We start from the raw sequence: 72,089 nt of genomic DNA, 5'->3' as shown, positions 1-72,089 counted from the left end.
GTGACTAGCACAAAGCAGTATCCCTGCCAGGCAATTATAAAAAAAAAATCACAGGAACAATCCCTGAACTAGAAAAGGTAAGGATCATCTGGCCAGCACACAGCCCTTACAACTCCCTGGTATGACCTGTGCCTAAACCAGATGGAACCTGGAGAATGACAGTAGATTACAGAGAACTTAATAAAGTTGTTCCTCCTTTGCATGCTGCTGTACCCTCAATAGCTAACCTGATGGATTAGTTAAGTTATGAGTTGAGGACATGTCACTTTGTGGCAGATTTGGCTAACACTTTTTTCTCTATTAATATAGCTGCAGAGAGTAAAGAACAATTTGCCTTCACTTGGGAAGGGTGGCAATGGACCTTTACAGTATTACCACAGCTTTATTTGCATAGCCCCACCTTGTGTCATAGGCTAGTGATTGCTGACCTGACTGAATGAAAACAGTCAGCGGCAGTTTATATATACCATTATATCAATGATATCATGCTAACCAGTGACTCTCTTCCAGAATTTGAGCAAGTAATCCCATTTGAAAGTGTGTGACTGGGTGGTCAATAAGGGCAGATTACAGGGAACTGAATTATCTGTTAAATTTTGAGGGTTGTCTGGTCGGGTAAGACAAAAGTTATCCCTGATGCGACTGGTGCAGCCACTGTGGAAAACAGTATGGAGATTCCTCAAAAAAACTGAAAATCGAACTGCCTTTTGACCCAGCTATCCCACTTTTAGGAATATACCCCAAGGACACCATAGAACGGCTCCAAAAGGAGAAATGCACCCCCATGTTTGTGGCAGCATTGTTCACAATAGCAAAGGTCTGGAAACAGCCCAAGTGTCCGTCAGAGGACGAGTGGATTAAAAAGCTTTGGTACATATATACTATGGAATACTACTCAGCCATAAGAAATGATGACATCGGATCATTTACAATAACATGGATGGACCTTGATAACATTAAACTGAGCAAAATAAGTAAATCGGAAAAAACTAAGAACTATATGATTCCATACATAGAAGGGACATAAAAATGAGACTCAGAGACATGAACAAGAATGTGATGGCAACAGGGGTGGGGGTGGGGGGAGGGGGGATGGGGCAAAGAAGGAGAGAGGGGTTGGGGGAGGGGAGGGGCACAAGAAAACCAGATAGAAGGTGACAGAAGACAATTTAACTTTGGGGGAGGGGTACACAGCACAATCAAATGTCAAAATAATCTAGAGATGTTTTCTTTCAACATATGTACCCTGATTTATCAATGTCACTGCATTAAATTTAATTTAAAAAAAAGTTATCCCTGATGCAGTTATAGATAAGATCCAGATGTTCCCCGTGCCCATTACAGAGAAACAGTTATAGGAATTCCTAGGTCTATTGGAGAATTGGTGAGCATTCATACCCCATTTGGCTCAGTTACTGAGCCCCTTATATAAAGTTATTTGGAAGGGGATTCATTGGGATTAGCCTGAGCAGGCACAAGGTGTGTTTGCAGCAGTTAAGAGAGCTGTCAAGGTGGCACAGGCCTTGAATATGTTTGATCCCATCAGGCCCTGTGAGTTTGATGTCTGTGTAACCTCTGAGGGCTATGGATGGTGCTCATGGCAACAGACAGAGCACTTACGGCAACTTATTGGGTTTTGGTCTGCACTGTGAAAAGGCACTAACATCCACTACTCATTAGTGGAGAAAGAGTTGGCAGCTGTGTATACTGTCCTCCTAGCCACTGAGAGTATTTCATCCACAACTCAAATTAAGTCAAGACAACATACCTTATTGTAGGATGGAGGAGAGACTGGGCAACCAAACTATGTAGTTGTATGGCCCAAACCTCCACCCTGGCCGTGAGGGGTGCATACTTGCAACAATGCTGTGCTCTTAGCACCAGCCCTTTGAGGGCAAAACTCCAGGAAGTCTTGGGTCCAGTCACCTATACAACCTTACAGGCAGGTGCAGGTGGGGTTCAGGAGGCAGAACCTGAAGTCAGTCCCTATCAGGAGGGGCAGACACCCATCCCCAAGGATACCTGGTCTACTGATGGTTCCAGCAGGGGCTAACCTGCCAACTAGATGGCTATAGACTTCCATCCAGCCATTGAGATTATTGGGATGGACACAGGTATAGGAAAAATCAGCCAATGGGTAGAATTAAGAGCTGCCCAGAATAAACCTTCATCTCTGGTGATTTGCACCCATAGTTGGGCTATCTATTGTGGACTGACTCTTTGGTTAGCTACGTACTTGTCGCATTAACCATTGGATGGTAACGCACCATCCGCTATGGGGCCAGGCCATGTGGCAGGACTTATGGGAAATAAAATACCAGAAGCAGGTGACAGTATATCATGTCACAAGGCATGCCCCTCTAGCCCATTCTAGGAATTATAAGGCAGACACCTTGGCCAGGGTGCAATGGTTGGAGACTGTGCCCACAGGTGATGTGGTACAGTGGCTCCACCATTGTCTGCTCCATGCAGAGCATAAAATTACATGGGCTACAGTTAAGGTGTGGAACTTGCCTGTGTCCTATGCAAAGGTACTTGAAGCTTGTGATCAATGTGCTGTGTGTTCCAAGGAGCACTCTCAGAGACAACTGGTGTCATTTGGACAGACCCAGAGAGGTGTTCCACTGACACACTGGCAAATAGACATCACTGGACCCTTACCGAAGTCAGACGGGTACCAGTATACAGTCACTTGTGTAGATACTGTCACTACCGCCCCCCACCCCATAACCCAGACCAGAGGGCAGTCATACAAGCTCTGGACTGCCTGAGTGCTGCCAACGGGCAACTGCTGGTTTTTGGAAGTGACAATGGTACCCATTTCACTGGTTCTATGGTGAATAAATGGGCTCAAGACCTGAGGGTGAACTGTAAGTACCATGTTTCCTACCACCCACAGGCTGCTGGTATCATTAAACAGTATAATAGACTCTTAAAGCAAGGACTGCAACAAGGAGGGGGAGCACTAGCTCTCTTACTGGATGGACATACTGCTTGTGGACAGTACCCTGGATTTTGACTGAGAGACCTCAAGAAAGGGACCCAGCTCCAGTGGAGTCCATCTTGCATTGGCAGCTGCTCCCATATGGTTGCAGATATGAACCAAGGGCACTTTACTCAAGCCAGGTTTTGGATGGCAGGGCAATGTGCTCCTGCCTGCCCCAATAGCTCTCCTTAAAGCCAACGGCTTCAATGGACTTGGCCCTGGACCTACCACTCTCTGGGCAACAAGTACCTGCTTGCCTAAGGTAGACATGTATTATAACTTGAGTGTTCAGGGAGACAGCATTATGAAGGGCACCTTTGTAATTTTCTTATGGCTTATAATGAGTTCTCCCATTTTGTTACACATAGATTCAATAGATTCTGGTGTATAGACCAATAAGTTTTGGTACGCTTGCCTGGGGCAGCCTCTGGTACCTGCTTGCTGTGCTCTCTAAAGACAAAACTCTGGCCTGTGTTCTGCCAGAAGAGAAATATTTGCCTCTCTTGGTGCCAATAACCACTCTCTCATTCAACCATAGCTTATGCTTTTATAATTCTGTTGTCATAGTCTGTACTGTTTCTGTTTATGTAATGTACCTCACTGCTCACACAGGGACCATTGCAGAAGATACCTGTCACATAGATTGTGAAGTAAGCAACCCTAAGGGGTGGAATGTGGGAAAAATAGCTGTGTTGGGCTTGCTTGCTCTCCCGCCACTGTGAGGTGCAGTTTCCTGATTCCCTCAGCTGCCACCATGAGGGGTGGTTTTCCTGATCCCTTGCCTTCTTCATTGTGAAAAGTGGTTTTCTTTTGCTTATTTACTCACCTGTCTCTGTGAGCCTGCAATAAACAGGTATGGCCCAATGCTTTCCAGATCCATAGTTCCTCTGCCGTCTGCCCAAACTCAGTGTGAACCTGCCTGGTCTCAACCACCAGCATTACAGCTCTAGGGCTTCAGCCTGGGGCTCTAGGCCTGGGGCTGAGCATCCACACCTCTCAGGGTGACCCGACAGTGAGAGTCCCTCCAGACCCTCACGCACTCCTCACTCCTGGGAGTGGGCAGCCCTTTTCATGTCTCTGCCCTTCCTACCAGTCTCAGTGGCTTCTTCTGTGATCCTTGGTTATAGACTTTTCTTCATTTAATCCAAAGTTGGTTTTTAAAGATGATTATTCTTAAATTAAGTTTTAATCCAATTTGGTCCTGGGAAGTAGCAATTGGAATGTCTGTCTACTCCATTGCCATCTTGGAAGCCTTATATCTAGCTTAAAAGCATAAGAAGCTTGGTTTAACACATGGGCAATTGGTAAGTGCCAACTTAATTTTATAGTACTGAAAAATTTTGATTATTCAGCACAAGTGCTGGTACCCAATGCATAATGAAGAGGATATATATATCTACATAGTGGAACAAAAGTAGGTTTACAGTTGTAAGTTGGCAAAACACAGTTTATTCTTATATTATTATTTATTAATTGTTGTTTTATTTTTCATACAAGTAACTCTAAACCTACTTTTGCTCCACCCTGTGTATATATGACATATGCAACCCCCAATCCAAATATTAAACCATTAAAAGTAAGAATAACCATTGGCAACTTTTTTTATTAAGTGAGAGGCAGGGAAGCAGACAGACAGGCTCTCGCATGCACCCCGACTGGGATCCACTCAGCAAGCCCCCTACCCAGTAATTCTCTGCCCATCTAGCACTGCTGCTCCATTGCTGGGCAACCAAACTATTTTTAGCACCTGAGGCAAGGCCATGGAGCCATCCTCAGTGCTCCGGGCCAACTTGCTCAAACCATTTGAGCCATGACTGCAAAAGGGGAAAGGGAGAGAGAAAGAGAGAAGGAGGAGAGGTGGAGAAGCGATGGTCGCTTCTCCTGTATGTCCTGCTGGGAATCGGACTGAAGACTTCTACACACCTGGCCAATGCTCTACCACTTAGCTAACCGGCCAGGGCAACCACTGGCATTTAAATAACCATTTTAATTATTGATGTTATGATCAGAAAACTTAATGAGATAATAAGAAATTTTCAGTGAATAACAATACTAACTGCCATTTACTGAATGCTTTATAAGAACTGAACATTGTGGTACTTCACATATTTTTCCAACATTTAAAGTTCACAATCATCTCTTGATTCATTTTACAAAACGGTAGACTGCAGCTTAAAAAGGTTAGAATATTTACCTTACATTATATAGTGTGAGCATGTCTCAAAGAAGGTGTTTGAACCCACATTTTTCTGATTCTAAAGTTGGTGTCCTTTTCAATTTAATTGCATTGCCTCATACATAGACATTTATTGTAAGGGTCTCCTTCACTTTAGAATATTTACATTTGAGCTTTTTACTTTCTCATCTTGAGGTGGATATTTAAAATAAGTGAAAGACTATGTATAGAATGTTTTACATAATATAATTTGTCATATCTACCCTTAAGTAAAGATAATTTAAAGTCAGACTCATGTTTTCGGTTTAAAGTATACAATGTATCTGTAATAATTTTGAATGTGTAAGATCTGTTGAGTGCTTTGATTTTTAACTGTTGACAGTTATCTTTTGAGCAAGATAACTGATTCAATAATATTTACCTTCCAACAACTGTAACTGTGCCTCAGAAAAAAATAAATCAATGAGAGATAGGCCCCTACTCTGATACAACCACCATGGAGAAGGGAAGCTGTGCAGGCTAAGTGATGTGTTAGACACATTGCATACTACCTTGTGAGACTGGATTTATAAAAATTTCAGGAATTTTGTGAGCAAGTTGTTAAATGCAGCCATTATTAAAAATTAAATTATATACTCTTGCAATTAAATTACATTAAAAACAAAGATTTGACTTCTGAAATATGCATTACACTTGAAGGGTTAGCGACAGTCTGCAGTTATTTCTATTGTATCTCTGTGATAGAAGTATCCCATAATGCTCTGCTACTGCACATCTCCTCCCAACTCTGCATTCACTGATATCACATAAGTAGTCTGAAATTAACCATGGTGGGAGTAGTTGCACCAAAAATATTAGCAAATTCTACATATCAAGGCTTGATTTATTGTTTTGTTAATTACCTAGACAGGGCTGGCAAAACTACAGCCAGTGGGCCAAATTCAGCCAGTGGTATGTTTTTGTAACATTTTATTGGAAAACTGTCATGCCCATTTGTTTATGTGTTGTGTATAGATGCTTTTGTACAATAGCAGAGTTGAGTTGTGAGGAAATGGCCATCTGACTCACAGATCCTAAAATATTTACTCTCTGGCCCTTTATGAAAAATGTTTGCCAATCCCTGAGCTAGACTTAAGAAACTTATGGAGAAAATATGAATAATAGGGCTTCAACATAAAAAAGGAATTGTGTATAATAGCCATTACATTGTGACTAGCATGAAAGCTTGTAAAAATATTCTTTTATGATTTGAAAACTATTATCCAGTTCAGCAAAATAGTTGCTTGTGTAATTGACTCATGAGTGATGTTTCCATATATGTAGTGCTGAAGTTGAAAGAACTTTCATTTTGATGAATATGATTTGTTTGAGGCTGAGAAATAGTTTAACAGTAGATTATATATCAGATTTAGTGACAATAAATGTGTTAGGAAAAGAATTAGCAGATTGAGATGCAATTTTGTCACATCATGATTGAATTGCAATAATAGGTTGCCTATGGATACAAGAGTGGCAAAAATATATGAAAGCATTCTGTGAGAATCAATTGGCTATCATATATCTTATTATTTGTAAATTATGTGCTGCATATTCTTAATATTAGTAAAATTAATATTAGATTTACATACTTATCTATATCTATATGGTTATAATAATATGTTAAACATTTCCCAGCTCACCACAAATCAGGCTCTAATAAGCTGTTGCTTGAGACCCAACTAGTTGCTAATGATTGTAGACCCAGCCAGGCAAATGAAGATTGGGTAGTAGACAATAGTAAATTGAACAGTAGTAAAATTGAACATGGTCTTAGACAATCCCTGATTCCCAAAGAGTCATAAGCATCATATCCTTCACTGCTGCCTCCCATTGAAGGAGAACCTGGCATGATTAATCTAACTTGAGACCAGAGGTGAGGAAAGTCGGGAGTCAGGTGGTTGGTACTTGTGCTGAATAAGAAATGAAAAATGCTGTCACAAACAACTCTAGGAGCTCTGTCACTCACAGAGTTTTATTTCTTACTCACTTCAGAGCCCAATGCAGGTGAGGATTAGAGATAAAGGCTCTACTCAAGCAGAGGCCCGGCTCCTTCCACTGAGTGGCTTCGCAATCTCATGGGGTGTCTTGTAGTTGGTTGCCCACAAGGAGAGTATGTATGGTGGTTTCAATCGGTGGTACAGACCCGGAAGAGGCAGTCACACTTTCAGCCCACATCTCACTAGCCAGAATTCGGCTGGCTGGGAAGACTGGGAAAGGTTGCCTTCCCACATACCCAAAAGATAACAAAATGAGAATTGTGAATACACAATATTGCCTATGTCACTGCCCCCTCTTTTTTTCCTTTGCCTAGAAAGTTACAACGTCCATGGGACATTTCGCTTGTTGAGGTGCATGGTGAGGTACTTGCTTTTGTTGAACTACAGTCATCCCTCGCCATATCGCGGTTCACTTTTCGCGGTCTCATTATTTCGCAGGTTTTTAAATTGTATATATCTAATTTTGTATCACGGATTTTTTGCTATATCACGGGATTTTGCAGCATATAGGTGTTTTTGTATATTTATTATTTTAATTATTTTTGTAGTAAAATAAGTATTTTCTAGCCTAACAGTGTGGGAAAGGTTTATAAGAGTGTGGTGAGGGTTTATAAAGCCTTAAAATATATATAAATAATAAAATACATATAAGGTCACTACTTTGCGGATTTTTGCCTATCGCAGGGGGTTCTGGAACTTAACCCCCACAATAGACGAGGGACCACTGTACATGGTAAAGTTGAAGTGACTTGGATAAGCTAGTTGATAGCCAACCATTGCGTACAGGCAGCCTTTAAATGGTCCCCAGGTTTTCCAGTGTAAGCGTACTGCTGAGAGACTATGGGAGGAATGAGAGATGAAGTCAAAATAAGAGCTTAAAAAGATTTTCTCGTTCTGACAAAATTACTTTCTGACTTTAATTTTACAACATAATTTTACTCAAAATACTTAGCCAATCAGTGCATTTAGATCAGTGCTTTCCTTTATGTTATTGCAATCTCTTGATTTGTTTTCAAAACTTTATATTTATATGAGGGAGAACAAAGGATAAAAAGAAATGGAGAATATTAAGTAGATGCCCAAGAATACATACCCTAAAGACCAGAACTGCATTGTTACAATGCAAATTGCAAAGACAAATGTTCAACAATGTGAACTGAGGATAATGTGCTTGCCTGTGTGTATTATGTCTGTGTGTGTCTGTGGGAGTGCAAATAACTTGCAGAACTATATTTTTGGAGCATGATTTTAAGGACAGCACAGTAGGCATGTGTTCCTGGAATGATGTCAAGCACACAGACAACCTTTCCCTTCCCTACCTGGGTTCCAATAGTGACATATATGTGAGGGAGGTGCTTCCACATGCCTCTTCCCATCTGCTTCCTAGGCTTTGAACAGAATGGAAGTGCTGAGAGGGACAGCAGAGCCAGAGCAACTGCTGTCAGTTGGCTGAGGGACACCTGCCCTCATGGTGTCTGGCACAACCAGGTCATCTAAACTTTAACAAGAATAGCAGTCTAAGCCTGTCCACTTGAGGAGACATACCTGCAGTTCAGGGCTACTTTTTTCCTGTTTCTCTCCTTTGTGAAGCAAAGAGGCCATGAAAAGATAGGGACAGCTGAGAATCCAGAAACTGGAGTGTAAGGAATAACTAGAATGCATTGGGTCCCCTTGTTTAGTTCCTCGTTTCTTAGCCATGGGAAGGGTCCCACCTGTGGAGTGCTTGCCTGCATTCCTCTCTGGGTCTATCCTGGTTCAATTCTGCCATCTGTCATACAGAGTATTCTTGGAGAGGCCTTCCTATTCCTGTAACCTGCAAAGGAATGACAGATGAATGTGGGGGAAGGGAAAACACATGGCCCTTCTCTGAGTGGGCTTGTGTGACTACAAGTAAAGCAGAGCTCATTGCACATTAGCTTTGGAAAAGAATATACTCCTAATGATAAGGTTCGTTGCTTCCCTGTGTTTCTGTTTCCCATGTATCTTTCTTTCCTTATATTAATATTTTTGGTAAAAGGGAAGAACCCTGCTAAAAAAGAAAGGAAGAATGAAAGAAAGAAAGAAAGAAAGAAAGAAAGAAAGAAAGAAAGAAAGAAAGAAAGAAAGAAAGAAGAAAGAATAAAAGAAAGAGAGAGAGAGAGAGAAAGGAAAGAAAGAAGGAAGGAAGGAAGGAAGGAAGGAAGGAAGGAAGGAAGGAAGGAAGGAAGGAAGGAAGGAAGGAAGGAAGGAAAAGATAGAAAAAAAATTGGAAGTAGGAGTGGAAGAGAATTTGACTACAAAAGAGGAGCACAAAGGAATTTTAGGAGAGAATTGTTCTGTATCCTGACTGTGACAGTTACATAACACTACGCAGTTATCAGAATTCACAGAACTCTATGCCAAAAAAAGTGACACCTGTGGTTTAAAAGTAAATTTATAAAGCCTTTCAAACATGTCACTAGCCCTCTAGCTCCCTTTATGAAAAAGACAATAATATAAATTAAAGGGACAAGAAAATGTTTATTTAAATTGACTGAATTATCCTATTCCATCCAATATGGTAGTCTCAGTTACATGCGGTTATAGATACCTGAAATGGATAGTCAAAATGAAACATGCTTTAAGTGTAAAATGCACATCAACTCTCAGAGATTTCATACAAAAAATGTAAAATAGCCTATGATAATTTTTATATATTGATTACTTATTGAGATGTTAACATTTGGGATATATATAATTAAATAAAATATACTATTAAAATTAATTTCATTTTTTTATTTTAACTTTTCAATAGGACTACTAGAAAATTTTAAATTACGTTCATGCCTCATATATTTATGTTGGAGAGTACTAGATGACACTGTATACAAGAGCTAAGTAGAGGTAGAATGAAATTAACAATTTATTTGAAAACTCTGTTGCTGGCTCCCCCACCCTACCCTAATTTCATACTCATTACCCAGAGTTTTGTTCTTAGTCACCAGCTATTTCTTCTCCAGGTTCCATTTCTTATTGAGACTTAAACATATTCTTTAATCAAATGGATCCTGAATTGATATCTCCAATCTAGTGGGAGATATCTATCTATCTAAACCTGTGGATCTCCAAACAGGACCAATATTGTTCCCCACGGGACAACATTTAGCACTGTCTGGATACATCTTTGTTGTTACAACTTAAAGAGTGAGGATATTACTGACATCTAGTCTGTAGAGACCTGAGATGATGCTAAACATCCTACAGTGCCCCGTACAGCCCACACAACAAAGATCTATCCCATACAAAATGTTGATACTTTGGAGGTTGAGAAACCCTGATAAACATTTGTCAATCTTTGCAATAATGTAACAAAGTGTTTCTTGATAAGCTATCTGTGCAATGTTCAGTGCTAAAGTATGTGGTGGAAAATAAAATACTGTAGTATTTTATTTACAAAGATAAAGTAGATATGGATCCTGCATTCACCGTATTTACAAAGATAAAACATTAGTTTGAACAGAATAGGTAATTACTAGATAATGCCATAAGATGAGAGACAATGGTAAGTGATAAATACAAGTATGGATGATTTCTCAACTATGTTCTTTGCTTCCAAAAGCTGATGTGATATTTCTATATGGATATTTACACAGCTAAAGCTTATCAACATTTCCTACAGAAAACTAATTTTTCTAAGCATGCCATTTTTATTTAACCTTTTTGGTTAGAAAGTTGAGAGACATACCTTCGCCCATCTACTCTAGCTTTTCCATCACTTCTTAAGATTTTTTAAAATTCTACTAAGTTAGCCCACATATATAATTTTGCTTACTTTTCTTCTTTTCCAACTGTGGGTAAATAATTTTAGGGGCATATAAGTGCATTACGAAGTATAGATATTTAATATGATCCCAACATGCAATCTGGTGGAGGAGGTATGTAACCTCTTGAAATGGCAGAAAAGATGACTTATACACATGTACATATGTGGCAAATATAATAAAGATAAATGTTATAAATTCTGAGGAAACTGGCCTGACCTGTGGTGGCACAGTGGATAAAGCGTCGACTTGGAATGCTGACGTCGCTGGTTCAAAACCCTGGGCTTGCCTGGTCAAGGCACATATGGGAGTTGAAGCTTCCTGCTCCTCCCTTCTCTCTCTCTCTCTCCTCTCTAAAATGAATAAATAAAGTCTTTAAAAAAAATTTCTGAGGAAACCATGTCTAATCTAAACTTCTCATTGCTCGACTATTAAAATAATTTCTTCTACTTCCTAAAAATAAACTGAGTTCTACTTTAATTTTCCTAAAACATTTCTTTTATTGTGATAGAGTTCCTGTTCCAAAGTCTTTAATAACTTTTTCTTTAATATATGAAATAGTCAGCTCCTCTCCCCACCTTTAAAGGCTTTCTACAATTTGACCCAACTCTACCTTCATTTCTCAGTCTCCCCAATATGCAAATACTACACCAGCCAGATAGGCCTATTTACAAGCCCCACCACCACTATTTTTGGAGCTGTCTTCCTCCATTTCCTTTGCTGAGATCAACTCAAGCTATCTTTCCAGGTCCATCTCAACCTCCTTCTTGTAGCTTTTCTTGCCCCTATAGGGCCCACTCTTTTCTTCTTCTAATTCCTTTGCACTCATAATAGATACCATCCAACATGGAACATTCTTATTCCCCAGAAGTTAAATTCATAATCAATACCATTCACTAAATGTTCCTTTCAACACCTGAATTTAAGTAAAACAGTCCCTAAAAGATACTCAGTGCCAATGTTCTGCTCAAAAATAGAACTGTTGATGTTGCACCTTTGGAGAAATATTACTATAATTCTTCTGTGAAAAAAAAAGGTACATACTGTAACTGATTTTTTTATACAAGCAGACTAAATATACCTTCCACACAAATGTTACATTTCAAAGCAATTAACTTAAAGACTACACTCATATTCTAATTTTCAAACTTTTCTAGTACTCCTTTTTAAAGATTTCTTTGAGAGCCTGAGGCATATTACTTTAATATGTTCAAAGATTATATCTTAAATTACGTGCAGGTGAACTTGGCTTTTTAAGTGGCACTTAGAGCCATGTCCAAGGATTACGTCGAGTAAAGCTGGGTAATATCATAAACAGTTTTAAAAAGAAGTGTAAGTGGAAGCCAGACACTCACTTTTCCTATTGATTTTAAACTATGTCTGAAGGTAGTTCCAAATAAAAGTGCTAGAGTTCTGATTCCCAGTGGGATTCGCCCTGTCCTGCTCCGCGGGCCTCACAGACACCACTGGCAAGGACAAGATTTCTGTGGGTATCTCTGTCTACCCTGTTCGCTTCTTTGTGCTGCTCTTCACTGCATGCCAGCTTTTCTTCACTGGTAAAGCATACACTTAGGCAGGAAAAATGTGACTTACAACACCCATGAAAGCCCTGCTAATTCCAGGGCAGCTACCATCACTGGCTGAATGGGCAGGAGATGGCAGCTGAGGCAGTCCTGTTTAAGTTTTTATTGACAAGTTTTAGGATGCAGTGACCTCTCAGTGAAGATGAAAGCTGGTAAATATGATAATCAAGACTTCAGCGGTAGAATGGATACTGCTGTAACAGGGAAGCTACCTTTGCTGGGTAGCTAGAAATAAAACTAAATCAATGAATCTCTCTCTCTCTCTCTCTCTCTCTCTCTCTCTCTCTCTCTCTCTCTGTGTGTGTGTGTGTGTGTGTGTGTGTGTGTGTGTGTGTGTGTGTGTGTGTGTTGGAGGGTAGGCCAGAAAGACTCACAGATATGGGCCAGAAAAATTGAATACAGTAAGTACCAACACTTAGACTTTCTTCACTACATATATCCGTACCCATTTGTCCTACTCCCGTCATAGTTGGCTGCTTTGGTGTATAATAACAAATTGGATTTTAGGTCCTCGTTGGCATCCCAATCTATTTTGAGCACTGCCCAATCAGATGATCTGGGGCATAGGTCTCAAGCAGAGGGAAGGAAGTGCTTTATGATGTAGATGTTTCTTGTCACACATTATTTCTTTTAATCCTCACAGCCAGGATTTGAGGTAAATCCAATTGTATTCATTTCCACAAAAGTGGGAACTAATCTCAGTGACTTTATGGATCTTGATCAAGGTTGGGCAAGTATAGTAAGTTTCTAAATAGTACGTGGCCAGGCCAAGGTCACAAGCCTTCTAGAAGATTCTAAATCAATGATGTGTTTGAGTCTTCCTGGACAATCTGCTGATATACTCTTAGCAGAGTTATGTATTTCTGCTGAGCCATGATCTGCTTTGATCAACTGCCAGGGTTCAGAACTTCTTTGAATTGGGGGCTCCTTTCATCCTGTTGAACGTTATCAGTGTGTCTAGTGATCCTTCCTTGTTTTCTAAACTCTGTAGGAGAGAGAGAACAATGCAGTCACATTTTGATATTCTGTAGCTTTTCTCTGTTCTGTCATGCCACTAAGCACCTTTTTGTGTGAGAGGCAACATTTGCTGAGTGCATGAAAATAGGCTTTTTTTCTCTACAATTTATAAAGCATTTTTACATGTGACATCTAATTTTATTATGCCTTGGCTAAAGAGACCACGCTAAGGCCCAACATTTCCACAGCAGTGGTTAATCAAGGTTACTTCTTTCAAATCAATCTTTATCTTTGCTCAAGGATAGGCATGAAAGAGAAATGCCTTTAATAACTTACTGATGGGGCAAGGAAGGAAGTGTAATCATGCTGTCCTAAGTCAGGGTTTCTCAATCTGCTTCAGATGGCCTAGGGGTGCATGTCAGACAGTCCACACTCCCATTCCGGGTTTACTAATCTGAGTCTCTAAAGGCAAAGTCTGGAAATCTGCATTGTTTTAAAAAGCTATCCTGTGAACCTTTTATATAATATTTTTTGTTATGATTGCCTAGCCAGAGTCTTAAGGTAAAGGCCGCTGAGCAAAACTATGCCTCAATGTCTTTCTGGTGCCATTTTCCATTATCCACAGGATTCAACTCACAGGGGCCTGCCAGGCGCCCTGAAAGAGTTCTTTAAAATAAAAGAATTGAGTTTTAGGCTACTTAGAGTGCAACTATCTTTCTGAAACTGCTGTGATCTCTGATTAGTTCACTTATAATCTGAGAACTGATATTAACATGAATTTGGGGTTATTTTTAATTAGAATTTTTTTCATTCATTATCCAATATAAATACAACTAGATTCTTCAGAAAATGGAAGCATTCAGATTTTGAAGGAAAAGGGAAATCCTAATCACTGGGACACTGATACACACTCCATGTTTGTATAATATGTCATCAGTGATTGTTGGGCAGATAAAATATATTATGCTCACTTTGTTAAAGACGGCGCTGACCATGAGGAGGCCGTCACCCAGGTGATATTAATGTGTGTCTCTGTGGGCAGGTAGAATCCTTGTAGCCTGGTGCTTGGTTTTGGGATTAAGCCTTTCCCACCCGTTTTGATGTGGAGCGGTGCAATCCAATCATGCCTCAGAGAAGTGTCTTTGTATTAGAGACTTCCCTATTTTGTATATTGGATTAAAGGTTGTGAAGCTACACTATAAAATGGGGGCAGAACGAGAGCTTGCGCTCTTGGTTCCTGGGATGATTAGCATGAGACAGCAGAGGGAGCAGAGCAGAGAGCATAAAGAGGCCATGTGGCCAGGAGAAGCAGCCAAGATGGCAGAGTGCTGAGTGAAAGGCCAGTTTGTGCAGTTTGACACTGGTGAAAGAAGGAGATGGGGAACTGAGGAGAATAAGGCTGGTGAGCTAGAAACCTTTGATTCTAGGAAACTCGGATAAGTCAGTGGCTTTGTGAGCACTGAATGTGAGTGGGTTTTGGAACCCAGTGTATGTTTTTACTTGCCCGCCGGGTGCAAGCTAGAATTAAAGAAAATGGCCTATCAGTTTTTGGCTCCGTTGTTTCTTTACGGACTGTCCGAATCCAATGCGAACCTGCATGGGCCAGGCGGCTGTGATAGTGGCCCTGGCCGTGGCCACTGGCTTTACAGTGATATAAAATGAAACACATTTAGCCCTGTGACTCTGGGGAGAACTAATGCAGCTAAATGTGGTTACTAAACTAAGCCAACAGGTGAAGTAGTGTAGGGAAAATACCATATTTCCCCATGTATAAGACTCACTTTAATTTGGGGCCCAAAATTTGAAAAAAAATGTATTACATAAAGTTATTGAACTCAAGTTTTATTCATCATAAAATTCATACAACTCCTCCCCACTGTCAAAACTCCCATCCATTAGCTTGTCCTCATCTGTGTCTGATGACGAACCACTTTCTTCAACAATCAGCGCAAAAACGAGTGGGATAAAGCAGAAAATGCAAGTAAAAAAGTGTACAACCACTGTGTAAAACGCAGTTTTTAGACCCCAGATTTTTCCAAAAAGTGTGCATCTTATACACGGGGAAACATGCTATCCTAAACTAGGGTATGTATTAGGTAAATAAAGAGCTGTTTTGACTGCTGAGAAACATAAATAGCCTTGACCCACTTGGCTAACTACAACAACAAACAAAATGGCTGTTGCCTAGGTAGGAGCCCTGAGACGGATGTGCATTGTCCAAGTCAAAGACTTCAATACCCAGAACAAAGGAGAAGACATGCACACCCATCATCAGCTTTATCTTCACTTTATCTACCCTGGGGATTCTCAACAGCAGCATCTTGACATTTAGGGCTGGAATAGTCTCTGTCCGTGAAGCTGTTTTGTGCACTGTAAGATGTTTAGCAGCATCCCAGGCCTCCACCTGCTAAATGCCAGTGGCACCCCATCCCTACTTGGGGCCCCCAGGTTGTCTCCAGACATTGCCAAATATCCTTTCGGGGACAAAATTACTCCCAGTTAAGAACCATTGATCTCCATATACTAATTCCTTTACTTCTAACTTCTGTAATAATACAAGAAAATTTAATTGAAGGATTTCTGTAAGATATACTTAAAATGACTAAACATAGACTTATTTAAATATTTTAAAAGCTCTCAAAAACTGTATCAAGATTAAAGATGTAAGAGAAGGGTGAAGCATTCCAGTCTTACATGTGATGAAACAACTTTCATTATGTGGTGATGCAGGTTCATATCAGTGTTTACATGAAGGTTCAAACTGTTAAGATTCAAAGCAAGATTAAACATCCCAGAGTTCCTGCCTCCAAAGCAATAAGACAAGCTTTTGATATGCAAAATAGACTCTAATATAATCAGAAGAATGGAACTGAACTGTTGCAAGAATGTGTAGTCTCTCCATTTTAAATGTATTTGCTTGTTTGTAATTCAAATGTATGGATCTCAGAAAGCATTTGTGGTCATCCTGAACTTAACCTCTGCGTATATCAACATTTTTGTGTCAGGAATTATCTTCTTGCCTATTCCTGCTCCATTTGACAAGTCAGTGCAACAAGTGACTTCACTGTATGCCACTTCTCAATCAAATTGCTTTGGGTAATATAGACATTCTAGTGATATTTATTCTTCCTAACCATGAGCACGGTATATGCTTCCACTTGTTTGTATCTTCCTTGATTTCTTTTATCAATGCTTTGTAATTTTCCGAGTACAAGTCTTTAGTCTCCTTGAATAAGTTTACTCCTAGGAACTTTATTTTTTGGTTGTAATAGTGAAGGGGATTGTTTCCTTAATTTCTCTTTCTGATTGTTCATTGTTGGTGTATAAAAATGCCTCTGATTTCTGAGTATTAATTTTATATCCTGCCACTTTGCTGAATTCATTTATCAGGTTCAGTATTTATTTTGACTGGGACTTTAGGGTTTTCTATATACAATATCATATCATCTGCAAATAATGATTGTTTTACTTCTTCTTTTCCAACTTGGATGCCTTTTATTTCTTCTTCTTGTCTGATTGCTGTTGCTAGGACTTCCAGGACTATGTTGAATAAGAGTGGTGAAAGGGGGCATGCCTGCCTTGTTCCTGATCTTAAGGAGATTGCTTTTAATTTTTTCCCATTGAGTATGATGTTGGCTGTGGGTTTGTCATAGATGGCCTTTATTATGTTGAGGTATGTTTCCTGTATTCCCAGTTTGCTGAGAGTTTTGATCAAATGCTTTTTCTGCATCTATTGAAATTATCATGTGGTTTGGGTGCTGGATTTTATCAAATGCTTTTTCTGCATCTATTGAAATTATCATGTGGTTTTTCTCCTTCCTTTTGTTTATGTGATGAATCTCACTGATTGATTTGCAAATATTGTATCAGCATTCCTCCCCAAAATAAATCCCACTTGATAATGGTGTATGATTTTTTTCATATATTGCTGGGTCCAGTTTGTTAATATTTAGTTGAGGATTTTAGCATCTAAATTCATCAGGGATATTGGCCTATAGTTTTCTTTCTTTGTATTGTCTTTGCCTGGTTTTGGAATCAGAATTATGTTCACCTCATTAAAGGAGCTTGGAAGTCTTCCTTCCTCTTGAATTTTTTGAAATAGCTTGAGAAGTATAAGAGTTAGTTCTTCTTTGAATATTTGGTAGAATTCACTTGTGAAGCCATTTGGCCCAGGACTTTTCTTTGTTGGGAGTTTTTTGGTAACTGTTTCGATCTCATTTGTTGTAATCGATCTGTTTAGATTTTCTGATTCTTTCAGATTGATATTTGGAAGATTGTATGTTTCAAGGAATTTGTCCATTTCATCTAGGTTGTATAGTTTTTTGGCATACAGTTCTTCATAGTATTTTCTTGCAATATTTTTTTATTTCTGTTGTGTCACTTGTTATTTCTTCACTCTTATTTCTAATTTTATTTATTTGAGCCCTCTTTTTTCCTTCATAAGTTTAGTTAAAAGTTCATCAATCTTGTTTACCTTTTCAAAGAACCAGCTCCTGGTTTCACTGATCCCCTGTATTGTTTCTTTAGCCTCTATGTCATTTATTTCCATTCTGATCTTTATTATTTCCTTCCTTCTACTACATCTGGGCTTTTCTTGATGTTCTTTTTCTAGGTCTTTTATGAAATATATTATATATATTTTTTGAAATATATTATATTTTAATTAGGAATTTATGCTTCTCCTTTGGTCAAAATTTTTTGTCTGTTTTACAGTTCACAAATATTTGTCTTTTTCTTATTGATTCATGTGTGTTTTTTGTATATTCTAGATACAAAGTCTTTCTTCACTTATACATATGTTTCTGTGTACACGTGTGAATGTATACTACTTAGTGATTTAACTTTTTACTCTGTCAAATTTTTTGATAAACAATATTTCTTAATTCTAATGTAGTCAATTTTACTCATGTTTCTTTTATGTTTTCTACTTTTTTTGCGTATTTTAAGAAATTTGACTCTCTTCTGAAGTGCTAAGTATCCTATATTTTTTTCTTCTAGAAGCTTTAAAATTTTATCTTTTACTTAAAAGTCATTAAGCCACCTTAAAGTGATTTCTGTGAATGGTATGTGATGTGGAAACCAATTCTATTTTTTTTTCCACATGGATGGCCAATTGCCCAACATCATTCATTGAAATTTCCACTCTTTCTTCACAGACCAATCTTCAAATAAAGAGCTTTGTGCAAATTGGAAAAGCATGCTCTCCCTCAGACAGGCAGATCATAAAAGCCATCTTATTTAGATAAGCCAATTAACAAAAAACTTCATTCCTCAAAGCATGTGTCTATTGAAAAAAGAAGCCCCTTCTTCCCAAAAGATGATGCCTTAACCTGGCTTATTCTATTTGGGCTAGTTTCATTTGCACTAGAAGCCCTTGTGGTAGGTACCCTGCTCTATTGGTCAGTGTGTCTATCTCCATGCCAATACTGTATTATCTTAATAGTGATAGCTTTGTAAAAGGTCCTGTATTTGAGAAGGCAAATCTCCTCTTTTTTTCTTTTTCAGTTTTCTTGGCTTTTCTTGACTTTTTAATTTTCACATAAACTTTTTAATCAGATATCAAATTCATTGAAAAAAAAATACTCTTTGTGAATTGGTTGGAATGACATTGAATTCATAGACCAAAATAGAAAGAATTGAAAGCTTTTAATATTGAATTTTCTTACACATGAATACAGATGTGTCTCCACTCCTTTAATTTAATTTCATATTTTTTATTCAATGATCTTTATTTTGTCAAATTTTCATCTAAGATTTTTAGTAGTTTTGCTGTCTTAATGTGTTCATTTTCTAACACTGTGTTGTTAGTACATAGAAATTCTTTTTGCTTTTCATATTGATTCAATATTTGGTAAATTAGATAACCTATTATTCTAATTATTTGTCTATAATATGGGAGCAGGGTTGTGAACAATCTTACCACCTTCAAATTATAATAAATTTGCTCTTTCCTTCCCACTTTTTATAATTTATTTTATTTTGTTTAGGTTTGTTTTTGTTTTTGTTTTTGCTGTATTAACTAGTTATTGCAAGGACTGTCTAACTTTTCACTAAACATGTTTTCACCCCTCTTTCTGGAAACTACAGTTGAACTACATTTCCCAGTTTCTTTTGGGATTAAGTAGGTCCATATGACTAAATTCTAGCCAATGAAATGTGAGCAGAAGAAAGGCGTGCATGCCCATTTTAGAATTGTCCATTATTACCTCTCATGCATGAACTTGATGTTCTTTTCCTTTCTCCTAGCTTGATGTACATAAATCTGTCAACTATGAAAGTTTTGTATGAAAGATGGTAAAAACCAAGCAATACTTCTATCTGACAAAGTAGACTTTAAAACAAAGGCTATAGTAAGAAGTAAAGAAGGTCACTACATAATGATAAAGGGAGCAATCCAACAGGAAATATAACCATTATAAATAGCTATGCACCTAATTCAGGAGCACATAAATATGAAAAGCAGACTTTGATGGATATAAAGGGCGAGATCAACAGCAATACTATAATAGTAGGGGATTTTAATACCCCACTAACATCATTAGCTAGATCTTCAAGAAAGAAAATTAACAAAGAAACAGCAGACTTAAAGGACACATTAGATCAACTCGATTTAATAGATATCTTTAGAATCTTTCACCCTAAAGCAGTAGAATATATATTCTTTTCAAGTGCACATGGTACATTCTCAAGGATAGATGACATGGTAAGGCACAAAAGGGGTCTCAACAAATTTAAGAGGATATAAATCATATTAAACATCTTCTCTGATCACAATGGCATGAAACTAGACATCAAACACAACAGAAAAACTGAAAAATACTCAAACACTTGGAAACTATATAGCATTTTATTAAATAATGAATGGGTTAACAATGACATCTAAGAAGAAATAAAAAATTCCTAAAAACAAATGATAATGAGCATACAACAACTCAAAATTTATGGGACACAGCAAAAGAAGTACTGAGAGGAAAGTTCAGAGCATATAGGCATATCTTAAGAAGCTAGAAAAAGTTCAAATAAACAACTTAACCTTGCATCTAAAAGAACCAGGAAAAAAACAGCAAGTAAAGCCCAGAGGTAGCAGAAGAAAGAAAGTAATAAAGATCAGAGTGGAAATAAATTACATAGAGGCTAAAGAAACAATAAAGAGGGTCAGTAAAACCATGAGCTGGTTCTTTGAAAAGGTAAACAAGATCGATGAACCTTTAACCAGACTCACCAAGAAAAAAAGAGAAAGGACTCAAATAAATAAAATTAGAAATGAGAGTGGAGAAATAACAACTGACACAATAGAAATACAAAGGATAGTAAAAAAATACTATGAAGAACTGTATGCCAAAAAATTAGACAATCTAGGTGAAATGGACAAATTCCTTGAAACATAAAATCTTTCAAAAATCAATCTGAAAGAATCAGAAAACCTAAACAGACTGATTACAACAAATGAGATCAAAAGTTATCAAAAATCTCCAAAAAAACAAAAGCCCTGGGACTGATGGCACCACAAGTAAATTCTACTTAATATTCAAAGAAGAACTAACCCCTATCCTTCTCAAGCTATTTCAAAAAATTCAAAAGGAAGGAAGACGGCCCTGGCCAGTTGGCTCACTGGTAGAGCATTGGCCTGGCGTGCAGAAGTCCCGGGTTCGATTCCCGGCCAGGGCACACAGGAGAAGTGCCCATCTGCTTCTCCACCCCTCCCCCTCTCCTTCCTCTCTGTCTCTCTCTTCCCCTCCCACAGCCGAGGCTCCATTGGAGCAAAGATGGCCCGGGCACTGAGGATGGCTCCTTGGCCTCTGCCCCAGGCACTAGAGTGGCTCTGGTCGCAACAGAGCAATGCCTCGGAGGGGCAGAGCATCGCCCCCTGGTGGGCGTGCCAGGTGGATCCCGGTCAGGCGCATGCAGGAGTCTGTCTGACTGTCTCTCCCCATTTCCAGCTTCAGAAAAATACAAAAAAAAAAAAATAGAGGGAAGACTTCCAAGCTCCTTTTATGAGGTAAGCATAATTCTTATTCTAGAACCAGGCAAAGATAATATAAAGAAAGAAAATTATAGGCCAATGTCCCTGATGAATTTAGATGCTAAAATCCTCAACTAAATATTAGCAAACCGAATCCAGCAATATATGAAAAAAATCATACATCATGATCAAGTAGGATTTATTCTGGGGAGGCAAAGCTGGTACAGTATTCGCAAATCAATCAATGAGATTCATCACATAAACAAAAGGAAGGAGAAAAACCACATGATAATTTCAATATATGCAGAAAAAGCATTTGATAAAATCCAGCACCCGTTTATGATCAACTCTCAGCAAAGTGGGAATACAGGGAACATGCCTAAACATGATAAAGGCCATCTATGACAAACCCACAGCCAGCATTATACTCAATGGGCAAAAATTAAAACAATCCCCTTAAGATCAGGAGTAAGGCAGGCATGCCCCCTTTCACCACTCTTATTCAACATAGTCCTGGAAGTCCTAGCCACAGCAATCAGACAAGAAGAAGAAATAAAAGGCATCCAAATTGGAAAAGAAGAAATAAAACTTTCATTATTTGCAGATGATATGATACTGTATATAAAATGCCCTAAAGTCTCAGTCAAAAAACTACTGGACCTGATAAATGAATTCAGTAAGGTGGCAGGTTATAAAGTTAATGCTCAGAAATCGGAGGCATTTTTATACATCAATAATGAACAGTCAGAAAGAGAAATTAAGGAAAAATCTCCTTCACTATTGCAACAAAAAATAAAGTACCTAGGAGTAAATTTAACTTGTACTCGGAAAATTATAAGACATTGATAAAAGAAATCAAGGAAGATACAAACAAGTGGAAGCATATACCGTGTTCATGAATAAGAAGAATTAACATCACTAAAAGGTTCATATAACCCAAAGCAATCTATAGCTTCAATGCAATTACTATTAAAATACCAATGGCATACTTCACAGATCTAGAAAAAATATCCCCCAAAATTATATAGAATCAAAAAAGAACATGAAGGACCTCAGCAATCTTTAAAATGAAGAGCAAAGTGGGAGGTATCACACTTCTTGATATCAAGATATACTACAAGGCCATTGTACTCAAAACAGCTTGGTACTGGCATAAGAACAGGCATATAGAGCAATGGAACAGAACAGAGAACCCAGAAATAAACCCATTGCTTTATGGACAGTTGATATTTGACAAAGAAGGCAAGAGCATAGAGTGGAGTAAATACAGCCTCTTCAATAAATGGTGTTGGGAAAATTGGACATCTACCTTCAAAAAAATGAAATTAGACACCAACTTACAGCATTCACAAAAATAAACTCAAAATGGTAAAAGACTTAAATGTAAGCCATGAAACCATAAGCATCTTAGAAGAAAACATAAGCAGTAAGTTCTCCAACATCTCTCGCAGCAATATATTTGCTGATTTTCTCCACAGACAAGTGAAATAAAAGACAGGATAAACAAATGGGACGATATCAAACTAAAAAGCTTTTGCATAGCTAAAGACAACAAGAACAGAATAAAAAGACAAACCAAACAATGGGGAGAGAACATATTCAACAATACATCTGATAAGGGGTTAATAACCAAAATTTATAAAGAACTTGTAAAACTCAACACCAGGGAGATAAGCAATCCAATTTTAAAATGGGCAAAAGAAATGAATAGACATTTCTCCAAAGAGGACATACAGATGGCCAATAGACAGATGAAAAAGTGTTCTACATCACTAATCATTAGAGAAATTCAAATTAAAACCACAATGAGATATCACCTCACATCAGTCAGAATGGCACTCATCAAGAAAACAACACATAAGTGCTGGCGAAGATGTGGAGAAAAGGGAATCCTCCTGCACTTCTGGTGGGAATGCAGACTGGTGCAGCCACTGTGGATAACAATATGGAGATTCCTCAAAAAATTAAAAATGGAACTACCTTCTGACCCAGCCATCCCACTTTTAGGTATATATCTCAAAAACACCATATCAATGATTCAAAAGAAGGAATGCACCTCCATGTTTATGGCACCATTGTTCACAACAGCAAAGATCTGAAAACAGCCCAAATGTCCATCAGTGGATGAGTGGATTAAAAAGCGGTGGTACATATACAATGGAATACTTTGGGGCCATGAAACAGAAGGAAATCTTACCTTTTGCGACAACATGGATGGACCTGGAAACTATTATGTTAAGTGAAATAAAACAGGCAGAGAAAGAAAAATATATGACCTCACTCATTTTAGAAATTCAATGAACAATGTGAACTGAGGAACGGAATTGAGACAGAGGAGGGATCAAAGAAACCAAAGGAAAAGAAGACAGAGGAAAAGGGGATAATAGGATGGGATAAACTGGAAGGGCAGGGGGGAGGGTATTGTGGGGAAGGAGACAAGGGAGATGTTTAGGGGAATACGGGGGAGGGGGGATGCATTCAGGGTGAAACTAGAATCTATGTAAACAATAAATTAAAATCAATTTTTAAAAAAAGATGGCAAAAACTAGAATGTGGAAGGAAACTTGATCTTAAAATCACCACACACAAACAAGAACACTCATATTGGGCTTTATTTAAACAAGAGAGAAGCTTCCATTATATTTTATTTATCATATATTTGGGGTTTTTTTAATGCTAGTTTTACCTTTAGTAATATACTGAGGATTCTAGTACAGAATAGCATAGAAGTAGTGATAATGAACATCCTTATAGTCTTCAATTTTAAGGAGAAAATTTTTAAAGTTTTGCCACAAAATATAATGTTTACTGTAGAATTTTGTTTTCTTAGTTTGCTCAGTGTTTTTATATAAATTGTTGATTTTTGTCAATGATTTTCCTGAATATATTTATACACCTTATTTCTTTCCTACATTTAACTCTTTAACACATTTGGAAATTGTTTTAGCCAATGTTTTTATGTAAAGACCCAAATTGGCCTTTCTCTTACCAGCTACCTGTATGAGTGAGGATTAGGTTTGGTTGCATACAACAGAAAACCCAAAATAACTGTGACTTATGGTGAAATTTTAACCTTCATCATTTAAAAAGTGTTCGGAAGTGGGCAGTCCAGCCCTAGATGGTAGCTCCATCATCACTGGGAACCCTAGTTTCTTATATCATTCTCTTTTACCATTCTAGGGCATGACTTCCAACTCAGTGATCCCCTTATGGCTTGTATAGATATTGGCACCCAGCCATCATTTCCATATTCCCGTGGAAGAAAGAGGAAAGCAGGGTGGAACGAAAGTGTCCACTTCTGGCTGAGGCAGCTCCTTTTAATAGTCTTCCTCACAGTCCCACACAGCATTTCCATTCAAATCTCACTGGACCACAGAAAAGCTGGGAAACATAACATGATAACAAGACACATTATCACTCCTAAATAATTGGAGTCTTTGCTGGTAAGGAAGAAGGGAAGACTCAATATTGGGTAGCAGCTAGTGATCTCCTGGCACAATAATTATACTTTTTAATTTTAGCTAGTTTTAACAACTAATGAATAAGATTTTCTTTCTTTCCCTAATGTTTTGTGATACCTTCTTAATGATTTATTTCCATTTTATATAGAATAAAACTTTATGGTACTATTCTGCTTCCTCAGTTGATCCATTTTTTTTTCAATAGTAGCCTGCTGGCATTTATTATCATTTATACTATGCTTTTCCTTTGGAACAGGTGGTTATTCATTACTTTCCTTTTTCAATATTTTTCTTTGCTATTTTCATTTGCATATTTTTCTGTGTTCTCTATGATCATTTTAATAAATTGGAAATCCTTAGATTTTTAGAATTGGATTTTGGTAAATGTCTTCAAATCTTTACAAAGTAAGTCTTCCCATTCAGAAATATAGGTAGATTTCTCCATTGTCTTTGTATTATATATTCATATAGATCTTGTATATTTCTAATGTAACATTGTTTCCACATATTTCATGCCTTTGATATTATGAATAAAATGTTATTCCTTATATTTTAGAAAACTATTGATATATGTAAAAAATAAATGCATTTTTATACAATTGTTTATTATCCATTTATTTTACTGTCTCTCCATTATTTATTTTGGATGATTCGCATATCACACTGGAGAACAAAATTTTTGTTGCATCCACAAAACACTTGTTCTTACCTAATTCGAGTGTGCTGATCTCAAATCTGATGTTAGTTTTTCTTTGTAAGCTACAGTTTTTTTGCAATTCAAGATTTTAGGTTTTCATCTTATTGTAAAATTTTCAACATTTAGTTTAACATAATGAAGTAGAATGTCTTCTTGGGCATCATTTTGTGAAAATATAATAATTTATATAATGCAGTAAATACACTAAAAGATATGATTGCATCAGAATTTGTCTATAATTTCAAAATAAAACATTAAAACACTTATTTTAATCATAAAACTTTTACAAAACTTATTTAAATTCTATTCAGGCAAAAATTTGTGTTTGTAGCTCTTGTGTTTGTGTACTTGTTGAGGACAATTTTGTTTGATGCTCCAGCAGTAGTCTGCCATCACTAACAGCTCCAAGATTTTTGGGAACCTTATCAAGGTGACTGTTCAGGAAGTGAATCTTAATGCTTATGTTACATCAAATGTCGCGGAAAACCAACAGCATCCTTTGAACCAGAAGTTCATAGTTTTCTGCTTTCTTGTTGCCAAGAAAGTTCTTTGTAACTGCCACAAGACTGCCATGCTGCTTTCTCCTCCTTATTCATCTTCCTGGTAAATTCTTTGTTACATATGAGGATTCGAATTTGAGGTCCATCAAATACACCTGCTTTTATCTTCTCGAAAGACAAGGCAGGAAAAGCAGAAATATTATGTTGAAAACATTCACTTTCTCCACTGAAAGCCTGAACAAACTGCTTCATTAAGCCAAGTTTGATGTGAAGTGGGGGGAAAATGATCCTGTCTCGATTAACTACAGGTTCATTCACAATATTTTGCATTCCTACTTCCAGAGCTTCACATTTCAGTCACTCCTGTGTCCAGTGTTTCTCCCGAGCTCGGTTGTCCCACAAACACAGAAGCAAGGATACTTTGTGAAACCTCTCTGTTGTCCTAGCAGGAAATTTACCATTTTAAGATCCATAGAAATGACCCAGTTATGGTCCTCATACTTCAGTAAGTCGAGGACAATTTTTAAATTATTATAATCTTCTCACAGATGAGTTGAATAACCAATTGGAACCGCTGCATAAACATTACCGTTGTGTAGGCGAACACATTTCAGACTCTGTTTAGAGCTGTCAAGAAATAGCTGCTATTCTGTTGTACTGTAAGAGGTAACACCTAGCTGGCTGAGAAGACTGCTGATATCATGACAGTAAACAAAGTGTTTGTCTTTGGGAAAAAAGTCCACAAAATTTTGTTCACGCTTCCTGAAATGGGATACTTTAGCTGACCAGTGAAGTACATTCTTTTCTTGAAGCCTGGAGGCTAATAACTCAGCTGCTTTCTTTAATAGGCCCACATCTCTTACTAAGTCATTCAATTTGGGTTGGCTAAACTGCTGAGGGGTTAATGACTGCTTGGCATCAGAAGAAAACCCATCAGATTCTACAACCATTTCCTCATGCATCTTATCAAAATACACTTGATCACCATGTTCACTTTCTTTGTCCTTAGAAGAAAGAAAACCATTGAAAACTGGAACCGAGAGTGTCTCAGAATGTGGGACAGGTCGTATTGCTGAAGGAATATTAGGATATGTGATCATATGCCGTTTTTTCTTGCCAATGCACTTTGTATGGATCAGACAGAAATAACAGTCACTGCTGTGGTCCTTAGGTTCATGCCAAACCATGGGAATACCAAAAGACATTCCCCTTTACATTTTCTGAGGAAATGCTTCACATTTCCTCAGAATTATGACACACAATATGAGGAGCCTAATTCTTGTCTTGATTGCCACTGGAACTTGAAAATAAGCAATATATGCACGTGTCACAAATGATGAAATATTGCGCCTTTGACGATGAAGTGTGTAACAGCCACATATATAACAGAAGGTGTCAGGACTATTCTTACATTTACACATACTCAAAGAAACCATGATTCAATCTTAAAACAAAATAAGAGGATGTTTTTATCAGATAATAATTTTCTACGTTTAAAAACAACTACAATTATGTAAAAGTGATGTTTGTAAAACATTAATTGCCTTGTGGTTATGTTCAATTTAAGAATCGTTGCCCTTTAACTCCAACTTAAAAACCAATGCATGCCATGAACCGTAACAAAAATAAATTAAAATTGCATAAAAACTAGAGCATGCACCAAAAAATGGATTTCAGATTTGGAATCAGCGATGCAGAAATATATAAAAACAGTTCTAAAACCTCATGCAACAAAAAATTAAAAAAAAATTGTTCCCCAGTGTGATTTTTAGCCATTATTAGTTCTTACCTAAATGTGTTTTGAGACCGTATTTTTAGGCCTGCAGAACTTAGCAACAGTCCTATCTCCCTGGAGTCCTGGGATTTCTCTAATTAAAAAAAGGAAGAGAGGAGTGCATGTTATTAATATTATTATTAGTAGTAGACGTAGGAGTGGTAGTGGTAGTAATATAGTAAGTAGTTAATAATTGTAGTAAGAAATAGGAGTGATAGTGGCAGCAGCAATAGTAATCATATTTCTAGGGCAAAAATTTTAGATGGAATGAAATGTCTAATTTTGTATTTTTCATATGTGGACCCCCACAGGGGTCAATAAGCTGGAAGTAATCAGCTGCAAACAAAGAATTTCCTTCAAATCTTGGGCTTTATCTTAAAAATCCATGCAAATTTACTTACTACTTCATTATATGTCAGTATCGTCTCTTCGTCCTCACCCCCAAAATACAAACTATGAGTTATAAATATGTTCTGGAACATGGACTGAGTTCATTGTAGGGCTTCACTTCCAAACACCCTGGGGTGCTGAGAATTCCTATGTAGTTTCTTTACTGCTCAGGACTGAATGAGATAAAAGACAAGACACAAAAATTCTCTTTTAGTAGAGAAAATAGTTGTGGAAGGGATGAAAAAATACTCAACAAACAAAACTAGAATAAAATGATGAATTTTTGGTTTTTTTAAGGGAATAAGAGTAAGTTTTCTCCAAGCTGGGATGACAGCATTCAGGGCATGCAGCTGGACCTCCCAGTAGCTCCCTGTCATTCTAGAACAGCTGGGAACCTTGTCCTGACAGCCTTGCAGTCTGTCAGTAGTCCATCATTGTTTATCAGACTCACGTTAATTTATGCTTGGCATGTGCTTTCAGTCTAGAAACTCTGCCAGATACCGTCTCTGACTGCAACTTGGCTGCCTCTGACAAATGAGGTTTGATCAGTGTTTGGTCCATATTTTATTATCAGTTCAGGCATGGCCATCATTGGGGCCTTCTTAGATAGTGTTAGGTATAGGGTTTTCATGAGACCGGGTAGCCTTCCAGGGTCCATGTTTAGTGGGAGAACTCTGGAAAAGACCCTCATATATTTTTGGCTCTGCACCTGACTTTCTTAGCTGGTGAGTATCATAATCAGGCTGAATCTTAACTTTCTGGTGGCTGTCCTGATCCGATGTTGACTCGGCTTTCCTAAGGCCTTCTTACAAATGTATGAAAGATATCATCCAGAGTCTGAGAAAAGATACAAAGTCCATCATCTCTTTTAATTGTGTCTACAGAACTATCTTTATTTGCACAAATAGCTCAGATTATCATCCATAAAATGAAATAATGGGATCATATCATCTCTAAGATGTCTTCCAGTTTGTGTATTTTTGGATTTTTTAAATTTCCATTACACTGTCTGAGAGGCAGAGATGCTTCATAAACCCATGTGGAAGAAGAGATCTTATAAACTAGTTTATGAGATGAAGATTCCAATGAAATAGAAGAATATCAAAAGTCAGTAACTAGATGGAACTGAAACATCCATCCTATTCTTTCCAGCAAAGAACCAGACTACAATTCAAGGGTTGATTCAGACAGACAGCAAGGATGCCTCAAGTAAGTGACAAAAGAAATCAAACAATGGAACGGGGCAGAAGGAAACTTTTGGAGGTGATGGATAAGTTTATGGCATGGATTGTGATGATGATTTCACGGGTGTATACTTATGTCCAAAGATATCATTATATTTATAAATATATACAGCTTTTTGCATCTTGATCATACATCAGTAAATCACTTAAAAAGTAAAAAGATAAATGGTCCTACCAACTCATTATGTTTCTCTACCTGAAAGGCGTAAGGAGCTCGTTGCAGCATACTCTTTTCAAAGGAATCACTTTTCCTGTCTCCTTCTGGTGGGACCTCAGGAACTCTCCTTGGAGAATATAATAGGTGTTCAACTCTTTTGGGCTTATACGGGCTTGGAATGGACTTGCTCGGTTTGTAATATTCCTTTCTCTGCAACATAACTGTGTACTTGGGGTGGGCAAGGCTGAGTCTTTGGTACGTTTCCTCAATAGTCAGATTTTAAAAGCTTGAAGACTGGCTGAGAGAGCACAGCTACACATCCCTGACATAATTTGGAGGAGGATGGAAGCCAGGTAGCCTCTGTAGAATATGACAGGGACCTGGCACCTTTGGGTCTGTAGGGTGGGGGTGCGAGTTTTCTCCCAGTAGCTTAGCTTGATGAGAAATGTATGATCCTCCTATGGGAGGTGATCCCATAGTCCATTTCTTTGCAACAAAAGCAAATAGTAACAAAGGCTTGTACTCAGAATGTTGAGAGCTGGGAGGGAACCCAAAGTTCACCTCAGTTCAACCCTTCATTCTAAAAGTGAAGAGCACCAAGACTCAACACAACTGTTATATTTGGTCCAGCCCCCAAGCTCATTATCAGCAGAGCCAGGGTGAAAACCTGGTATCCTGAAGTTAGAAAAGCCTAAATTCAAAACTTGACTGGGTTTCTCTCTAGTAATGTTCCGCCCTGTAATATGCCCAGTCCCTCCCGCTGAGCTTCAGATTCCTCCTCTACAAAACAGGAAGGATCCCCTTTGCTTTCTGAGGTTCCTGTGCATATTAAATTCATGTCCTTTGCTTGGTGCCTTCTACATTAGGAAGGCATTTTTACTATTTTCTTGTCCTAATCACAGTTTTAATCGAAGCGCCATGAAATCAGTGATTTCCTTTTTAAAACGTGCTCTGCTGGCAGTCTGGTGTTGCATAACCTGCTGGATGAGGACACGGGTCCCCTGAGAGCTGTAGCGGGGTGTGGCCAGACATTCTGGCGCGGGTTGGGCGTTCCGTCCAGCAGAGGGCGGCAGAGCATGAGCTCCTCCGCAGCCGGGTTGCTAACAGTGAGCCATTATGTTTCCCTGTGGGAAGGGCCTAAGGAGTTCCTTGCAGCCTGTTCTTTTTAATGGAAGCATTTTTCCTGTTTCATTTCACTGAGTACACAGTGTACCCAGATTTTTTTTTTTAGTTTTTCTTTCTCTGGTTCGGTTTCGCTGGAGGGGGTAATCCTTACATTGATTAGTCATCTACCTCCCATGTACCAGGCTCCGTGCTAGGCACCAAATATTCAGTATCACAGTTATTCTTGATTTAGAGATGATGACTGTTATTCATATAAGTTTAGTTATTTATGTGTAAGAAGCAAAGCTCTTTCTAAACCACAGATGGGACTGGGATGAAGTCCCTTTGTCTAAATATATTTATTAAATGCATGATGTTCAGTTAGGCATTTTGTAAATACAGGGTATCAGGAAACAAAAAATAATATGATGTCTTTTTTTTTTCTTTTTTTGAAAATAATATAGAATTTTTTTTTTCTCCTCTGAGCAAGTGATTTGGGAGGAGGTGCAGCTTGTTAGGAACGGGAATCCCAGGCCCCCACCCAGTGCTTTGCTGAATGGGAACCTGCAGCCTCACTAACTCCCTAGGTGAGTTCTGCTCACTTTCAAGTGTGAGAAGCAAAGCCCTAGAGGGGCAGCCAGTGGCTGCCTTCAAATATTTGGAGGGCCAGTATTTGAAAGAGAGCATGTATTTGTTTTGCTTTGCTCTAAAAGGCAGATTCAGGTTTAATTATTGTAAGCCACAAGAGAAGGATGTTTCCAAATCCTTAAAGGGTGGGGGATTTGGAGTTGGACATTATCCCAAAGCTTACCAACTCCCTATTAGTCACTGGGTGAGCGAAAGCTGGAGGATTCTAATTAAATACTCCTCCCTGATTCTCATGATCTATAAAATGGTGACATTACTATAGAAACAAGTGAAACTTATTCAATGAGACAATTGAAAATGATGTGTACATTTGAAAACACTGCACAAGTGTCAGTCACAGCCGCAGCCATCACCAGGGATGGTCCAAGACGGAACAAGTTACCCTGTAAGGTGAGAGCCTCATCCTGTATTGAGGGACAGTGAGAAGGGATTTGAAGAAGTTTGTCTGGGCAGTGGTGAGATTCCAATACTTTAACAACAGGTTCTCTGCCCTATTGACCATTTAAGTATTAAAAAATGATACACCAACAGGTATTTTGTTATTTCATGCATTTAATACTTAAATAAGGAACAATAAAAGAAGTACACAAAACTAGATTGTTATAAGAAAGAATTTTAAAATATTAATGAAAAAAATTAAATACCTGACAAAAAGACAATAAAACTGTTATTTAAGTTAATTCCATGTTGCTTCTTGATTGGCATCCTCGCCTGCAATTTTTTTCACCTGTTGACATCACTACAGGCACTTAGAATATGCTGTTGAGCAGATGAACATTAAAAAATAATAAGAAATGTAAATTTGTGATTTCCACATTGGGCAGTTGCCCAGATGCTCATCTTAGAGAGAACAAATGCCATTTTAATAACCTTTTCACCAAACTCAACAAAAAATTAAGTACTGGCTCTGCTGAGCTTGTGCAAACTGGCTGAATCCTACCACTGTGTCTGGGGCTCTTAAGAAATTCATCATGGCTGGAGCATGTGGCATAGTGGGGATGGGCTTGCTGAAAAGCTGGATGGAGGAGTCAATGACAAAATGAGGACCAGAACCCAATGGTCATTCATTTCATATTTATTGTGTCATGAGTAAGACCAGAGTCCCTGCCTGATTCCCTATCTTTCAAACTCTTGGCTCTTTCGAACTAATGCTAGGTGGCATCAGGTTGGTTAGGAGCCTTACAAACAACCTAGATAGACCTTCCAGTTAACTATGGGTACAGGAGGAGAAAGTGGTCTGTTTCCTGTTATGCTGCCTCTGCATCCTGGCAGTTAAAAGCAAGTGCAAACACCGCGGGTAAGAGTGAGCACATAACTTGATTGTGACCACTGGAATCCAAAGCTGCCCGTGTCTTGTCAACACTGTGTTATTAAGCAGGAAAGAAACGATAGCCTCTTCTGGGAGGCAAGCCAGTGTGGGAAGCCTGAGGCACTCGGCACCGTGGGTTCCCCCTCGCGGGGCAGTAGAAGGCACAAGAGTGAGGACAGCCAGCACGGGGGCTTCATGGACATTCTTGCACACAGTAGGTGCTCCATAAATGCTGGTGGAGTGGAGTGAAGGAATAGCTGAAGATCAGAAACCAGCCAACAGCTTGTTTTCATCCATGCACATCTCCCTCCACATGCCCTACAGAGCAACCAAAACAAAGACAAACTTCCACTAACTTGGAATCATTTGGTCCTAGGTTGGGCATTCGATCTGACTTGAATGGCATCTCTCAAACACTGGGATAGATAAGGAAAGGGCATTATATTCTATCAAGTTCTGCCTCAGAGAATGTTCGTTAACCTGACATCCTATATTTTCTCATTGTTATCATCCATTATTGGACACTAGATCAAACTTAATACCACAATCACTCTATGTCTGACCTCTGGTTTTTAAGCCATCTAGTATTTGTTTCCAGGCAGGAAGGACTAGGGTAACAGAGGAGTTGGGGGATGTAATATTTGCTAATGAGCAAAGGGGTAGGAGCTTGAGCCGTCTTTGGTTATATGTTCTGATCAAAACAACATAATCATCTATTTTAAAGCCTGTTTTTCCCATTCAGACAGTTTTTTCCTAAGTCAGAGTAAGTCTTCCCACCTCCTCCTTCCCCTCCTCTCCTTCTGCTTTTTCCTCTTTCCCTTTTTTCCCCCTTCCTCCTCTTTATTCCCCCTCCACCCCAGCCCCAATGTTCTGATCACTTTGTTTTAAGCATGGTGCCATAAATAGTGTGGGATTTGGAATCAGTCCCTCTTCCAGCTTTGCCCTTAACTAGCTGGCTGACCTTGAGGATGCCACTGGCCCCCTGTGAGCCTCAGTTTCCCCTTTAGTCAACAGAGACCCTGCCAATGTCCCATAAATACTGTGAGGATATGCATAAAAGTGCTTTGAAAAGATGTCATGCAAATGTTTCTCTCTCTCTCTCTCTCTCTAATTCCTCTACTGTGGCATTTCATTTGCTTTCTCTAATGTTCTTCTCTTTTCTCTCCTGAAAACTGACATTTTTAAAACTGTTGCTGTTAAAATGAGTACTTGCCTTTTAAACATCTTCAAGTTGCTAAGCAGCATCTACCTCCCCCCCTTCCCTTTTATGCAGTCTGGTTGCCATAGTATCATCTGAGCATGGTAACAAGAAGTAAAGAGCAATCATTTTTCACTAAATGGGGTTGGGCAGACCGATAAATACACTGAAATGTTTCCTTACAAACCATTTCAAAGAAGAGGGGAAGAGGGAAAGTGATCTAGACAAAACTTTGTTTCTTTAATCAGCGACTACCTGAATTTCTTGCTCACTTAGAGCAGTTCTACCCTGGCACCACACTTCTGCAAAGGGTTTTTGAAGGGCTGCTGCTGCTACTCCCTTATTTCTAGTTATGTAGGGCTAATGCAGATTTAGAACCTTCTCAGATTGTTACCAATTATAGAACATTGATTGTGAATCAGTATTGTGACTAAAGGTACTCCTGTTGTAACAAGTTTGGAAAGGATAATAAACGTCATCAAAGTGACATCAGGGTGCTCTTTAAAAAGGGAAAAGATTACGACAGATACAGTGGTGGGATTCAGCCAGTTTCCATTGGTTCAGCTGAACCAATACCTAATTATTTGTTGAGTTCGGCGAACCAGTTGTTAAAATGGCACCTGTAATCAGGGTTCTCTCTAAGATGGGTGCCTGGGCAGCTGCCCAATGTGGAGAATCACAAATTTACATTCTTTACTCTTCTTTATAAATTTTTTATTAATTTTAATTTATTGTGTTAACATGCATTCAAGTGTCCCACTCAATATAAGATGCTCACCCCCCCACCCTCATGTCCCCCATTACACCTCCTTTCTCCCCCTGCCCTTAATTCCCTCTCCCCTTTCTTCTGGAATTTGCTGTTCTGTTATTTGTATCTATGTGTTATGTATATATAATCCTTTCACCTTCTCTGATCCCATCCCCTCATCCCCCTTCCCTCTGACAGCTGTCCCTCTGCTCCTTGTGACCCCGCTTCTGCCTCTATTTTGTTCCTCAGTTCACTTTGTTCATTAGATTCCACATATAAGTGAAATAATATGATTTTTTCTTTCTCACCCTGGCCTATTTCACTTAGCATAATAATCTCAAAATCCATCCATGCCATCACAAAAGCTAAGATTTCCTTCTTTTTCACAGCTGCATAGTATTCCTTTGTATATATGTACCACAGCTTTTTAATTCACTCACCCACTGACAGACACTTAGGCTGTTTCCAAATCTTGCTATTGTAAATAGTACTGCTATAAGCATGGGGATTCATATCTTCTTTTGAATCAATCATTTGGTATTCTATTGTTCAACATCACTAATCATCAAAGAAAAACAAATTAAAGCCACAATGAGATACCACCTCACACCTGTCAGAATGGCTCTCATTAAAAATCAACACAGCCCTGGCCAGTTGGCTCAGCGGTAGAGCGTTGGCCTGGTGTGCGGGAGACCGGGGTTTGATTCCTGGCCAGGGCACATAGGAGAAACGCCCATTTGCTTCTCCACCCCCCCTTCCTCTCTGTCTCTCTCTTCCCCTCCCGCAGCCAAGGCTCCATTGGAGCAGGGATGGCCCGGGCGCTGGGGATGGCTCCCTGGCCTCTGCCCCAGGCGCTAGAGTGGCTCTGGTCACGGCAGAGCGACACCCGGAGGGGCAGAGCATCGCCCCCTGGTGGGCAGAGCTTTGCCCCTGGTGGGCGTGCCGGGTGGATCCCGGTCGGGCGCATGCGGGAGTCTGTCTGACTGTCTCTCCTCGTTTCCAGCTTCAGAAAAAATACAAAAAAAAAAAAAATCAACACACACATGCTGGTGAGGGAACCCAGACTTGTGCAGCCACTGTGAAAACAGTATGGTATTTTCTCAAAAAATTAAAAATGGAACTGCCTTTTGATCCAGCTATCCCATTCCTTACTCTTTTTCAACACTGATCTGTGCAACAGCATATTCTAAGCTCATGTTGTAATGTTCATTTCATCCATAGGTGAAAAAAATTGCAAATGAGGATGACAATCAAGATGCAACATGGAAAGAAAAAGAAAAGACGCTGATTTGTAGCATTTGCCAATTTCTTTGGTGCAGATACTCCTATCACAGCTGATTTCAAGCCACCAACATTTAATCACTGAATGTAGACTTGAGAAGAGATGTTCACAACTGCTTCTGGTGAGCTAGTTTGTATGAGCTGTCTCTGGCACATTATTGTTTGGCTTTTTTTCTTTAATTTAATTTAATTTTTTTCTTTTTTTTTTTTTTTTTGTATTTTTTCTGAAGTGAGAAGCAGGGAGGCAGAGAGACAGACTCCTGTATTTGCCCGACTGGGATCCACCCAGCAAGCCCAGTAGGGAGGCAATGCTCTGCCCATCTGGGGCGTTGCTCTGTTGCAACTACAGTCATTCTAGCACCTGAGGTGGAGGTCATGAAGCCTTCCTCAGTACCCAGGCCAACTTTGCTCCAGTGGAGCCTTGGCTGTGGGAAGGGAAGAGAGAGATAGAGAGAAAGAAGAGGGGGAAGGGTGGAGAAGCAGATGGGCACTTCTCCTGTGTCCCCTGGCCAGGAACCGAACCTGAGACTTCCACATGCCAGGCTGATGCTCTACCACTGAGTCAACTGGCCAAGCCTTGTTTAATTTTATTTAGAAAATTAAATTTAACAGGGTGACATTGATCAATAAGAGTACATTGGTTTCAGGTGAACATTTCTATAGCATTTGAACTATTGATTATGTTGTATACCCATAACCCAAAGTCAAATAATTTTCTGTCCCCTTATATTTGTCCCTTTTTACACCCTTCCCCATTCACCTACCCCCAAGTCCCCACAACCCACATCCCCCTCCCTTTGGTAACCACTTCTATTTTATCTATGTCCATGACTCTCAGTTTTATATCCTACCTATGTGTGAAATCATATAGTTCATAGCTTTCTCTGACTTACTTATTTCACTCAGTATAATGTTCTCAGGGTCCACCCATGTTGTTGTAAAAGGCAATATGTCATCATTTCTTATGGCTGAGTAGTGTTCCATTGTATATATGTACCACTTCTTCTTTATCCAATCCTCTCTCGAAGAACACTTTGGTTGTTTCCATGTCTTGGCCACTGTGAATAATGCTTCAATGAACATGGGGGCTGCATGTGATTTTACATACTGACGTTTATGAGCTTTTAGGGTAGATATCCAGTAGAGGGATTGCTGAGTCATATGATAATTCTATTCTTCGTTTTCTGAGGAACCACCATACTTTCTTCCATAATAGTTGTACTAATTTGCATTCCCACCAGCAGTGAATGAGGGTTCCTTTTTCTCCACAGCCTCTCCAACATTTGTTATCATCTGTCTTGTTGATAATAGCTAATCTAACAGGTGTGAGGTGGTATCTCATTGTAGTTTTGATTTACATTTCTTGAATGGCTAGTGAAGATGAGCATCTTTTCATATATCTGTTGGCCATCTGTATGTCCTCTTAGGAGAAGTGTCTGTTTAGGTCTTTGCCCCATTTTTTAAATTAGATTGTTTGCTTGTTTATTACTGAGCTTTGTGAGTTATTTATGTATTTTGAATATTAACCCCTTATCAGAGCTGTTGTTTGCAAATATCATTTCCCATTGGTTGGTGGCCTGTTTGTTTTGCTGTCAGTTTCTTTTGCTGTGCAGAAGCTTTTTAGTTTGATATAGTCCCATTCATTTATTTTTGCCTTTACTTCCCTTGCCATTGGTGTCAAATTCATAAATTGTTCTCTATGGCCAAGGTCCATGAGTTTAGTACCTGTATTTTCTTCAGTGTTATTTATTGTTTCAGCCCTTATACTTAGGTCTTTGATCCCTTTTGAATTAATTTTTGTCCAGGGGGACAAACTGTAGTCAAGTTTCATTCTTTTATTTATGGCTTTCCAATTTTCCCAGAACCATTAATTGAAGAGGCTTTTTTTCTCCATTGTGTGTTTTTGGCTCCTTTGTCGAAGATGATTTGTCCTGATATATATATATCAGGTTTTATTTCTGGGTATAAAACCATATATATATATATGGTTTTATTTCTGGGTTTTTGATCCTTTTCCATTGGTCTGTATGTTTGTTTTTCTGCTGATACCATGCTGTTTTGATTATCGTGGTTCTATAGTATAATTTGAAGTCAGGTAGTATGATACCTCTGGCTTTATTCTTTTTCTTTGGGATTGCTTTGGCTATTAGGGGTTTTTATGGTTCCATACAAATCTGGTAATGTTTTCTTCTACTTTTTTAAAAACTGATATTGGTATTTTGATGGGGATTGCATTAAATTTGTATATTGTTTTGGGTAACATGGCCGTTTTAACTATGTTGTTTCTTCCGATCCATGAACATGTAATATTTTTCCATTTCATTGTGTCTTTTTCAATTTGCTTCAATAATGTTTTGTAGTTTTCAGTATATAGATCTTTCACATCCTTTGTTAAGTTTATTCCTAGGTATTTTTTGTTGTTGTTGCAATTGTTAAAAGAATTCTTTTTTTTTTTTTTTTTTTAGTTCATATTTTGAAGTTTTGTCATTGGTATATAGGAAAACAATAGACTCTTCTATATTGATTTTTGTATCCTGCAACTTTACTGCATTGGTTTGTTTCTAATATACTGCTCACAAAAATTAGGGGATATTTTATAGCTTCACATTCATTTTGAAATATCCCCTAACTTTTGTGAGCAGTATTGTTTATTGGTGGGGTCTTTGGGGTTTTCTCTATCCAGGATCATGTCATATGCTAAAAGTGGTATCTTTACTTCTTCTTTCTCAATATGGATGCCTTTTTTTTTTCTCTTGCCTCATCACTCTGACTAAAACTTCCAGAACTATGTTGAATAAGAATAGAAAGAGTAGACAGCCTTGTCTTGTTCCTGATTTTAGAGGAAAAACCTTCATTTATTTCACCATTTAGTATAATATTAGCTGATAGTTTGTCATATTTGGCTTTTATTCTATTGAGATAATTTTCTTTTATTCTGATTTTATTGAGTGTTTTAAACTTAAAGAGATGTTGCATCTTATCGAATGTCTTTTCTGCATCTTTGATAGGGTTGCATAGTTCTTTGTTTTGTTGATGTGGTGTGTTACGCTAATTGATTTCCATATGTTGAACCATCCTTGTGCTCCTGGAATGAATCCCACTTGATTGTGATGTATTATTTTGGCAATGTGTTGTTTTATTCAATTTGATTGTATTTTGTTTAGGATTTTTTCATTAACAATATTGGTCTGTAGTTTTCTTTTTTTTGGTATTAGGGTTATATTGGCCTCATAAAACGTGTTGGAGAGTATTGCTTCTTTTTCTATTTTTTGAAAGACTTTGAGAGGGATAGGTACTAGATCGTCTTTGAATGTTTGGTATAATTGACTAGTGTAGCCATATGGTCCTGGACTTTTGATTTTTGGGTGGTATTTGATATCCTGACTTTGGGGGAGTACAAACATTGATCTTTTTTCATGTTCCTTTCTGTATTTTGTTTCCATACATCTAATTCTGTCAGGAATACCAATCCTTTAAGCCAGTGATTTCCAAACTCTTTCATGGCTGGTCTTTATGTTTATTAAATAAATGAACTACATAAAAGCCAGCCTGTCTGAGAGATTAGGAAAGGTTTTAGTTACCACACTACCCTATAACTATGGAAAACACTTAAAACCACTCCTTTCAGTTTTTCCCACTTTTTGATGATTTTAAACATATAGAATTATATGGAAACTTTTCTTGAACTTTCTGGAATAGATTAGAATGAGCAACATTTTGGTCTACTTGGAACCATTTGTAAAACCCATTGCTTTCAGCTAGAAGGGGCTCTTAGGAACTCTATTAATCAACACCCCAACAATGACCCCATATGAACTGTATGACAAGTCAGTGCAATGGGAGCCCTTGCTCTACCTTGTCTACAGCTCTGAAGGTTCTCTGGCTTTAGCTGCATACCCAAAACTGAGAGCTATGAATCACACCACTTACCTGGCTTGCTGGTTTTCAGTGCTGCTTTTTTTCTCAATCAATACCTTTCTCTGTTTCTTGTGTTTTTCCTCTCTGGGTTTTCTCACAATATTAGCTCATGTGATTTTGATAGCTCAAAAAGTCCTTTTATATATTTCCTTTCCAACAGAGTGCTTCCATTTTTATTAATCCATTTTATGATGTAAATCATAGTTTAATGAAGATGTACCATTCAATCTTAATGGATTCATGATTCCATCTAATGAGTTCCTTTCATTTTGATGGGAAAAATAGGCTTGGAATTTCCTGAGAATTCAGTAATCAAGTTATTAATGAAGAAATAAAAATTCTAAAGCAGGAAAAGAGCCTGTAAAGACAGAAGAGAAATTGTAGAAATGTTTTCTCTACAAGTTCTACAAATCTATCACTACATTGTATATGATTAAAAGGTTATTCTATTTTTAATTCTTCCTGTCTATACTCTCAGATATGAGAGCAGTAGTAATAGACCTATCTTCAGGCTCATGATGATGGAACCAGCCATCTCAATTTCCTATGCTGCAGTAGGCACATAAGTAAGAAAGCTCACTGGACATTAACTTGAAGCCAACAGTGTGAAGTGCTAATGTTTGCATTTAAAACACCAAACTGAGTTTGGGACTAGCAACTAGGAAACCGCCTAAGTCACACATGTAGGTTATTGATACTTCCATCTGCATGTATGACCTACCTTGTTGGTCCACTAGGAATCAGGGAGACCAACCTGTCCTCCATCCCCATCTTTAGTGAGTTGCTGGACCTCTCCACTGAACAGACCCATAAGAGAACTACTCAAGTCCAATTTTTAGTCTGTGCTTGATATCTCAGTTAGTAGAACCATTCACACATCTGCCCAGACACAAACCAGATAGTCATTTTGGCTTCTTTTCTCTCCCTGCTTTACACTGACTTGTCAAGTCTTATCAACTTATTTTCTAAGGTCTCACATTTCTGCCTCTTTCTTTCCAGTTTCAACACCATTGTCCTAATTCAAGTTACTTTCATTTTTGCCTCATCTGGAATATTTTATTGTAAAACACTTTAAATAACTGTCCATTGGATAAACGGGTTACTATAGAATCTTCCTCCAGACTTGTCTCTCCCCAGACAGTCGTGCTTTCTCTCCCATTTATACGCCTGAGTCCAGTGACAGTTCTAAAACATAATGTGACTTTTGTCTCTCATGGAGGTCATAGCATTGTACCTACTATGTTCCTCCTCCTTGGCTTATCTCTCCCCGCATGGTCCCACACTTTCTTTAAGTTTTCATAACACTTGACTGCACTGCAGAGTGTACTGGGTTTTGCTTCCCGAGTATTAATCCCAGCCAGACACAGCTGTCCCAAGAGCTTGGGTCAATTTGACCCTTTTCAGGGAATCACTTTAGGATCCCATCTCCAAAACAAGCAGGATATTACTGGTGTTTCTCACCTAGGCCTGGGCTAGATCATCTTTTCTTTCTGTATTATTCCTGGATCACATGAACTGCAGCAAAATCTGGAAACTACATTTCCCAGAAGGCCTGCCAAAGATTTTCCACTTATAGGCCTTAGCTAGATAGCTTGGTGGATAGAGCATCATCCCAATATGCTGAGGTCACAGGTTTGGTCCCTAGTCAGGGCACAAACAAGAAGCAATCAATGAGTGCACAACTAAATGGAACAACTAAATGGAACAGTAAATTGATGCTTCTCTCTCTCTCTCTCTTCCCCTCCTCCTCTCTCTATTCTCTGTCAAAACAATAGAAAAGTTAAAAAGTAAAGTCTCTCACTTACATTGTGCCACAGGGAAAACCTCAAGAAAGATGGAAAGGTAGAGGAGAACTTGCCCTCAACTGGATTCCTGTGGTAGCAATAAGCAGGTCTGAGGCTTTCACAGAGAACCTGGGTGAGGTTCTGATCTCCTTCCAGGAGGCCTTCTGTGGCACACCTCTAGTGCTGTGGCAGGCCCCCAAGATTATTGATTAAAGTTTCTTGCAATTCTTGTGCTTCCTGATTTCCTAAATTCTAAAAGTACTTTTCACTAACTTGAAGCTCCCAAAGGTTTTGTTAAGCTTTTAACTCCCTGCATTAAATCTTTTCTTCTGGAAATATCTGGAGTAGTTTCTATTTTTCTGATCACACCCTGACTAACATAGATCAGGTAACCATTAATTTGGAAATGAGTTTAAGCCAAGCTCAACTTTGAACACACCAAAATATCACCTTTCTGTCCCACCTGTGGTCGCATGTATCTATAGGATTCTACTGCTGCTTCGGCTTCTGGGGTACAGTCTGAAACTTCTGCAAGAATTAAACCTTTGTGATGGAATAACCGCACTTGGCTAGATCCTGGTTCTTTTCTCAATTTTACTAGCTGATCACATAAGGGAAAGCTGTGCCCTTACCTGCTCCACCTCTTGAACTAGTGCTCCACATTAGACACTCTTTCTGGAACCTAAGAGCTGTCATCACCAAACTTTGATATTCATTATTGCCTGGAAACTTCTGCTCTCCTTCTTATTCATTTTTTGGCTCAAATTTGCTTTTTGGCTCCAATGAATGTTGGCTAGTCATTGAATTCTTGCCCCGTTTCTCCAGGTGACAAATCATATAGCCAAGTCTGCTCCATGGCCTGGGTTCTACCTCATCCCTGTTTTGTCCTAGATTTTTTCCTTCTATTGCTAATCTCCTCTGTAAGTCCCACTATGTCTCTTAGTTGAACCTGTCATGGTTATAGTATTAAGCTAATCGCATATCAATTGCTTAAAAGTATAGCGTTTTTCTATTCCTATCATTCCACTTCAAGTCCTGTTGTACCCAACTTTAAGTTAGTGTATAACTCACAAAGATAAAGGAAGTCACTAGGGTCCTAATGAATAGAGGTTATATTATTTGATATAGAAGCATAGACAAGATAGTCTGGTCAGAACTACTCATAATAGATCTTTAAATTTCTGAAGTCACCTGCTCTTTTTTTCATACATATGACATCACGGCAACTTGTTTTACTTTTTCCTCACATACTGTTTGCTGTCCTGAAGAATCTCTTATTCCAGATGCAGGTATCAGAACATACACATATACCCTGCTTCTGAATCAGCCTTCTGTAGTTTCTACTTGTTGCTGAAAGAGTCCTTTCTTCTCTCTGGCATGCTCTCTGCTTTTCCTCTCTGGAAAATTTTTGTAACCACATGTGTACATTTAGTACTACAGCCTCTTCTTTAAAAGGTAACTTATGGAAAACCAATCCATGTGCATTACGAGTGCCAATGGCATAGGTCTATGTAATCATATAATTTCAGAATTTGCTTCTGCTAAAAAACAGGAAAATTGATCTTTGGTATGCCTGCAAAATCTTTACATCCATATTCTAAAGGGAATACTTAGTATAACAAATCATGGAAGCAATTTTTTTTACCTGCTTTTACCCTTAATATCTGAATTCAGAATTAATTTCTGCTTAATATTAGATATGGACACACGACCTCTTCTTCTTGAGAATCTTTTAAAAGAGATTCCACCCACCTATCACGTTGTTCTGCAGGATGAGTCATGAGTACTGCAGTGCCATGAAAGGAAGAGTCTAACACATTTGCAGATAGACCTTCTGGCTGGCCAGGCTGGCCTTTCAGATTTGTCATGCTCCAGTCTTGTAACAATGATGTGTACTTTCTTAGACACAATGGTGGAATGATGACTCTATTCTTCTTCAGTGTCTGATTTCATTCTGGGGCTTCAGCCTTTTCCCTCTCTCTTGCCATCAAGTCTTGCTACCTCCAGTTTCCAAAATCCAAATGCCTGCCTTTTAACAGGGTTTCCATGACAACTTCTGTGTGTGGTAGTGTTGACTCCAGCACTCCATTTCTTCTCTCCTTTGTGACACTGAGCTTTTTCTTTCTAAACAACCCTAGTTCCTCTTTGTTCTTATGTTGTGCTTGACTTTGACACCAGCATCTCTGAGTTCAGTGTACATATTGATAAATTTTATTATCAGATAAACCAGAGAATCTGAATCAGCGTCATAGTTTTAAACCTATGCCATCACAGAGATCAAGATCAGATCAAGAGTCACCTGCCTTGTAGAAGTGGAAGTCATTAATTTTCTACCTTAGAAAACAATGATTAGATGAGAAAGAATCCAGGGAACTTTATTCTTCCCACCTCCATCACAAAAATAAAAAATAAAAAAGAACTCCTTTCAAAATAATTCTACATGTTTAATCAATTGAAAACTCATTTAAGATCATGTTTGTGTGTGTGTGTGTGTGTATTTGTGTGTGTGTGTTTAGGTGCATTCCTCTAATAGGAAATGTCTAAGAGTCAATCACTCTTTAGTATAAAATTACTTTATCAATCAATGACAAATTGGCAGTCCTGTATAGTGGTGAGAGATTGAGGAGAAGGGGAGTCATGTTTAAATGTAGACTGCTGGGAGGCAAGCAGGGAGACAATTCTGTAGGGAGATGTTCCAAAACAAAGATTCTAGAGCCTGAGGAAATGTGACAGCACTTTGTATGATCTAGGGGTGCTGTTGATAATGGGGCATAGGAAAACAAAATCACATGTTTTGCAGATTTCTTTAGCACATCAATGACAACACCTGAAACTGACCACTGTGAAACATTCCACCCTTTGCCCTTGATATATGGTGGTAGGTTGCTGATGCTTATGTGGGCATCTGGTTTCCTTTGGATGCAATCGAAATCCTCTTCTGTAGTACCCTTAGAGCACTAGCAGACACACAAATGCAGCTGTATGACACTCAAAGCAGCAGAACTGGTTCTGCTCATTTCTTATCCTCATCTTCCTTATTTCTCTCTACTTTAATCTCTTAAAATAAAAAGGGGCTCATTAGGAATCAATCCCTTGAAATTCTGTTCGTTGCCTTACTATGCAGAGGTATATGGTTAATGACAAATATAAAAAGGAGAAATAGACAAACCACACAGTCTACATAGTCATATAGGATGAATACACCTTTTGAAATCTTTGAAATGTCAAGCATCTTTATCTACTGGAGAGAATAACAGTTCTGGACTTAGTTAGATCTGAGTGTGGTCCTTATTCTGCCTCTTATCTAGTCAGATGCCCTTGAATAAGTTATTTAATCTCTTAGAGTCTGAGTTTACCCAGAGTAGGGAGAATAAAAATATCTCCTTCTTAATGTGAAAATTATGAGATAAAGTTTGTAATGTGTCTGGCAGATAGTTAAGCCAAATTAAATTTTAATAAAGGGTATCCTTAATGTGAACAGTATGGGGGTAGAAATGAACACATTTTGTATTTTCTAGAGCTTTTGTCTGGAAAATTTCTATCAACATTCATCCAAAAATTCATCCAATAAAATACTTATTGAGTGATATGTGCCAACTTGTGTAAAATTTAATATAATTTCTTTTTATGGATTTCATTGAGTATGGGATTTAGAGTTATTCTGAAACCAAGTCTTTGGAACAGGATCAGCTTTATTATTAGACTCTTTATATCTGTGTTCCTGTCAGCTGCTTTGGCATTCTGTGCTTGCTTACTGTATTTGAGAAACCAGTCATGATTCATTGTATAGTCCAAATTCTCTCAAGTGCCCTCAGACCCATTTGTTTCAATGCAATTAGGGTTTATGTGCTCCTTTTTTCCTTTTTTCTTTAAAATTTAAATTTTTATTTAGAAAATTAACTTGAACATGGTGAAATTGATTAAAAAGAGTACATAGGTTTCAGTAAACATTTCTATACCATTTGAACTGTTGATTATGTTATATACCCATCACTCAAGTCAAATCATTTTCTATCACCTTATATTGGTCCCTCTTTATACCCTTCCCCAGTCCCCCTCCACCATGCCCTCTTCCCCCTGGTAAGCACTTCACTTTTCTCTATGTCCATGAGTCTCAGTTTTATATCCCACCTATGTGTGAAATCATACAGTTCTTAGCTTTTCCTGATTTACTTACTTCACTCAGTATAATGTTCTCAGGTTCCATTCATGATGTTGTAAATGACACTATGTCATCATTTCTCGTGGCTGAGTAGTATTCCATTGGATATATGTAACACTTTTTATCCAACCCTCTATTGAGGGACACTTTGGCTGTTTCCATGTCTTGGCCACTGTGAATAATGCTTCAATGAACATGGGTGTCCATGTATCTTCAGGTACCAATGTTTTTGAGCTTTTGGTGTAGATACCCAGTAGAGGGATTGCTTGGTCATATGGTAATTCTATTCTTAATTTTTTGAGGAACCACCATACTTTCTTCCATAATGGTTGTGCTAATTTGTGTTCCCACCAGCAGTGAATGAGGGTTCCTTATTCTCCACAGACTCTCCAATACTTGTTATTATCTGTCTTGTTGATAATAGCCAATCTAACAGGTATGAGGTGGTATCTCATTGTAATTTTGATTTGCATTTCTAGAATAGCTAGTGAATATGAGCATCTTTTCATTTATCTGTTGGCCATTTGTATGTCCTCTTGGAAGAAGTGTCTGTTTAGGTCTTTGCCTCATTTTTTAATTGGATTGTTTGCTTGTTTGTAACTGAGCTTTGTGAGTTATTTATGTATTTTGAATATTAACCTCTTATCAGAGCTGTTGTTTGCAAATCTCATCTCCCATTTGGTTGGCAACCTATTTGTTTTATTGTCAGTATCTGTGTAGAAGTGTTTTAGTTTGATATAGTTCTGTTCATTTATTGTTGCCTTTACTTCCTTTGTCTTTGGAGTCAAATTCATAACATAAATTGTTCTCTATGGTCAAGTTCCATAGCTTAGTACCTACGTTTTCTTCTATGTAATTTATTGTTTCAGAGCTTATATTTAGGTCTTTGATCCATTTTGAATTAATTTTTGTGCAAGGAGACAAACTGTAGTCAAGCTTCATTCTTTTGCATGTGGCTTTCCAATTTTTCCAGCACCATTTATTGAAGAGGTTTTATTATCTCCATTGTGTGTTTTTAGCTCCTTTGTTGAAGATGATTTGTCCATATATATGTGATTTTATTTCTAGGCTTTTTATTCTGTTCTATTGGTCTGTATGTCTGTTTTTCTGCCAATGTCATGCTGTTTGGTTGTCATGGCTCTCTAGTATAATTTGAGGTCAATTATTGAGGTAGAAGATCTCTAGCTTCATTCTTTTTCTTCAGGATTGCTTTGGCTGTTAGGGGTTATTTATGGTTCCATACAAACCTGGTAATTTTTTTGTTCTATTTCTTTAAAAACTGACATTGGGATTTTGATGAGGATTGCATATAAATTTGTATATTGCTTTGGGTAATATGGCCATTTTAAATATGTTGATTCTTCCAATCCATGAACATGTAATATTTTACCATTTCCTTGTGTCTTTTTAAATTTTTTACAATAATGTTTTATAGTTTTCAGTATATATATATAGGTCCTTCACATTCTTTTTTAAGTTTATTTCTAGCTATATTTTTTTTGTTGTTTCAATTGTAACAGGAATGGTCTTTTTGAGTTCATTTTCTGATGTTTTTTCATTGGTGCATAGGAAAGCAATGGACTTTTGAATACTGATTTTGTATCCTGTGACTTTACTGTATTGGTTTATTGTTTCTAATAGTTTTTTGATGGAGTCTTTGGGGTTTTCTATATACAGGATCATGTCATCTACAAAAAGTGATACATTTACTTCTTCTTTCCTGATATGGATGCCTTTTATTTCTTTCTCTTGTCTAATCACTCTGGCTAACACTTCCAGAACTATGTTGAATAAGAGTGAAAAGAGTAGACAGTCTTGTCTTGTTCCTGATTTTAGAGGAAAAATCTTTAGTTTTTCACCATTTAGTATGAAATTAGATGATATTTTGTTATATATGTCCTTTATCATATTGAGGTACATTTTTTCTATTCCAGTTTTATTGAGGTTTTAAACATAAAGGGAAGTTGTATCTTATTGAATGCCTTTTTTGTATCTATTGATAGGATTATATGATTTTTGTTCTTTGTTTTGTAGATGTGGTGTATTACATTGATTGATTTCCATATATTGAACCGTCCTTGTGCTCCTAGAATAAATTACATTTGATTGTGGTGTATTTTTTTTAATGTGTTGCTTTATTCGATTTGCTAGTATTTTGTTTAGGATTTGCATCTGTATTCATTAGAGATATTGGCTATAGTTTTCTTTTTTTGTGTTGTCCTTGCCAGGTTTTGGTATGAGGGTTATATTGGCCTCATAAAATGTGTTGGAGAGTATTGCTTCTTTTTCTATATTTTAGTAGACTTTGAGAAGTATAGGTATCAAATCTTCTTTGAATGTTTGGTAGAATTCACCAGTGTAGCCATCTGGGCCTGGAATTTTGTTTTGGGGGAGGTTTTCGAGAATTGTTTCTATTTCCTTCCTGTTTATATGTCTAGTTAGATATTCCAGTCTAGCAAAGATTGTATAGTTCTAGGAATTTATCCATTTCCTCTAGGTCGTTGAATTTGGTGGCATATAACCTTTCATAGTATTCTACTATGATCCTTTGTATTTCTATGATGTCTGTGGTAATTTCTCTTCTTTCACTTCAGATTTTGTTTATATGAGTCCTTCCTCCTTTTTTCTTAGTGAGTGTAACCAGTGGTTTGTCGATTTTATTGATCTTTTCAAAGAACCAGCTCTTTGTTATATTAATTTGCTCTATAGTTTTTATTCTCTATTTTATTTAGTTCTGCTCTAATTTTTACCAATTCCTTTCTTCTGCTGACTTTGGGTTGCCTTTGTTCTTCTTTTTCTAGTTCCTTATGGTGTGATGTTAGGTTGTTTATTTGGGAATTCTCCTGTTTCTTGATATAAGCCTGTAATGATATAAACTTTCTATTATTACTGCTTTTGCTGCATCCCAGAAATTTTGATATGTTGTGTTGTCATTTTCTTTATTTCTTTTTTATTTTATTTTATTTTATTTTATTTTATTTGTGTATGTATGTGTGTGTGTGTGTGTGTGTGTGTGTGTGACAGAGACAAAGAGAGTCAGAGAGAGGGACAGATAGGGACAAACAGACAGGAAGAGAGAGAGATGAGAAGTATCAACTTTTTGCTGTGGCACCTTAGTTGTTCATGTTGTCATTTTCATTTGTCTGTATATATCTTTTGATCTATGCTTTATTTCTTCTTTGACTCAATCATTTTTTAGAAGTATGTTGTTTAGTTTTCATGTTTTGGGGGGTTTCTTTACTTCCTTTTACAGTTTAATTCTAATTTCAAAGCCTTATGATCAGAAAATATGATTGGTATAATATCAGTCTTCCTGTATTTGTTGATGTTAGCTTTGTGGCTCAATATATGGTCTATCCTTGAGAATGTTCCATTCACACTGCAGAAGAATGTATAATCTGACATTTTGGAATGAATTGTTTTATAAATGTCTATTATGTCCATTTGGTTCAGAGTGTCATTTAAGACTAATATTTCTTTATTAATTTTCTGTTTGGATGATCTATCTAAAGCTGTCAAGGGTGTGTTGAAATCTTCAAGTATGATTATGTTTTTCTCTGCTCCTGTTTTTAGATCAATTAGTATATGTCTTATATATGTTGGTGCTCCCTAGTTCGCTGCATATATATTAAGAAGTGTATGTCTTCTTGATACAATGTCCCCTTTATCATTATGAAATGCCCATCTTTGTCTCTGGTTACCTTGAGGTCAGCATTGTCAGATATGAGTATGGCTACACTTGCTTTTCATTGGATATTATTTGCTTGGAGAATCATTTTCCAACCTTTCACTTAGAATCTACTTTTGGTCTTGCAGCTTAGATATGTCTCTTGAAGGCAGCATATGGTTGGGCTTTGCTTTTTGGTTCAGTCTGCTACTCTGTGCCTCTTTATTGGTGAGGTTAGTCCATTTACATTTAGGGTAATTATTGACACTTGAGGATTTCCTATAGCCATTTTATGTTTTGTCTTCTGATAGCTCCGTGTCTTGTTTGGTTCTCTTTTTTGTTTCTGTCACTTGTTTCTGTTTGGTAGTATTCCATATCTCTTTCCTCTATTCTTTTTTTAAGCTCTGTGTTTCAGTGGTGGCTTTTTCATGGGCAGTTACCATTAGGTTAGTAAAAGAAAAATGTTCATATGTGTGAGTCCTTTGTCATATGAGTGCTTTCTGCACTCCATCTTTCTTTCCTACTCCCTTTTTATGTTATTGTTGTCACAGATTATCTTTGTTTCTATGTTGACATTTTGGAGCTTTTACCTGTAGTTTTGGGGGTTTTTTGTTCTTTCTATCTGGTTAAATAACCCCCTTGAGTATTTCCTGAAGGGGGAATTTTCTGGTGATAAATTCCCTTAGCTTCTGTATGTCTGTAAAAGTTTTTATTTCTCCTTCATATTTGAAGGATAATGTTGATGAATATAGTATTCTTGACTGGTAATTTCTTTCACTACTTTGAACATTTGGGTCTACTCTTTTCTGGCTTTAGAGTTTCTGCTGAAAAGTCTGATGATAAACTAATGAGCTTTCCTTTAAATGTTCTGTGTTTTTCTTTTCCCTAGCTGCCTTGAGGATTCTTTCTTTGTCATTGATTTTTGATAATTTTATTACAATGTGCCTTAGAGTAGGTCTGTTTAGGTTGCAATAATTAGGTGTTCTGTTTGCTTCTTGTATTTGAGGCTCTAACTCTTTCCATAGGCTTGGGAAATTCTCATCAATTATTTGTTTGAATAGGTTCTCCATTCACTTCTCCCTCTCTTCTTCATCTGATATACTCATTATTCTTATATTGCTCTTTCTGATGGAGTCAGACAATTATTATAGAGCTCTCTCAGGTCTTTAATTCATGAGTCTCTCTCCTCTTCTCTTTGTAGCATCTCTAGTTACCTGTCTTCATTGTCACTGATTCTTTTCTCTGTCAGGCTTGTTGTATTAGCTAAACTTTCTACCTCAGTCTTCAGTTCATGTATTGAGTTCTTCATCTATGTTTTAAAGTTTTAATCTCCTTGGTGTGGTATTCATTTTGTTCATTAATTTGTTTTCTGAGCTCATTAAATTGTCTATTGGTGTCTTCTTGCATCTCATTGACTATTTGCAGAATTTCAATTTTGATTTCTCTATCATTTAACTCCAAGGTTTCCATGTGATTGAGATTTTTTTCTTGGAGATTTTTTATTTTCTTTCTGAACTATGTCTCTGTCTTTTTTAGCCATGGTATTAAATTTCTTTCTCCTTGATGGCATTTGAAAATGATATTGTTAAGAACCCTAACAAAAAAAAGCTAAAAATTGAAAAATAAAAATACAATAAAAAATATAAAAATTTAGAATATTAAGACAAGGAAAAAAACACAGAGAAAAGATCAAAAGTAAACAAAAAGTCAAAAACAAAACACCACAAATAATAAGAATAAAAAATATAACATTTGAAGAAGGTGAAATTCAAAAGAGAAAAAAAGAATAGGGAAAAATAAATTTCAGTTTTGTGTGGTTTCTTCCAGTAGGTGTTGCTGTATTACAACTTTTAGCTCTATGACATTCCTGGGTTGTCCACCACTGAGATATCGCAATGATGTAGATGGGGGCCACAGTTGTGTTGGTGAGTGGGGTGTGTTGTGAAGGCTTTACAGGTTTGGCGCTATAGTTTCAGTCTTATGGCTTTGGCTTTATGGCTTCAACTTTCTGGCTTTGTGGCTCTAACAATGGTGATTTCAGTGCTCCTTCCCATGTCTCAACAGACCCAGGGACCAGAGGTGTAGCACCTCTGTTCTTCAGGGGAGAAAGTGGCTCTGGAGAGCAAGTTGTGGGGTTTATCTCTGCCACTCTCCATACCGCAAGGTGAGGGAGGCAGGATCTGGGAGGCTGGGGGCACACTTTAGCTTTCTCTGTCTCTGCTGAGTGCAGGCTGCAGGCAGACCATGGGAACACTGGCTGTGACCGTGCTGGTTGTGACCCCACAGTCTGGCCACTTTGGTGTATCTCTCCCTCTGCCCCTCTATCTCACTGCTCCTCCCCAGAGAAGGAGAACCAGTCACTCTGAGTTTCCCTCTCTGTACCCATCAGACAAAATCCAGAGAGCCCAAGCTTTTCTCCTCCTGTAGTCAAGTAGAGAAAAAAAAAACCCAGTCATTCCAGGTTTGTCTCCTCTCCTCTCCATAGTCCACCATGAATACATTTTATCTTCTGCCCACCTTTTTACCCTGTTCCACCTTTAGTTCATCTGGTGTGCAGATCTTTCAGGCATGCCTGCAAGTCCAGCTGGAGTTCCTTCACAGTGTTATAGTTGTTCAATTTGTTGAAATTTCAAGGGGAGAGATCAGGAGTACCCTCATGCCACCATTACTCTGACATTATCCCTATGTGTTCTTTTCCATGTGCAGAAGGCAATGCTAGAAGCTAGGAGTAGTTAAGGAAGAATAAAATTACTGTTCTGTTTCAAGGAACATTAAATATGGCTGATAGCCAAAGAATCAGGCAAATGACTAATAGAAAATAATGAAGTGAATGCAATGAGCAAGTGATATGAGAAATGTAGAGAGAGGTCCATTCTGGCAGAGGAACCCAATTAGTGGAGGAGGTAGCATTTATACATAACCTTAAAGAATGAGCAGGATCTCACTTAGCAAGATGGGAAGAAAGAACTACGTATGTAGACAAAAGCAGTTGAGCATATATTGCTCAAATAATTTGCTGTCTTTAAGGAGACTATGAATCTGGCTAAAGTTATAGCTTTGGAAGGATTAAATCACTAAATTTTATAGACAGAAAAGACTCTAGAATCCAATGCATTTATTTTAGCAGCATGTGTTAAAAGGAATTACAGAAGATATGTTTAGGAAAGCATGTTGGATTAATTTCTGAGAACCTGTCATTTGAAAAGCCTGGACTCCTACCATAGGTAACAGATATTTCTGGAGGTTTTTTTTTTTTTTTTTTCATTTTTCTGAAGCTGGAAACGGGGAGAGACAGTCAGACAGACTCCCGCATGCGCCCGACCGGGATCCACCCGGCACGCCCACCATGGGGCGACGCTCTGCCCACCAGGGGGCGATGCTCTGCCCATCCTGGGCATCGCCATATTGCGACCAGAGCCACTCTAGCGCCTGGGGCAGAGGCCACAGAGCCATCCCCAGCGCCCGGGCCATCTTTGCTCCAATGGAGCCTTGGCTGCGGGAGGGGAAGAGACAGAGAGGAAAGTGCGGCGGAGGGGTGGAGAAGCAAATGGGCGCTTCTCCTGTGTGCCCTGGCCGGGAATCGAACCCGGGTCCTCCGCACGCTAGGCCGACGTCTGGAGGTTTTAAGTAGTAGAATTGAGTGTGTTTGAAGCTGTTATTCCAATTTTGGATCCTTCTATAGCAGTGCTTCTGGATAACTACTTGGAGAGCTTATTTAAACATTGATTGTTGGACCCCATGCTTCAAGTTTCTGATTTGGTTGGTCTGGGTGAAACCCAAATATCTGCATTTCTAACAGGGTCTCAAGTGATGCCAGGCACCACACTTAGAGAACCATTGTTGTTATTGCATACTATTGGTTTTCAACTCTGGATGCCCATTCAAGTCATCTAAGGGTTTTTTAAAAAATATCTTGAGGCTTGTGCTTTAGCTCAGTTCAGCTGAGTCGGAAGCACCAAGGATGGCAATAGCTGTTAGTAATTATTGAAAGCTCCAAAATCCTATCCTAGGTCAGCACTTCTCAAATATTCTTGTGCATATGAATCACTAAGAATCTTATTAAGATTCAGATTTCTGTTTAGTGGGTCTGGGTGGAGGCTTGAGAAAAGGCATTTCTAATAAGCTCCCAGCAGGTGGACATGCTTGCTGGTCAATGGACCACATTTTGAGAAGTAAGTTTCCAGAAAGTTCAATACATATTTTTTCTTCTCACATTTCTCTCCAAGTTTCTATTCAGTGGTTGGTTTAATCTCTCTTCTTTGCCCCCAATACAATATAATAATATTCCATGGCCCAACCCTTATTTGATTATGCCCAAGAAAAAAACACTGAGGGTCTCGGGGAAGAACTTTGGGTTTCGGTTTGGTCAGCAGGCCAGTCCGCCTGGGGAATGGACTCAGGATGAACTCCTGCTTGGCAGGACAAAGCCTGCTGCAGGGCAGGTGGGCATGTTTAGGCAGTCCAGAACTGGGTGTGTCCATCTGAAGCCGTCTGTCCCTACCAACTGCCATGCATGGCAGGCCACCCACACTCCTCGTCCTCGCTGCCTTGCAGCTCTTTCACACATGCTCCCCAGCTTTGCTTGCCCACCCTCACTCAGCAACTTGCTTTTATGCAGAAATTACTCTTTGTTATATGCATAATTCCCAAAGAGAGAATAAGAAGCTTTCTGGCATATCTATTAATCATAAAGGAGGCTGAAAGCTGGGAAAAAGGAAACGGAGAGAGATGTATAAACTAAATGGAAAATGTCCATTTGAAATGAAGACCCTCTGACAGCTCCCCGGGGTAGAACCTGCATTCTTGTCCATTACTTAAAATGCCTCCTCCCTTTCCTTTGTGTGTGTATATGGGGGGTAGGGGTGAAGACAGAAGGGTGGGAGGAATTTTTTCCCCTTTTATTTTTTTCAGTGAATTCTGACAACCATTTGAAGTGATTGTAGCCAAAAAACTATACTCAGAGGAGTACAAACAGTGGTGGGATTCAGCTAGCTTGCACTGGTTCAGCAGAACCGTTACCTGATGTTTTGTTGAGTTCAGTGAACTGGTTGTTAAAATGGTACTTGTAATCAGGATTCTCTCTAAGGTGGGTGCCTGGATGGCCGCCCGATGTGGAAATCACAAATTTACATTCCTTACTCTTTTTTAATGTTCATCTGTGCAACAGCACATTCTAAAGGCCTATAGTAATGTTCATTTCATCCATAGGTGAAAAAATTGCAGGTAAGGATGCCAATCAAGAAGCAACATGGAAAGATCTTAACAGTTTTATTGTTTTTTTTTGTCAGGTATTATTTAATATTTTTCATTAATATTTTAAAACTCTTTCTTATAATCTACATAGCTGCGTGTACCTCTTTTATTGTTCTTATTTAAGTATTATAAGCATGAAATAATAATAAACTACCTTTTGGTATATCGCTTTTTTATACTTAAAATGGTCATTAAGGCAGAGAACCAGTTATTAATTATTTGAACCCCACCACTGAGTACAAATGAAAACATTTCAAGGTTGTAAGGCAAATCTCCTGCTCTACTCTTACAACCTCGGGTAAATCGATGCTTGGACACCCACATTATTTCAATTAAAGGAAGATATCTGAGCACAAGCCGCACTGTGCCATTACTGAACAAAAAGAAAACAGTAATTGTTTTTGCTAAGCTGTGTTTATATTAACAAAAGCCTCAGAAAGAGTTTAGCCCTGGAAATTCTTTTTGCATGGGATCTTGGGAGATTACCACTTAGGAGCAGGAACTGATCATTTATTTACTGATTATATGTGAGTGAGGAAATTTTTGCAAGGGTTCCAAGAGCTACTTCCAAACCGACATGACTGTAGGTATGGGCAGAGAATGCAGGAATTCATGCCAATCATGATACCCTGTGATAGTCACACATTTGGGTCACTCTCTCAATTAGTTTAGCTCCTCACCAATGTGAGTGCAGAAACAAAAGCTACTTGGAGCCTTTGCGGGTTGGCAGAGCATCTTACAATACCGTCCTAAAGAGGCAGTACTGTAAATTCAAACCAGACTTCCAAAACAAACTTGGCAGGGCAGCACTCCGGGACTCGGCACACCAGGCCCCACTCACTGTCCTAGGTGTTTGAAAATGCCGTGCGGTTGACTCTTACAATCTCTCTTTCTGAGCCTGCTTCTCCCGGGAGGAATCAATCATTTTGAAATACAGTCAAGATTTCTGCCACTCCAGATGCAAGCTTTTTTTTTTTTTTTTTTTTTTTACAAATCCTACCCACTCCCCCTCCAGCATTAGTCATAATCAATCTTTTACTTGTGGCGGAGGGAATGAGGTGAACTTTGCGTGCTGGAGAACTTGTGCTCACAGGAAGCCAAGCGCTGAATGTAGGAAGCTGGATTGGGACTTGAATCTTGGAAGTTGCCTGGGACGTAGCGTGATGTTCAAGAACAATTCTGTCAGAATTCTGTCCAAATTCAGTCCTGTTTGTCTCAGCCGTTTCTGCCACCGGAGCAAACTTTTATGTTTTGGAGCAGAAGTACAGATCATCTGCTGTGCTTTAAAGTGGGTGGGGTTTTTTTTTAAGAGCTAATTTGGTTGTGCAATACCATCAAGAGGAGCCACTTGTAAATTATATTTAGGTCTGTGTATGTTCTTCCACTTGCAGCGATGCTGAATCATATTCATCTCTTCTTTATTATGTAACCCTCGCTTCCGGCAAGGGCTCGCTGAGTGCCCTGCAGGAGTGCCCCCTCCCCCCACCTCTTCTCAACCCAGGAGAAGGGTCTCTGTTACTCCCTCCACCTGACCTGCTCTACAGTGGGGAAAAGAGAGTGGTGGATTTGTCTGGGTTTGCCTAGAAGTTTACTGGTTCTAACTGAAAGTCCTGTGTTCCAGGAACTATATCCCTTCCCCACACCACCCGCACTTAGACCCAGGCAAACTGAGGACATCTGGTCACCGTAACAGGTCTGGCTGTTTGCCGGTTTCTGGCCTCAAGTGATGAGCATGTGGACATTAGCACTGGGACCTGATGGCCATGGAGAGGTCTGCTGTGGTCATGGAGAGGAGGACAATTCCCCCCTCCACATGGAGCCATGGGCTGCTGTTAAAAAGGAGTTCCCCTGTGCCAAGGGAGGTGATGGCCCCACAGGCAAAACGCTTCTACTTCTAATACATTGCAGTAAGATTGAAGCCAGGAATCATTGTTGGGGGAAGGGAGTGTGAGGAGTAGAGGGATGTGGGGGTGACTAAAGGCTTTGGATCCCAACTGGGTTTTCAAATATTACTCATGCCACTTATTCATTCAGTTTCTGGGGCAAATTACGGAGCCTTCATCAGACTCACATGACTCCCTGACACACATGACTCAAATAATTTAACAACTGGTTCTCTGCCCTCATGACCATTTTAAGTAAAAAAAAAAAAAATGATATACCAAAAGGTAGTTTATTATTTTATGCATTTAATACCTAAATAAGAACAATAAAAGAGGTACACAAAGCTATGTAGATTATAAGAAAGAGTTTTTACAATATTAAATAATACCTGACCAAAAAATAATAAAGTTATTTAAGATATTTCCATATTGCTTCTTGATTGGTGTCTTCACTTGCAACTTTTTTCACCTATGGATGTAATGAACATCACTACAAGCGCTTAAAATGTGCTGTTGCTCAGAGGAACATTAAAAAAGAGTAAGGAGGCCCTGGCCGGTTGGCTCAGCGGTAGAGCGTCGGCCTGGCGTGCGATGGACCCGGGTTCGATTCCCGGCCAGGGCACATATGAGAAGCGCCCATTTGCTTCTCCACCCTCACCCCCTCCTTTCTCTCTGTCTCTCTCTTCCCCTCCCGCAGCTAGGGCTCCATTGGAGCAAGGATGGCCCGGGCGCTGGGGATGGCTCCTTGGCCTCTGCCCCAGGCGCTGGAGTCTCTGGTCGGGGCGGAGTGACGCCCCGGAGGGGCAGAGCGTCGCCCCCTGGTGGGCAGAGCTTCGCCCCTGGTGGGCGTGCCCGGTGGATCCTGGTCGGGCACATGCAGGAGTCTGTCTGACTGTCTCTCCCCGTTTCCAGCTTCAGAAATAAAGGAGAAAAAAAAAAGAGTAAGGAATGTAAATTTGTGATTTCCACATTGAGCAGCTGCTCAGGCCCCACCTTAAAAAGAACCCTGATTACAAGTGCCATTTTAACAACTGGTTCGCTGAACTCAACAAAATTTAGCTATTGGTTCTGCAGACCCAATTGGAACTGGCTGAATCCCACCACTGTTCTCAACTCTTAAACTTCTGGACAATATTTTTCTTATGAAAAGGCAATCAAATTCTGTTTTACTTCTCCTAGACTTCAGAATAAGGCAGTAACATCAACTCTTTGACTACATTTGTGTTATTTCTAAAAGGATTTACATATATTCAGTGGGCATATAATTTATGCACTGTAATTAGGATGTGTAGAAAAATAAATTAATGTTTCTATAACTGAATTAAAACTTCTTTATGAGCCTTCATTTCCACTGATGAAGGGGAAAATCTTGCCTCTTAGGGATTATTCGGTTTAAGACTAGACTTTCCCAGGTGGAACCCTTCGTTTGAATTTACTCTATTGAAGACCACACTCCAGTCCTCTCTCTTTTCTTCCCTCTGGGAAATCAGGACATATATGTGCCACTGGTCTCTGGAAAGGATGTCCCATCAAAGCCCTCCTGTGAGTTCATTCTGGAGTGGCCAATAGAGCTGGGTCTTTGTGTGAAGGCAACAGCACCTGTCAGGTGTGGCTGGTTCTTGGTGCCCTGCACTTTTATTTGTTGTTGATGTTCACAGATCTGCTGCAGCCCAAGTCCTGGAGTCCACATATTCATCCTTAGCCTGACTCTACACCTCTACAGTCTACTGGCCCTCTTAGTATCTTAGCTGTCTTTCCTTACACTTAATGTGGAAGCATTAATAGTATTTCTCAGGCCCTCCTCACCCAAACATGCAGGCCACCTTGTTGGCTCAGGACATAATGCAAGATATTCCAAATCTTCTAGGTCTCCAGTCAGAAGGTGGCATAAGCTGTGAGGGTTATGAATTCCCTATTAGATTATTTAATGTTTCTAACCTCTCATCTTCCCCTCTCTCCAACACAATTTCCATGTGGAGTTGAGCTGGATCAAAACTGCTCAGGGACATGGACCCACTTCTAATATTCTTCTGTGAAACATTACTCTTAGTTCAAAACCCAGACATTTTTATGCAGAGGAAATTGCTTATATAATGTCCTGAGTACTTCTTTGTTCTTATTGTAAAACTTCTATGGTCTGAGTCATACAAGCTTGACCTTTCAATCTTCCAGACAAAATTTTTTTCAAAACAAAAGTAGCTTTTTTTTTTCTTTCTCTTTCTCTTTCCCTTCTTTGTCTTCTTCCTCCCTCCCTCAGCCTATCTCTTGCACATCTAATGTGTTGGCATTTGAACAGCTATTAATCTCTATGTATTTATTAAAGTAAATATGATTGTCATAACAAATCAAATCCTAAACTTCAATGGATTAATGTAACAAAAGTTTGTTTCTCAATTTTGGAACAATTTGATGCAAGCTAAGAATGGAATGTTCTGTTCCATGTGGACATTCAGGGAACCATTAACTCTGTCTCTTCGGTACAAAGTTTCTAAGAGAAGGTGAAGAAGGTACATCCACATGTCTTGGGAGGGATGCATATCACTAGAGTTCATATTCAGTTGGAAAAAAACAGTCATATGGCCCCACATACATGAAAGAGAGACTAGGAAATGTAGTCCTTGCCTATGCAGCCACCTCCAGGCCATGATTCTAACAAGGGATGGTCCTTGTATGTGCTAACTTTTGCAGACTTCTAGAATATATGAGGCACTGTACTGGACATTTGGAATAAATAGATTATTGGTCCTTACCCTCAAGGAGCTTTCTTTAAATATTGGTAAGCTATTAACCTTTTCATACTAGTTTCTGCTGGCCTGGACCAATAGGATTTAGCCTTTAGGTTTGCCTTTATTGATGAGAGGATAATAAATATAATGTGCAAGGGGAATGAAAATCAGCTAATAACTGAATTGAAAGCTGAGTAGGGTCTTGAAAGTCATCTGTGTAAAAGCTTTTGTCCATGGATGAGAAAACCTGAGACCCAGAGAAAAATATGACTTCCCCTAGTTAATTGCTGCCAGAAGCAACATAAAGTCCTGCACTTTTCAATATATATTGGAATCTAATGACTGTACAAAATATAAGAGTTTATAAGTTCAGCTCTTTTAAAATATGTTTTTTAGGCAAATGGGGCTAATGGTGAGTGGAATTTCCCGATATGGTATTCATAGATGACACAGTCAGCATTCACCATAATACCCATGAAACATATGAGCATCATTGCTTCATTGGGAAATTATGGTGCCTCTTTGAAGTACTGTCTTTATATCTACCTTAAATTCTCCCTGCATTCAACATCTCAATTCATATGTGCCAAAATTGTCAATGTCACCTTACATAATAATACTTATCAGGTTTAATTTGTCCAAATAGCAGCCTGATGGGTCTAAAAAGTTGAAACAGTGTCTGCTTCAATATACAGTGTACTCTACTGTGTTTCCAAAGCCACTGGCCATACCTGTAAATTAGTTTAGCTTATACTTAATTGCATAATTATTGTGATCTCTCCCAGAAGACCCAAATACATTAGCTAGAATGGCAATGTCACTATGATTTTTCAACTGTGTTTGGGTGGGCATTGTCAGCTTTTATATAGAGCTATAAGGGGGCTTGGAGATTTCTGAGACTTTATTCCAACCTGTGAATCCCTGGGAAAAGGGCACGCCCTGTATGTAATGTAATATTTTTCCTAATGGAGATTTACTTTAATAGAGATGCTTCTGATCTATGAACTCTTAAGTCCAGAAACTCTCATACTAATGTGTACTTCTCAGATGGACCTGATCTGTGAATCTGGAACTCTTCTACTATGCCTTGTCTCTGAAGATTCCATCTCTCCATCCTGGAGAGGTGGGAGTAGTAGAGATATGTCAGAATAAAGCAGGTAAAACAGTTTACCAATATTTAAGCTAAGGTCTTTGAGAATAAAAGCTATGTCTTAATTATCTTTTTATTCTTGATGTCCCAGATTTGAATTGTTCTGTTTGGCAGTGAATTCTGTTTCTGTTTGGCAATTGAGACCTTGGAGAAGTTTAGTCTTGTATTCTGAAACTATGGAGAAGTTATATATACTGTGCAATTATAATGCTTTTTCCAGAGAGTAGGACAACTTTGAATCAGAACACATAGCAGTAGAATTTCTAGTTCCTTGGACACTAATGTCTCAGACTCTACTGCAATCTAAAACCATGCACTCAGCTCTTTAGCTGGGAGAAAAAGTGCAATGGGAACCCTAATTTCTTAATATATAAATAAAATGAAGTTTTTTTCTTTTTTTTTTTTTTTTTTTTTTTTTTTTTCATTTTTCTGAAGCTGGAAACAGGGAGAGACAGTCAGACAGACTCCCGCATGCGCCCGACCGGGATCCACCCGGCACGCCCACCAGGGGCGACGCTCTGCCCACCAGGGGGCGATGCTCTGCCCATCCTGGGCGTCGCCATATTGCGACCAGAGCCACTCTAGCGCCTGGGGCAGAGGCCAAGGAGCCATCCCCAGCGCCCGGGCCATCTTTGCTCCAATGGAGCCTTGGCTGCGGGAGGGGAAGAGAGAGACAGAGAGGAAGGCGCGGCGGAGGGGTGGAGAAGCAAATGGGCGCTTCTCCTGTGTGCCCTGGCCGGGAATCGAACCCGGGTCCTCCGCACGCTAGGCCGACGCTCTACCGCTGAGCCAACCGGCCAGGGCAAAATGAAGTTTTTTTATAGTCCTAGACTTGGATATTTTAGCTACAACTTAGTATTTAGCTATGTTTCCCTAGAAAGCTACAAAAACAGCAATTTACTTTTCATAGTACATTTTAAAGTGTGTTTTAGATATATATTGAAATGACCCAGTTTTTCCTAAGTTGAGAAAAAAGAATCCATTTTATGTGCTTGGAATCAGGCCCATTGATATTTTTCACCAAGAACAAAATTACCTTGTGTATATGTTAAAAACAGTTAAAAAAGAACTTGTTCTATTTTTTCCCACCAATATTATGAGACTAATGGTATCCCAGTCAATTAGTTGGTATTGTCCTTTTGATGTGAAAACCAGAAGGGCCCATTTTAAGCTACCCCAAGAAACCTGTCCCTTCTTCTGGATTCTTTTATTTTTAAGGCTTTATTTATTCATTTTTTTAGAGAGAGAGGGAGAAGAGAAAGAGAAAAAGAGATAAAAGAGAGAGAGAGAAGGGGGGAGGATCAGGAAGCATCAGCTCTCATATGTGTCTTGACTGGGTAAAGCCAAGGTTTCAAACTGGCAACCTCAGCATTCCAAGTCGACAATTTATTCACCGTTCCACCACAGGTCAGGCCTCTTCTGGATTCTAAATTTGATTGTATAGTTTAGGTTCTCCTGGGCTGACATTGGAACATTTTATTTGATTATTCAGTCAACCATTCAGCAAAGATTTACTGAAAGCTTACTATAGGTGGGGTACTGTGTTGGGCATTAGGAATTTAAAGATGAGTAAGAAATGGCCCTTATATTTAAAGAGCTGACCTTGTCTGGAGGAGAAAAAAAATGATACAAGACTGTATCCACAGTAGAAGCATGATCAAGTTCACAAAGGATAACATGTGGTTCTACTCTATTGCAAGGCTCCAGGAATCATGTACAAGATTTTCTATGTGAATGGCAGCCCTTAGAGTACAATAGAAATGATACCCTGGAGATGTATGATATGTATGCTCTGGGAAGAGTCATAAAAAGACATCATAGAGACTGAGGCACTTGAGTTGAGCCTTGAAATGATGGCTAGGTAGACAAAACATAGAAGAACATTGCAGAAAATGAACCAGATTGGGGGGGGGGGGGTTATGGCTATTGTAAGACTAGAGTTAAATGGACAAGAAAAGATGTGGTAGAAAATGAGGTTGTAAGGAAGGCAGAAGCCAAAAAGGAAGTGTGTCTTACATGCCATATAAGGAGTTTGAAATCCATTCAGTTAGTGCAGGAGAGTCCTTAAAAGGCTTAAAATATGGCAGTGATTTGCATTTTTAAAGTCCATCTTGAAGATAACATAGAAGATGGACTTGTGTAGGGAAAGGGTGGAGATGCAGCTTGGAGAACAGTGATAATTTAGAAAGCTATTGAAATAGCCCAGCAAAGAAGTGATGGAAAGTTGAGTTGGGTGGTAAGGTGAACAATGATTCAAGACATTTAAGAGGTAGAATAATAGGTCTGGATGACTATTAAGAAGAAAAAGATTGGCCTAACCTGTGGTGGCACAGTGGATAAAGCATCAACCTGGAAACACTGAGGTTGCTGGTTCAAAAACCCTGGGCTTGTCTGGTCAAGGCACATATGGGACTTGATGCTTCTTGCTCCTCCCCTTTCTCTCTCTCTCTCTCTCTCTCTCTCTCTCTCTCTCTCCTCTCTATAATGAATAAATAAAATCTTTAAAAAATTTTTTTAAAAAGAAGTAAAGGATTATTCTCAATTAATATTTGACAAAGGAGGCAAAACATACAATGGGGTAAAGATAGTTTATTCAACAAATGGACAGATACATGCAAAAAAATTAAACTAGACCACCTTCTTACACCATACACAATAATAAGATCAAAATGGACTAAAGACTTAAATGTTAGATTAAAATCCTAGAAGAAAACACAGGCAGTAAAATCTCAGACATTTCTTGTAGAAATACTTTTCTGATATATCTTCTCAGGCAAGGGAAACAAAAGAAAAAATAACAAATGGGACTGTATCAGACTAAAAAGTTTTTGCACAGAAAGAAAACCATCAAGAAACAACTGAAAATTGGAGGCAGACAACACCAAGCCTAGACTCAACCAGCCCTATAAACAACACACCCAAACACACATACATAATGAGAAGACAGAGAAGTGCAATCCAAATGAAACACAAGAGAAACCACCAAAAAATGAACTGAGTGATATGAAAATAACCAAACTACTAGATGCAGAGTTTAAAATAATGATTGTTATGATGCTTAAGGATCTTAGAACAACAATGGATGGTCATTACAAACACCTAAATAAAGAGATAGCAAGTATAAAGAAGGACATTGAGGCCCTGGCCAGTTGGCTCAGCGGTAGAGCGTCGGCCTGGCGTGCGGGGGACCCAGGTTCAATTCCCGGCCAGGGCACATAGGAGAAGCGCCCATCTGCTTCTCCAACCCCCCCTCCTTCCTCTCTGTCTCTCTCTTCCCCTCCCGCAGCCAAGGCTCCATTGGAGCAAAGATGGCCCGGGCGCTGGGGATGGCTCCTTGGCCTCTGCCCCAGGCGCTGGAGTGGCTCTGGTCGCAGCAGAGCAACGCCCCGGAGGGGCAGAGCATCGCCTCCTGGTGGGCAGAGCGTCACCCCCTGGTGGGCGTGCCGGGTGGATCCCGGTCGGGTGCATGCAGGAGTCTGTCTGACTGTCTCTCCCCGTTTCCAGCTTCAGAGAAATACAAAAAAAAAAAAAAAAAAAAAAAAAAGGACATTGAAATATTAAAAAAGAATCAGTAGGAGATGATAAATACAATATCAGAAATGGACCAAGACCACAATGGAAGGAATTTAAAGCAGGATGGATGAAGCTGAGGATTGAATGAGCTAGTTGGAGGACAAGATGAACAAAGGCATGAAAGCAGAGCAGAAAAAAGAAAAGAGACTCGCCTGACCAGGCGGTGGCGCAGTGGAAAGAGCGTTGGACTGAGATGCGGAGGGCCCAGGTTCAAGACCCTGAGGTTGCCAGCTTGAGCACGGGCTCATCTGGTTTGAGCATAGCTCACCAGCTTGGATCTAAGGTTGCTGGCTTGAGCAAGGAGTTACTTGGTCTGCTGAAGGCTCACAGTCAGGGCACATATGAGAAAGCAATCAATGAACAGCTAGGGTGTCGCAATGAAAAACTGATGAGTGATGCTTCTCATGTCTCTCTGTTCCTGTCTGTCTGTCCCTATCTATCCCTCTCACTGACTCTCTGTTCCTGTAAAAAATAATAATAATAATTAAAAAAAATAAACCTCTTCATAAAAAAAGAAAGAAAGAAAAGAGACTCAAAAAGTCTGGTGTCTTGGTGTAGGGTTTCTCTTTAATGAAGTTCTCTGTGCTTCTTGAACTTGTGAGACCCTTCCTTGCATCAATTTAGGGAAGTCCTCAGCTATGATTTGATTAAATAATGTTTCTACCCCTTGTTCTTTCTCTTCTTCTTCAGGAACCCCTATGTGCAGATGTTATTTCTCTTCATGTTGTCACAGAGCTCTCTCAGAGTTTCCTCAGACTTTTTGAGTCTCTTTTCTTTTTTCTGCTCTACTTTCATGCTTTTGTTCATCTTGTCCTTCAACTCACTGATTCGATCTCCAGCTTCATCCATCCTGCTTTTAATTTCTTCCATTGTGGTCTTCATTTCTGATATTGTATTTGTCATCTCTGACTGATTCTTTTTTAATATTTCAATGTCCTTTTTAATACTTGCTATATCTTTATTTAGGTGTCCTTAATGACCATCCACTGTTGTTCTAAGATTCCTAAGCATCCTAACAATCATTATTCTAAACTCTGCACCTGGCAGTTTGGTTATTTCCATATCACTCAGTTCCTTTTCTGGAGATTTCTCTTGTGGTTTCATTTGAATTGCACTTCTCTGTTTTCTCATTATGTCTGTGTGTTTGGGTGTGTTGTTTGTAGGGCTGGTTGAGTAGGTTTGGTGTTATCTGCCTCCAATTTTCAGTTGTGTTATTTCTAGGTCTTCTTGGGTTGGCATCAGCTGTTATTTGTAATCCACTTTCAGATTTGGGCTGCTTTGGAGTCTTGATTTGTTTTTTTTCTTCTCACTTGTAGTCTTGTTTACTGATCTCAGCAGGGGGCTTATTTGAAACTGTATCCAGGAATGCCATGGGTATAACCTGAGACTCTGAAGGCCTTATCTGCCAGTTACTGTCTCTGGGGGTGGGCTGCTTTCTCCGCTTCAGTAGTGGGAGATGTATCTCAGATCTCCATGGAGACCTGAGTTACTGCCCCTCCTCCCCACTTCTTGTCTTCAGCTGTGTTTTGTTGCACTGATGGGAGCTGGAGAGATGTCTGGAGATGTATGATCCAGAAGCACTTTAGCCTTGTGTTATGTGAAAGGATCTACCTCTCCCCCAGCTATGGCCACCTTCAGCACTGGATGAGTCAGCTTTTCAGGTCCTCCCATGCATTCCTCTGCCAGTCACCATCTGTCTCTCTCTCTCCCCCCTTTCCATTTGGAAGATAAGCCAGCCCTTTCAACACACCTCATTCCCAGATACCCAGGCAAGTGGCTGTGAGCAATATTTACTACTCTTTTCCTTGGAATGAGAGCCCTTCTGGGCTCTCAGCCTCATGCCCTATTTGTTCCTGTAAGCAGGGGAGACTTACCGCTCCTCGGCACTCCCTACCAGGCTCAGTGTGGCTTCTTCTTTGCTCCTTGGTTTTTGAGAGCTGGTCTTGTAGTCCAGAGTTGGTTTTTCATGCTGATTGTTCCTAAATTAATTTGTAATCCAGTTTGGTGGTGTGAGCTAGGAGTCTGTGCATCTGCCTACTCTGCTGCCATCTTCAGGTCTCAAGTCTATCACTTTTTAACATGTGGATGATGGTGCCCAGAAAATGACCTGTTTTGACCTGAGAATTGAGAGATGAGGGTTGATTGTCTAAAGGGCTAGGGCTGCCTGACCTGTGGTGGCACAGGGATAAAGCATCAACCTGAAATGCTCAGGTTGCCCATTTGAAACTGAACAATCCATTTTTAAAATGGGCAAAGGATTTGAAAGACACTTCTTCAAAGAGGATATATAGATGGCCAACAGACATATGGAAAGATGCTCAACATCACTAATCATCAGAAAAATGCAAATTAAAACCACAATTAGCTATCAACTTACACTTTTCAGAATGGCTGTCATCAATAAATCAAGAAAAAACAAGGGTTGACAAGGATTTGGAGAAAAGAGAACCCTTGTGCACTGTTGGAAAGAATGCCGGCTGAAATAACCACTGTAGAAACCAGTATGGAGTTACCACAAAAGAATTAAAAATGAAACTTCTTTATAACCCAGTGATTCCACTTCTGGAAGTATAGCCCAGGAAACCTGAAACACTAATTTGAAAGAATATATATAACCCATATATATACCCCTGTGTTCTATACAGCAGAGGCAGTTTAAGGTAGGTTGAGGCTCCAGGCACAGAAGAAAATATTGGGCCCCTAAAAAAAGGGAGAAACAGGGGAAAAATTAATGTTAACCATATTTTTAAATAAATAAAAAATATTATGTACTATTAATGGTAAAATTGCACATATGAAACCAAACTTGATGTCATTAGAAAAAAGTGTCAAGTTAGGGTTTTGTGTGGCCCTTCAGAAGTCGGGGCCAAGGGAGTGTGGCTGGTACATCTGCCATTAAATCTGCCTCTGCATTGCAGTATTATTTACAATAGCCAAGAACTGGAAGCAACCCAAGTGTCCATTAGTAGATGAGTGAATAAGAAAGCTGTGGTACATTTACACAATGGAATACTACTCAGATCTAAAAGAAGATGGAAATCTTACCCTTTGCAACAGCATAGATGAATGTGGAGAGCATTATGATAAGTGAAATAAGTCAGTCAGAGGAAGACAAGTACCATGTGATTTCACTTATATGTGAAATCTAATGAACAAAATAAACTAACAAAAAAATAGAGACAGATTTATAGATAGAGAACAGACTGACAGCTGTCAGAGTGGAGGGAGATTGGGGAGCTGAGTGAAAAAAACAAAAACTTATAGACACAGGTAACACTATGGTGATTACCAGAGGGTAAGGGGAGTGGAGGGAGGTAAAGAGGACAAAGAGGGAATAAATGGTGATGGAAGGAGACTTGACTTGGGGTGGTGAACACATAGTGCAGTGTACAAATGGTGTATTATAAAATGGTACCCCTGAAACCTATGTAATTTAATTAACCAATGTCACTGCAATAAATTCAATGAAAAAGAAAAAAAAGCAAGTAATAGGTAAAGGGAGTTGCTGGGGATGAAAGCCATATTGGTAAATCATAGATCATTTAACCAGGGTAGAGGAGCCAGAATGAAGGTGACTTTGGGCACACTATGGCTGGTTTAGGTCATATTGAGGTGGAAATTAGGACTCCCAACTGGGGTGTAGGAGAGATGTGTAGGCCACAAAAAAAGCAATTTAGAGATATCAGTGATTAAAGTATACTAGAAGATATTCCTCTAAATTCCTAATTTCTCCCTTCTCTCCACCCTAAAATGACCTCTAATACACTTAGCTGATGTTTTAAGTTTTTCAAAGCCATCTCTTGGAATCTAGTCCGTCTTAGCTGTCAGAGTGAATTACCACTTATATGGCTCTCCACTTGATTATTACAACTCCAAGTCCCTTCCTAAGGTTTCTCTGCTCTTCTGTTTCTCTGATTGCTTCTAGTTAAATAGTTGAATAGACTTTCTCCTAGGTCCTAGTCTAGAATTATTCATTGAAAAGATCATAAGACTGATTACCTGCTCTACCACTTTCAAGTCATGTGGTCTTATGCAAATTATTCCACTTCTCTGAACCTTGGTTTACTAATCTTTGCACGTGACTATAACAATAACTTAAGCACATTCTTTTTTGAAATTTAAAGGAGAAGAGTGCTTTGCCTGCCACATCAATAGCTGTACAACAAATAATAAATTTGTCCTTTTCATCAGTTTTGTAAATTAGAACCTATCCAAGTTGGAGGAAAACCTCGAGACTCTCATCTAATTCTATCGAATAAAGATGAGAGAACTGGCAAATGAAAATGACTTGCCCTAGTCAGTTTACATAATCAGTTAGTGACCATCTTTGGACTTCGTGTTCTCACGTTTACCTTTATGACATGCTCCTTCCTGACAGCTTGTTTTTGAAGAGTCTCTGGCTCCTCATTTAGCACCACAGCTCCATTGGGCTTCTTGTGGGAGATGGGTAAATGAAGGCTGGGTTGACTATTGCCACATAACAAATTACCTCAAACTTAGTGGCCTAAAAAATGTACATCTAGTAGCTCACTATTTCTGTAAGTCAGAGGCCCTGGTGCAGCTTAGCTGAGACCTCTGCTCAGGGTTTCACAAGGCTGCAATAATGGCTGTGTTCTGGAGGCTCAAATAGGGAAGAATTTGCTGACAAGTTCACTTGGGTTGCTGGCAGAATTCACCTTCTTATTGTTGTAAGACTGATGTGTCCATTTTCACACTGGCTGTCAGCTAGGGGCCACTTTCAGAAACCAGAGGCCACCCAAGATTGATGCCATCTGGCCCTCTCAGAGATGATCTCTCAATGTAACACCTTAACTTCTTTAAAGGCAACAGGAGAGAGTGTCTGCTGTGTATATATAGCCACGGGACATAATTACTCAAGTGATGTCTCTTCACTTCGCTATATTCCATTGGTTGGAACAAGTCAAGGTCCCTCCCACTCCCACCTTAGAGGAGGGGATTACACAGGCCATGATACCAGGGTTAGAGATCGCGGGCCATCTTAGAACTCTGCTCACTGCAGACACCATGGTAGGTTTCACTGTGAGAGTATCACAGAGCACATACTGGGTGGCCCTCAACCTCCTCTCATCACCACCCAGCACACTGTACTGCTTTCACGGGAGCTGGATCTGCAATGGCTCTGAGATGACTGCTGGAGACCCCATCATACCCAATAGTGGCATGGCACTAAAGGGTAGACTGGTGCTAGTGGGAGGAGAAAATATGTGCATGTACACATTTGCGTGTGTGTGTTATGCGTGTGTGTGTTTGACAGAAGAGATACTGCCTGCCATTATGGCATTTTCTGAAGTGGCCTTTTCCAGAAAGGCCATGACATGTAGTCATGCTGCTTCTTTATTAAAAATTCATCTTCTCCAGCTGAGGCAAAACAAAAATTTACCTACGTCTAACTCTGGTCTCAGCCATGGCAAAGATCTGTGCCTTCTTTGTGGACCTGTCCAAACCCGCTGAGTCTGGCTACAAAAGGAGCATGTTCTGTTTCCTTTAGATCTTTCTGGGGACTGAGAAACTGGAAGATGTTTTCTCTGTTTCCAGGCCCCTTTCTGGAGTGAATCCTGCCCACCAGCACCTGATGAATCTTCTTGAAATGGCTTTCACCATGCTACTTGCTTGCTCTTCCTGCCTAAATTCACATCTTTTGTCTCACCCTTTAAGATCTACCATGCTTTGTAAGCTCCCCTTCACCCCAACTCACCACCTTTTCCCCTTACATACTATGAGCTCCTACTGCTACTCAACACCCAGGACATATTATACCTGAAAATACCAGTTGCCATACGTCTGCTAATGTAGTTCCACTGTCACCCTTCCATCCCATCAAAGTCCTCTCCTTATATTACCAACTGTCAAATGCATGGCAGGTTTCTAAATATCACCTTAAATCTCACTGCCTTCCTGACCGTCCCACAAGCATTAATCTACAACTTTCACCTCTTGTACCTCTTACTAACTGAACAAAAGTCATTTATTTTATTCTGTGCTTTATTATTCTTTAATTATTTTATGGGACTGTGTCTTGTTTCTCTAGGGAAATTATAAACCTTTTGAAGGAAAAATAGATTTTTTTCCCCCACTTTTTCTTTCTCTCTCTCTTCCTCTCTCCTTTTCTTTTCACCATGTTTAAAATTTGGGTCAGGAGGCTGGATGGACCTGGATTTAAATCTCAGTTCTACCACTTCCTGCCTTTCTGAAACCCCTGTGAAACCCCTGTGATATTCATTTTTCTCATGTTTAAATGAAGATCATGACTAACTACCTCATATGGTTGAGGGAAGAATCGGTGAAATAACATGTAGGGAGAAATTAATGTACATATATGTGACTGTCACATAGTAAATATTCAACTAATGAAAGATATTATAGACTCTCTAATTGTACATGGCCATTTCTGTTTGATCCAGCAAGAAATAGAGTGCCTTCCAGAAGCCCGATACTATGCTTATGGAGAGATGTCCAAAAGCCAAAAGGCCATGCTTTCATGCCCTATAACGGCTCTTAAGGTTTCCAGGAATCTGTAGACTATGACCCAAAACTCTTAAAAAGACCAAAATAGATAGTAATTGTTCTCAAAAATTGACAAGGTTCCCTTCACAATGATTTCATTATAAAAAGCCCTTTCAGTATATACCCATTAGGATTCATAAGAAGAGCAGCATAGGGTTCCCTGATATGAATGTTATTTTATGTTGTCCTACAATGGAAATAGGGGTTGCCTGTGAGGAACAGGTGGCCAGATGGTACTGGTTTGATGAGTTCTTAGTGAGATGAGAAGAAGGATACCTTCCCATTCTGCTACAGGTAGAGAGGGAAAAGCAGAGAGTGGTTGATCACCCAAAGTGTCTTCTCCCCTCCATGCTCATCCTCCTCCCCTCATATGCTTCTCATGCTTGTCCAAGAGATAGGGAAATGTCTCATGATGCAATTGCCTTCTAAAGCTCCTGGGAGACCCTCATGTAAGAATGGTCACTGGCCCTGGCTAAGTGACTCAGTGGATAAAGTGTTTACCTGGAGTGCCAGAGGTCACAGGTTCAACCCCAGACAGGGCATGTAGAAGAAGCAATCAATGACTACACAATTAAATGGAACAACCAAGTGAAATAACGACTTGATGCTCACCCCCCATCTCTCTCTCTCTCTCTCTCTCTCTCTCTCTCTCTCTCTCTCTCTCTCTTTCTCTCTTTCTCAAGTCAGTGGAAAAAGAAAATACTTTAAATGAAAATGTAAAAGAATGGTCACTAATTCAGTAATGGACTAAGTGCCTAAAAAATGTCTGCTGAGTTGAGTGTCTCCTCTTTCTAGTAGCTGATGCCTAAGCCTTAGAGCACATGGTCCAATTGAAGGTGATCAGCCATCTGACATGCTTTTGCTGCATTACAAATTAAAAATGGAACTTGAAAAAATTCTCTCAAAGCCAAAGAGTAAATGTTTCTCTGGGCTATTTTGCTTGAACTTGAACTTTTAGAAAAAGTCAAGATTTTCTCTGGTCCCTTTTGTGAACAGCTCAATAAAATGGGGACCCTTCTACATTAATTCCTGCCACAGTAAAATTGCAAGTGGTAGAATTCATTGGTTGTCCTTTTTATGGAATGCAGAGTGCCTTGATTATTGAAATGAAATTTCAATATGAAAGTCCCAAAGGAACGTGGGACTTCTTGTTGGAGAGGTACCCACAGAACCCATTGTAGCAGAGGAGAAAGCAAATGCTGCAAAGGAAAGGGAGAACACTCCAGCATGTGGCTGAGCCACTGAGCGTCCCACAGTGGACTGCTAGTGTTTCTCCTTGGCATTTGGTGATGCCGTGTTTCACAGGCCTTGTCCTGGCTGATTACTAGGTCCACGTCAGTTTATGTCATAAGCTACCTATTAAACTGTATTGTACTTAGGCCTGCCCTTTGGAACTGGGAGGTGAACAGAGACCTTTGTGCCCCTTGAATCTATCTCATCAACCTGTGGCCACATGG

Source organism: Saccopteryx leptura, chromosome 4, assembly GCF_036850995.1.
Source record: "Saccopteryx leptura isolate mSacLep1 chromosome 4, mSacLep1_pri_phased_curated, whole genome shotgun sequence".
Lineage (NCBI taxonomy): Eukaryota > Metazoa > Chordata > Mammalia > Chiroptera > Emballonuridae > Saccopteryx > Saccopteryx leptura.
This window is presented reverse-complemented; position numbering follows the sequence as displayed.